Genomic DNA, 72,089 nt, shown 5'->3' with positions numbered 1-72,089 from the left:
GAAACTGCTTGTTTTCTCCCTTGTTTATTCTCCTAAGGAGCCTTATTCTGTGAGGAACCTTAAAATGACTGGCTACTGCCAAAGTCTTCAGCAGAAAAATGTGACTTTTATAATAAAGAACCAGCAATTATGGAAATGGACTGTTTCCAGTGCAAAGTGCTGATAAGAACAAGACAAATAATTTTGCCAGTAATTATCACATTGAAGCTTGCTGCATTATGATGAAAATCTTCCACATTTCAAAGAAAAAGAGCTGTTGTGTGTGTTGCAATTTGGGCATATAAAAACATAAACTATTGTCTGTAGAATGGTTACCTGAAAAACATTTAATGACCTCTGGTTATCTATTTAGAATCTCTAACACCCAGTGAAGTCGCTGTAGTCCATTCAGTAGCAAAACCATTGCAACGCATTAAAAAGGAGCATAAATAATTGAGGTCTGGAGGGGCTGAATGCAAGGAATGATTAAATAGATACTTACGCATAATGACTTGAGATGGAACAAAATAAGTTTCTTGGAGGGTATATGTAACAAAAAGATGGGATTTGTTTAGCGTTGTGCACTGGGGCATAATTAAAAGCAGTAGGAGGGTAGATTTAGATTAGACATTAGGAAGCAGCTCTTCCCTGTGAGGGTGCTGAGGCGCTGGCACAGCGTGCCCAGAGAAGCTGTGGCTGCCCCATCCCTGGCAGTGTTCAAGGCCAGGTTGGACACAGGGGCTTGGAGCAACCTGCTCTAGTGGAAGGTGTCCCTGTCCATGGCAGGGGATTGGAACTGAATGAGCCTTAAGGTCCCTTCCAACCCAAACCATTCTGTGATTGTATGGCTCTAAATTTATGCATAGAAAAATAATCTGATTCTCAGGATTCATTTGCAGCTGCGAAAAATAAGCTGTGTCTGCAAAGGTTTAACTGGTGCTTACAAGCTGCAGCACATTCCTGCCTCAGTGGCTCAAGGGCTGGAGCACTTCCAGCAGGTCCTTCTATTGTGCATCTTTTTGGGTAGAGCTGTTCATGAATGCTCTCTCTTTGCCACTGTAGTTCAAATCAGTCTCTTTTTTTAGGAACATAATTGTTTCGGTGCAGAGAGGGTGCTGAGAGGGCTTCTTTGTCCTCCAGGTCCTTCAGGGACCACAGCTTCATCAGAAGGGGCTGTCCCAGGAGTGGGGTTGAGCAAAGGAAGAGAAAAGGCACAGACCTCTTTCAGAAGAACCAGGGGCAGAGTGCGGGTGAAGCTGCAGACTTTGGTGGGAGGGAGAATGCCCAGTGAAATGAATCCATAACTCAAGGCGCATGACATGTTTCTATTAGGAGGTGGATCAAAGCTGTTTCTCCTACAGAAAGACCTTGTGGAAGAGGGTGAGATAGTTGAAACTAAATGTAATGGTCTCATTAAAGTGCTGAGTGATTTTTATTCACCTAAGAATTATGTTCTCACTGAAAGACATAATTATTTCCAAGACCGCAGGCAACATCCAGATGAAGAGATGTCTGAATCTGTAACAAGCCTGAAAGACTTCACTTCGGAGCACACGTCCAGCCTGACAGCAGAACAATAGCTGACTGTTTGGTGTGGTGCATGCCTGCATGCATTAGTAGTGAAAAACTCCAAAGCTCTCATCCTGTTATGAGATTGGGATGTCCCCAGGTCACACATTTGAACCTGTGAACCTAGAAGGGATTCTGAGCCCACCAGTTGGGGATAGGCATGGGGGATTCTGTTTCTGAGGAGCTCAATCCAAACCACCAGAGACTCCAGGCAACAGACTGACCTAGACTGACCATCTGGGCACAGTACCCTGCCTACCCTGGGTCCCTGGTAGGCAGGGTACTGCCTGAAAGGGACCTGCCTCTTATACCTGGAATGACAAACTCTTTTATTACATTTGCACCACTCTTGTCCTTGTGACCGCGTCTGAGTGGTATGTTCATGAAATGCCTGCAGCTGTACTCCAGAGTTTGTAGGTGTCAGTGCAGCATATGCCTCCTGCTAGGCTTTTATAGCCCATGCTAAATCCTCTGCTAGCAGAGTCCCCACTGTCTGTACTTGAACTGGCTCTCTTGGAGATGTCTTTCTTTACTAGATGGGGAAAAAAACACCCAAGGTCATCTGTCTTCCACAATCACATCACCTCCCTTGTCCTCATCCTAATAAGCCAAACAGATTGAGCTCTGAAATCACTCTGTGTAAGGCATTTTCTTTAGTCTTCAAATCACTGCATTTTCTACAACCTTGCCTGTCTTTTTACAGACTTCTAGAATGTCAAGGCTGGGACTGAGGTGCATGGCAAGACCCCTTCTCCCACTGGTGGAAGGGAAGATGCACAAGAGCTATTGTGAAACTTGTGTTGCAGCAGGAATGTCCTGTCAGTAGAAATAGCACTGACAATCTGCATAAATGGAGTTACTTTGCACTTTCAGCTCACAGATTTCAACTGGGACAATGTAAAACAAAATGAGAATATTTTTATATTGAGTTTATATTTGAGTTTTGTGTAAGTGTTTGATGCTCATAGATGGGTATGGTTCCAGGAGGCAGCAAACAACAGCAATAAAAGGTCTGAAAAGGCTAAAAAAAAAAGACATTCTCCATGTCTAGAGGATTTCTTGCCCACAGTGTGCCTGAGAGACCACTGAGATACTGCTCCCACAGAAGCCACATTAGAATTTTGTAAATGATGCGTAACTAAAAGCCCATTACCTATTTTTGTTACCTTTCAATCTCACATGTTTCTCTATGGCGAGGATGTCCCATGTTTTATTGAATCAATATCCCAGAGTGGGGAGTATAGATTTTGCTGGCTTCAAGCAGTAAGAGTCTAGAAGCAATCAGAAGAAAACAAACAGGGGGATTTACCTTCTTTTGTGGGGATTCATTTTAACTCGTAGGAGCATGTTGGATACATTCTATTGAATGTCATGAGTAATATTTTTTGATCTATTGTTTCACCTTCTCTAAGGCATATTTTATTTCAGAACAATCTTCTTTTGGTATTTTGGAGGTCCTCCTGGCTGATTTCGGAGATGAATCATGTCTTTGTCTAACTCTTCCCTTTTGAGACATGAAAAAAAACCCAAACCAAACTTTCTTGGGTGAAGCACCGTCATGAGAATTAGGGGCTAACATTTAAGCCATTGGCACACTGAAGAGAAAACCTTCTGTATTGTGTGCCAATATTAATATTTTTCATACACCAGGATATAAAATTACTCTTTCAGTCGGTCTTTTGTTTTTAACATTGGATGAGTGCTGGTGACAATTTCATTCTCCCTTCTAACACAATTAGCTTATTTTGCCACTAGTGTCACATGTCCCCATAGTGAGCTCTGGCTGGCCAGCTTTTAGGGAGAGATCAGTAATGTAAAATTTTAGTTATATTCTGAGTGCCACCAGTATCTTATTGTATGAACAGAGGAACCCCCACAAAGAAATTCTGGGGACTATACAACAACTTCTTCCAGGAATTACACTTCAGTCATGGTCAGCTCCTGAGTAACATCTGAATTTTCCACAATACCAACTACCTCTAAACCCAACCTACAAAACGAATTCCACCACAGAGCATGTCACTTCAATACTGAACATTTGCTCATACATAACACCACAATAAACAGAAAAATAATGAGGAAGAACCAATGTAAGAGTGCCATCTGGTGACATCTGCCATAACCTTATATCATAGACAGCTGCTTCTCTGCAGTGCAGAGGAGAAAAATTGAGGGACAAGATCCATCACACTTCAGGAGTTTCACAAAACTGATCCATTTCTCCACAAAACGAGTGTAAGCAACTCCAAATCGGTAGCTGAGGGCTAAGCTCTTTAAAAATCCATCCCCAAATGTGTAAATAGAGGTGCAAAGTGCCTGTGGAATATTCACGGCCATGCGTGCAAATTGAGTAATTGTCCTTGCAAATGGCTAATTAAGCACTTTGGACACGGAACTGGGATAACTGTGCACACAAATGAAGCTTGCACTTTTGTGCTCAAGTGGTCTGAAAAGCTTCCTCTGGGTTTCTTACTCTAATTTGCTTCGATATTAACATCTTGTGTTTATGCAAATGCCTGACATGTTTGAGTGTTTTTAGATGCAACTGTGACAATTTCAACATGACCTAATGTCAGACTCTGACATAGTAATGGCTCTTCTTGTCCAAAAGAGGTTAATTTCCAACATGGCCCATTTCCTACTGGGAATCCACTCTACTTAAGAAAACAGAAATCTAGGATGTGTTTCAGGGAGAAGTTCCTTGGAGTTCTTTTGTTTGTGAATATTTTCACATTTTCTCAGCCTGTAGAGACTGCACAAAAACAAGAGTCTCATTTAAACCAGCTCTGAGTGGGGCTTTGGCTCTGCTTGCTGAGCCTGAACTTTACTCGAGCAGATAAAGTTTGAGAGACCCAGTAAACATGCTGCCTGCTAACCTCAAGGAGCAGTCTCACAATTTAGAGGTAAATGATACACCCCTGCAAGAAATCTGAGAAAATTAAACCAGTGAACTAATTTGGGGGGAGGTGGCTTTTGCTCTTTGCACATTTCTGCTCTTTAAGAAAGATGGCATAGAGCACACAGAACTATGCTCCCTGGCATGGTCTTGATGTGGAACAAATAGCACAGGTCCAAAACAATTGCATGCATGGTTTGGGAGTAGGAATGGTCCAGGGACAATTCCCAAGAGGCTTTCAGCATGCATCCACTGTGTTCAGGAGGGCAGGAGGCTTTGCTAGCAAAGGCACAACTCTTCAACGCCAGCTCAGAGACCGGGTACATGCTGGGACGCTTGTAATGTCCAGGGTATCTGGACCCAGAGCTGATGAGGTGCTTTGCTGGGAACCCAGCTCAGGTTGTTTGCCTTTTTGCTAAAATGATCTGGGGCTCTGGGCAGGTCATTCAAGGTATCACAACCCCTGAAGTACAGAGGGATTCAAGTTGCCAAAGGAGCAGCTTACAGTCCCTAGACAGTCGATAAGTAAAAGGAGAACCTGAATCAAACTGCCAAGTAGTCCCACGGCAAGCAGAGGAGAAAGCTCCCATAACACACAAGCACCCACCAGGCACGGGTGTGAATCTGATCTGCCATACTGGAGCTCCACTGCCCAAGTCAGGGATGTCATGTCAGCAGTCCCAATGCACAAGGCAATACTCATCTGAAAATCAGCCCCTCCAGGAATGTAGTTCACTCAATTTCAGAATATAGCCCATGGATAAGGAGATGGTTTAACAAGGCTTAGTGCACCACCCTTATCCTGCACACTCATCCTCCTGGCTCCAGTAGACACATTACGCCTCCCCCTTGCCACACTGTGATACTCAGAACTGCACAAGGGTTTGATGGAGAAGCGTGATACAACCCATTTTATCTGTGTCCTGCCAGATTTTTAGGCAACTCAGTGACTATGAGAGTTGCAACAAAATCTGCCCAGCCCCCTCCAAACCCCAGGAAGTTCACTGTTGCCAGATGCGACTCCTCGTAGGCGGCTGCTCACCCCCCTTAGCAGTCGGTGCCGAGCTGCAAGCTCCGGCACCGTCCTGCCACTGCCTCCCCTTCTGCCAGGCACACACCACTCTGGGAAAGTCTCTCTGCCAGAGGAGGGTTGCTCTTCCCATGCATGGGAACAACCTTCTTACCAGGGATTTCTATCGGAGCCTGCTTTTCTGCAATTAGGAACACAGTGTATAAGCCAGGGACTGATGCCATTGGGATATTGACCACTCCGATTTTGTATGGCTTCAACTCTAACCCACCAACTTCAGTTATATTCACTGCCACTCACCTCCCATTTACCACATGTGATTTTGACAGAGATCTTGGCTGTTATCTCTGGTCATTTTCCTCTGGACTAATTTAGCCTTTCCATCACTAAGTTTCGTTAATGGTGATAACACAGAATACTGGCTGAAGTGGATTTCTGTCATTCTGGAAAATTTAGGACACGGGGATCTGCAAAATATGACCTCAATTTAAGTCCATCATTTTATCCTCATGGAATTGCTCAGCTGGAATAAATACCATTACCCAGAGCAGGGAGGTTGGCTGAGTGAGCGGATTGCAGCACACGTACCTGGAGTGGAAGAAATGCAGTTAAAAATCCTACTTCTGTGACACGGACTGTGAAAAATTGAACTTCTATTCCTAGAGGTCCAGTGAGGGCCCTGAACAGAAGCTGGCAGAAAGTCAACCTTTTCTTTCAGTTTGAGAAGAAATTTCATGTTTGGCCTGAAATGGTACTGAATGGAACGGATTCTTTCCAAAGAGAAAACCCCCCTAAACCAGCAACCACTACCCCCTTCATCCCCCCAATAGTTCCATGTTAGCTTGAACAGAAATACTTCTGCAAATTCTGCAATGGTGCTTGGGCAGCAGTTTGTGATGACACACTCTCATTTATTCCTGAGAATAAAGCTTCTTATATTGGGGCGGGGGGAGGGGGGGGAGAGCGGACAACTTGGTCACAGGACAAATTGGGGTACAAAGAGGAAACCTCATAGGTTTCTGATGAAGTTGTGCAAAAGGCACCACCAGCATTATGGGAGACAGCAAAGGCATGTGCCAACTAAGCCCCACAGGAATGCAGGTCTGAAATGAACAGCACAGATTTCACATGGGGAACAAAATGAAGCAATCTGTGGCAGGGATTCAGTACTTAATTTGGAATGTCATCATTGTGCAAGGTGGGTTGTGCAGAGGGTGGGGGGAAGCTGGTGCCGGTATATGCAGAGAGCAGGGAGATGAGGGTGGAGTGTGCATTAAAACATAGGTGGGAAATGAGAAGAGTTCAGGAAATCAGTTGCCACAAAGGTCTCTGGCAGGAGAAAGTTTTGAAAGAGTTGAGATGAAAGTGTAGGTAACCCTTCTGAGTGAGGAGGTTGGCAGGGAACAATGTCACAGGCTATTAGCCTCTGCAGAGCAGAGAGAAAGAAAGAGTCATTGGCATTTGTATTACAGGAAAGGGTCGATAGGAACAAGCTGGAAATGCAGTATGTCCGTGGCGGCCCTGATTTTCAATCATCAGTAGAGCTATGAAATCTTAGTTCCTACATTCTCCTTTTGAAGGTTCAGTCTCTTCTGAAGAGTGGGACAGAGAGGTCAAGGATGAAGGAGTCATTCTGTGAAAAAAATGTTCTCTTAGCAATAACTGGTTTTGCCTGTGAGTTCATTCTGGTGGGTATCGCTTGACCTCAGCCTAAGAGCCTATGGGAGAGCATCTGGTATGCGAGATAATGCATGTCACATTTGACGTTGGCACACGTGGGATCCTGGGGTTCTGATCTGCTTTGCATACAGGGGTCACAGCAATTGTGGAGAGATACTGACAGATTTCAGGTATTTTTACATTTTCTGCATTTAACAGACTTGGTACCAGTTGCTATTTCTTGGTCTACAGAAAGTTTGCTCCCAGGGGAGGCTTTGTTTGTAACATAGGGAGAAAGAAGCTGGGGAAAATAGTTCTGTGCCATAATCTTCTCTTGGTATAGGCTGTAACTGTTTACAGCTATATACATCTGCCTCAGACTATCATTTTTCTTTCATGGACTTCAGCTCAGGACTGTGTGAGTGAGAGAGAAATGTGCATTTTGAGGGGTGGGAGCTTCCTTTTTTACTGTAATAAGCTCCTCTGAAGTGTCTCAGTAACTTGTACATAAATGTGATGTATTTCCTGGGAGACTGTCTTATGCACTGAAAATCATCTTCAGTTTGGTAAGGTCTTGCTAATTCTTCTCTGAGCAGATGTGGTGATGTCTGAAGGCCTGGCTGTACATCACCCCTTCGGGTACTTTTTGCAGAGTTGTGGGTTTTATGAAGCATGTAAATGGGCTTTTTGTAAGAAATAAGTTGCAAGATATCACTTTCATACATCACTTTAGTGTAGGGATCGGCTAGAAAAGCATTCCTTGCGAGGGTAGGAGCTGTTTGATCTGTCCAGGAAGAGTGAGAAACCAGGTCTTTGGACCAGGGAACAGATGAGCTCTCATGCATAGGCTGTATGCACAGCACACAGCTGGCAGAGTGGAATGTTTAGATGCAGTACAAAACTACAGTAACCAGGATCTGGAAACTCTGCATTCAGTTCCTCAATGACACGCTGGTACCATAAGGGACCTCCACTAAACCAGGTTGCTCCAAGCTCCTGTGTCCAACCCAGCCTTGAACACTGCCAGGGATGGGGCAGCCACAGATTCTCTGGGCACCCTGTGCCAGCACCTCAGCACCCTCACAGGGAACAACTTGTGCCTAAGAGCTCATCTCAACCTGCCCTCTGTCAGGTTAAAGCCATTCCCCTTGTCCTGTCCCTACAGGCCCTTGTCCAAAGCCCCTCTCCAGGTTTCCTGGAGCCCCTTTAGGCACTGGGAGCTGCTCTAAGGTCTCCCCTTGAGGAGCCTTCTCTTCTCCAGGATGAACAAGCCCAGCTCTCTCAGCCTGGCTCCACAGGATAACGAGCTCAGATGAAGACTGCTGTACTGGAGACATCTGAAGTTAAGTTATTCCTACCCAGCATTTGCCTTTGTTTGTTAGAAACTGACCTGAGGAACATCATTCAGAAGATGTTGTCTGCATGCCTTATGCTGGAGTACACTGGCATGGCCAAGGGCAGAGCCCCACCATGGCTCAGACAGGGAATTGCTCGTGGCTTGCAGCCATGTGGAGAAAAAGGGTGGCTGGCAACAGGAGACAGCCCAGTGGGGAAAGCATCAGGGACCAGCATGGCTTCCAGACACAAAGAGGAGGAAAATAAATGAGGCAGGACTCAGGCATCTGCTGGGCATGACTGATGAGCACTTCTCTTAGATTCTGTAATAAAGGATTCCTTTTTCTTTCTTTCCTTTCATTGTTTTGATTTTTTTAAATAAAAGATCTCTCTCTTTCTGTCTCAGGGCCAAGAGATAACCTAATCAAATCCGGAGCGGTGCATGGGAGGAATTTGTGCGGGTTCAGTGTATGGGAAAATGAAACCCTGTATCCCTGATGGAGCAGCACAGTATGGCTGACAGATAACACGAAATTAGTTTGGAATGCTTTTACAGTTTATTTGCTTGCTTGTCAGCCTTATTATTGCTGTAGTTTCTTGTTGGTTTAATTTTTCATTTTCTTCCAGCTCAAGATATAATTTATTTTTTGCCTTTATATACATTTTTAAGAGATTTTTTTTATTTATATATTTTTAAAATATATAATTTAAAATACAAATTTTTGCCTTACTTTATTTTGCCTTTTCTTTCCACAAGACCCAAGTCCTGGATTCACATCTGTGACTTTCATTAAGGCAGAAAAAGAAGGTAGGGAGAGGGAAACCCCCAGGAGAGTGTGTTTTGGGATGTGCTGGTTGGTGGAAAAAGCTTAAATTGTGACCCTAGTATATCTCAAAGGTACAAAAAAGAGCAGGCAAGGAAAATGAAACTTTAAAGTGTTATTAAAAGAAATAAATCTTGAAATTAATCTGGGATTCTTCTCTCTGAATTTTAGATGCTGCCAACACTTGAGCAGTTTCTTTGCAAAAAAATACTATCTCCTTTTATGTCTGCCAAGTGCTGTTATCAATAAGTACAGGAAATACGAGCTGGGACTGGAGAGGATGCTATAACTGAGCATGTGCAGAACGTCCCAGGAAATCCTTTTGTTAGAATTTTGGTAAGAAAATGGTCAGGGAGAGGCAGTGAAAGGCAATTCCACGCTAGTAGAATAAACTGACTTACAGTGTTCGTATCACAGCTTAAAAACTCTCACCTGCAGCAACACCAACTCAGTGGATGAGGAATTGGCTGGATGGTCACACTCAAAGTCTTGTCAACAGCTCAATGTCCAAGTGAAGACCTTAGAGCAGCTTCCAGTGCCTAAAGGGGCTACAAGAAAGCTAGAGCGGGACTTCTGACAAGGGCAAGTAGGAACGGGACAAGGGGGAATGGCTTTAACCTGCCAGAGGGGAGATTGAGATGAGATCTTAGGAGAAATTCTTCATTATGAGGATGGTGAAACATTGGATCAGGTTGCCCAGAGAAGCTGTGGCTGTCCTATGGCAGCCTATGCCTATGTCCCATGGCTGCTGTGGGATTCTATGAACAAAAAGCCACGACAGCAACACTTCACACCTTCCACAGAGTCTATGCAGCCAGGAAGAAGCAGCAGCAAGTGCAGCCCAGCACCAAGGGCAGCAATGCTACTTACTGCTTCTGCTCTTCTTGTTAAGCCCCCGGTTCTCTGCAGCACTGGGACCATTCAGCTGAAACCACATCAGCAGCTGGATGTGATGTTCTTGGATGTGGGATTGTGTTTCTAGGGGAGCACTTTAAAGGAGGGTAGTTCTGAGTACATGTCCAAAACAGTTAAAACCAGTAAAAACTGGAGTTACGAAATTAAGATCTATTGATCTGTATGAGCCAAGCAAGCTGCTTGCCCGATTTTAACACAACATACCTACCTGGTTTGAGTCATGGAGAAATCCCACATGTCCCATTATTAGAGCAAAACAGACTGGGGCAAGGGGTTAGTGCAAAGAGGATTTGCAGGTGCATCAGTGCAGGGCTGGGAAAGCTGATGTGGATGGGGCAGAGAGATGGGTGCGTGCACTGGGGCTGTGTGCCAGGTAACACATCTGCCATGGGAAAATGCATCTGTGAGCACTAAGCCCCTCTCACCTCTCAGATATATTCCCCATGTATAAGCAGCAGGTTAGCCCTATCTGTCTGCTTTGGAGTGATCCCATCCTGGATAAAGTCACAAGTTTTTCCCTTGGTCTGTGAAACACTGTCACTTAAGACTGAACTTTTCCTTTCCACTCAGTTTAGTAAAACCTGAAAGGAGTAGCAAGTAGCAAAGGCTAAACCTCTCCAGTACAGTGAATTCTCCAGCACTGAGAGGTGCTGCCTGGGCACAGACCTCCCTGCCCTCAAAAACAAACAGCAGAGATCTTTCTTCTGCACATCGCGGCGTGGGGAAAGGACACGCATCTCATTAAACCCAGTCAATCTTCCCGGCGCCCTTTCCTTTCAACCACCTCAGCTCTTCTGAAACATATCGATCAGCACTGCTGAGCTCCGAATAAAGGTCAGGTTACAGGGCTTGTCTGCTCTGATCTGAAGGCTTTCTTCGAGTAGGCACTGCAGCCGTACTTGCAGCAGAGTGGGTTGCATGTACCGCCCCTGTTCAGGACCTCTCATCTTAAAGTGTCTATGTCCCTGCCCTGCAGTTCACAGCCACCTCTGGTCTTCCTATAGACTCATGGGTGTGGAGGAACACACCACAGCCAGTATATCCAGGGTATTTTCTCTGCCAGCCTCAACCATGTGCTTCACACTGGGAGGTGAGAGGCACATGCTGCCGTATGGGAGAATGGTGAGAAAACTGGGTTTCTGTCTTGTCCTGGCAACCCCAGCTGCAGGGGGACAAGGGAACCCTTCGGAAACCTGTGGATCCCATCAAGGGGATAACATGATACTGCTCTTCCGCATGATACAGAAGGATAACACCCCTGCTCTGACAGGGTTATCCTTCTGTGTGTCACAGATGCAGAGTGCAAAACCCTCCTGGCTTATCAAATCCAGTTCTCCTTTAGGGAGCCAAAAGATGCTTGGTCCCAGGTGATGCAGCTTCCAGCCATTCTCCCATGCAAGAGGCTCCAAGCCTCACAAACCTCAACACCAAAAGCTGTCTCTAGTATTTCCCTTTATCTTGCCTTTCTTAACATTCCTGTTTAGTCCCCTGCCTCCACTATATTTACTGCTCTTCTTATTTGCAACAGGACTGTTCCTTCAAGCCTTTTTCCTTTATGCACATTCAGTTTAATGAACACTGGCAAAAATAGGCATTTCACCTCCAATATCACTGGGGAAATGCTGTTCTCTTGTGAGGCCTCCATTTGTCTGCCAGGAGTATTTTGAGTCACAAATCACATTGCATAAAGTCTCTATTTTTCTTTCCCTGGCTTGGGAGAATATCCCACTGGCTTGATCCTTGTCTGGGAATTCATTTCCTTGCTTTGCCACAAGATATCTGTGTTCCTTTGGGCAAACCTTTGTGCCCCAAGCCCCTGGTTTAGCACTTCCCACTCCTGCAGTGCTCCTCTCACTTCTATTATACAGTCCAGGTAGGAAACATTGACACTAAAAATGAGAATAATCAGCTATTTATCTGCCAACCATGTGAAAAGGGGCACAGATGTAGCAAAAATGCATTGGAAGGAGCAGAACTGAAACCAGACAAGTGCAAGGAGCCAGTGGCTCTAGGAACTGTCCATCTAGCACGTGACAACTGCAAATTGGCCATCCTGGCCAAGAGGCAATGCCAGGGACAACGCAGAGGTGCTCTGCCAAAACACACCCCCTTTGCACCCTTTCAACCCACCTCTTTGAGAAGACTGTGATAACTGAATGGAGGTGCGCCCTTTCTTCCAGAAGCCTTGCAAATGGTCATCCCTGGGGGCATTTAATCATAAAGCTTTACTAAAAATCACATCCTGGAGTCGCCTTGTTTCCAAAACCTTCTCTGTGAAATCGCCCATCAGAGGAGCAGCTGCACAACCCCACTCCTGGTGCCCTTTCAATGCAGAAAGCAGTTCTGCTTCCTTTCCCCTTGGCAGAGGGATCCCTGGGAGGTGGCAATTGCCTGAAGATCTCATTCAGCTTCCCTCCCTCTTAGCAAAGGGGATGTACCTGTGCACAGGCAACAGCTCACACCTCTGCAGGCATCACAAGCACTTTGTTCCTAGCACTGCTTTTCACACCCATGTTGTGCTTTCTCCCAGTGTATGAGTCAAATATTTTTTTGCGGGTTTTCTTTTTTCTTATTATTTTCTACCCCCCCCCCCGTACAGTGAAAGCCAGTAGGGAATAAAAGCCTTTTGTATACGGAAACATCACACTACGCTCTAAATGGATCCTCCGGGATAAAAGGTAGTAGAGAAATGTAAATGTATTCTTTGGATGAGCTCTCTGGATTAGCATGTGAATTTCCAATTGGATTTCCCTGGCAGAGCTCTGAGCTGCGAGGCTCTCATTACACTAATTCACATGTAATCTCTGACAGATTCTGTACAAGAGCAGGAGATCCCACCTGGGCCCCGCTGCGACCTTCGGAGACAATGGGGAGTGAACCGGCTTTTGCATGCTGCCCTCTGACGGTGCTGGGCTTTCCTGCCTGTTCTCGAATGTAAAACAAACCGGAATGTAAGCAGATAAACAAAGCCGGCTATTACACAGTCTGCTTTTCCTCGGCATCGGCGTTTTGGGACGCAGATCTCGGGGAAGCTTTGATTACAGAAACTGGGGCACTCGCAACCTTGACAGCAATTTCAGACGTGAGCCGAATACAGTGCACAGCAATGCAGGCGATGCCAGGGGGACTCCTCACCAGTCTCTCTGGGCTCTCAAGCTCCTGCGGTTATTCCTGAGTATAAGTCCTGCTGGAAATGGCTGCTTGAGAGATGTTATACACTTATATTTTAATGAACAAAAGCGTTTAAACCAAAGCTCCTGTTCTACCTCCACAGAAGGTGCTGAAAGCAACTACCCCATCTGAGCTCCCACCCTCAGGAGGATTACCCCAGAGAAAACAGCTATAAAAATGATCTTGTAGCCCTGGCTATAAAATGCAAATATACAGCTCTCCCATCCTCTACCTGACTCAACCATGCTGGAGTTAGCTTGGGCAAGCATTCAGCAGAGCCCTGCTGAAGACAGAGCCCTGTATTCTCCTTTTTGTGTGTGTTTTCTACCTCTGCTCCAGAAGTTGGTACCAGCTTGCAAAGGAATTTTACTTTTTACCAGCACTCTTACCCACTTTTCTCTGTAATTGTATAATTAACATCCTTCATCCATCACCTTTATAACCATCATCAATCACTGCTTAAGTTGAGCACGGCCTTACACATAAGCATTGCACACATTAGCAATCGCTGATGAAGGGGAAATGCATGTCCAGTTGTGAGAAGTGACTACAGGCAAATCCAGATTACGTGGAGCAACCATGGGGCTGTTTCACATACTTCATCATCCCTGGACATAAGTGCACCCCATTTTCTAAACTATGTGAGCTGAGTTGTCCCCTGGAAACGCCTCTATTCCAGAGATAAGTCCAGTTTCTTCATGGTAAAATGAACCTATGTACAGGACACTTAAATGACCTTAAATCTGCCATATTGATATTAAACCACGCATCTTGAGCTATGATTAAGCTATTTCAGTGCCTATGGTATCGAAAGAAAGGAAATAAACTACTTTTTATCCTGTAGTGTCTAACCAGGATAAAAAAAATCTCTCCCAGGCTGTTTAGAAACCAGTTGGTCTTGGTACCTTTCCCCACAAAACACTGTTCTTAGTGCAGCCATAAACACATTTGTTTTATCTTTTCTTCTTACTCTGATTATTCCCATTCTGGTCCAGAAATCAGATGTGAGACTGCCAACACAGCTTCACCAAATGAGCCTCACTGATTAGCAGTCATTAATAATGACCTATCTGCACTACTGTCTCATCCTGAACCCCTTTCCCAAATGCAAGAGTGTGCACTGCCAACTCCCCATGCAAAGCTCATGTTCTGGCACCTCCAGCTTTCCTCCCTGGAGGAACCAAAGCCCACCCATAGCTCCCTCTGAGTCACTGAGAGCCTCTCTGATCCATAGGAGCTTATAGACCCAAGTGCTGCCTTTTTTTGCAGCCTTCACTCCTCTTTTCTGGTGCCTTTGTTTTGTTCTCATACCTTCTGGAGTCCTTTCCCATGATCTGTCATTTCAGCTGGCACCTGCTTGAAGCTTTGCTGCTGCTTTGTCCCTGCATCTCTTTGGCTCCCTCCATCTCTGCTTCAGCCATGAGTATGCAGCACAAAATGCCCCAACTAACTCTGTTGGGGAAGACCGTCAAAGGCTCTTGATTTCAGCTCTGCTTTTGAGAGACCAGGAGCTGTCTTCCTATCAAGGAGGTACACATTTCTCTCACAGAGTTCCCATTATCCCCCGCTCAGTGAATCAGGGAAAAATACCACTGCTCTTTTATAGTCCTGCCCTAATTTATTTTGCAAAAGCTTTCCTGTGTAGCAAATGCTGAATCTCCATCACCTGTAAGATGTCTTTTTTCGTCTCCCTCAGCACCTGAGCTATGTAGAGCCAATCAGGGAAAGAGTGTTTGCTTGGCTGTTTATTTACACATTCCCCTCAGTATTCCCAGCTTCTGGGGTAAGTCTTTGCTTATTTGGAGGAAGGTGATGTTTGGATAGGCAATGTTGACACCTTCCCCAGCACTGAGGAGCTGGTGGGACCAGGAGCTCCTGCATGAACAGACTTGCTAAGAATGTTGAGTAGGGTCACATTAAACAGAGAAAAGGAAGATCCCAAGGAGCTGAAAGAGGGAGCGGTGAGGAAGCCAGCCCAGGGGTACTAATGAGCTTTACCAAAGGGGCAGGGGAAGCACTCACCAAGAAATGGGAAGACTGGAGAAGAAAAGAAAGGAAGAAGAGAGGTACATGCATACATGTTCCGTGTCCACTGGGGGTGAGGCTGACCTGGGTCCGGGGGTAGCAGAGGCTACACATAGAGGGTGAAGCTCCACTTGTGCTCCACAAGGAGCTGGTAGAAAACCTTTGAGATGTCCCTCAGAGCCATGCTGTAGCACACCAGGGATGAAAACAGTGGCTCTCCCACCCCTCCATTTCCACAGCTTTGGCCCCACAAAGGTGCTCTGTGAAGGCAGCAGCCTCCTCTCTACTGTCCCTTGAAGGTCATCAGAGGTTCTGCTTGGGGCTCAGAGGAGCAATGTCCTGCAGCTCACAGCCCTAATCCCATGGGAAACAAAGGTGTGTGGGATGCAAGGCGTCCTCTCTCTTCTGCTCAAGCTATGTGGAGAGCTTGCCTGGCTCCCAGGCATGTGACACCACATATAAGTGAAATGTAAAAAAAGATTGATTAAATTAAAGGTCTGAAATTCAGAATACAAAAATGTGACTATTTCATGGCAGCCTGGACTGTGTCTGTGTTTAACAATGATTTATTTAATAGAACAAATCTAGCATTAGTATTGCAAAACAAGAACCTTGTAAATCCCTGAGCTTGAGTACCAAAGCCTTTGTGATAAAACCTATGGAGGACAGTGTCCTTTGATGGCCTATTGCCACCTTGTGTGATTCATCAGCCCAAGCCAAACAGCCTCTGTGCCCCCAGTCCGTCATCCACCCAGCTTACAAGGGTATCTCTCCTTTCAGAGATGATGGTGGTGGTGGTGGAGGTGCTTCTGGTCATTCCATCTCCGAGCTAAGGAGAACTGAAAGTTCCTCCAGTACTCCTGGGGTTATGAGACTATTATAAAGTGGCCACGAGGGTGACTTAATTAAAAGTGCACACACTGTGAGCAGACTTACAGTCTTGTTGCTTTGCTATTATATCTTCTTTGTTGCTCTGGCCCCAGTCTGCTGCCACACATCTTTATTTAGAATGGATGTGTTTGGAAAAAGGCTGGTTTTTTCAATACCTATTGAGTCCTTAACATGTTTTCATGTGCTCTAAAGTTAATAACCATAATAGTGTAAAGCACTCCTTTATTACAAACCATGTGAGTAATATAAGCTTCATGCTGCTTGAATAAATCACTAGGAAGCTGTAATATGGATCTATGACATGTATGGTTTTGATTGTTACAAAATGCCACTGCACTGTGAAGCATAAGAACTATGTGCATGGAAGGCAGATCAGAGAGGAGCATCCATCCCCATGCTCACTCACAGAAAGAGAAGCAGAGACAAGACTGGTAGCTGACTGCCATCTCTGGGACAAGGAGCACACTGAGATCCTGACAGGGTGTGAAGGATGTACGGAAGATCCTGGGTGGACTCATGCCCACTACATTCACAGACTTAGGAGCAAGACAGCATGTCTGAACCAATTGCATGAGGCTCAATTTCAAGTCCATGGAAGCAAACAAGCTCCTCTAGGCAGAAGTTTGTGTGAGCTGGCTGAGGATGGGATAAATCACTTTCTGGTTTTGTGTATAGTAAACCAAATGAGTTTTGTGGATGGAGCTTCCTAACTTCAGTGCTTAAATGGGGCAAACCCACCCCCCCACATGAGCCCATGCAGACATTGCAAAGCCATCAGGCTTTCAGTCACCCTCACAGAGCCCATTGAGACTTCCCATCTGCCCCCTCAGTCCTCAACCAACGGGACAGGTTGCTTCCCACATTAGACGTGGCTCTGTGCCTGGCTGGATGTGTCACCGTTCATGCTACTGGTGTCAGAATCAGCTGCCATGAATGAGGAAAGCAGAAACATCACTGCTGCCTCCGGGGGAAGCTGACTTACCTGCTGGTATGCAATGTATTCCCGTGTGCCCACTGGGATGACTATTTAATGAAGGAATAGGGATCTCCAGCTCTTCCAGATTTCTCCATCAGGTATACATACTGCACATGAGAATACAGAACACCCTGTTTTAGGAGCAAAACTGTGTAATGTTTCCCATTAAAAAAAAAGAAGAGCAAGATGTGAACGTCTCCTTTTAGAATAAGGGAAAATGCCACCAAAAGAGACCAGAATCTGAATGTTCTGGTTATAAATGTGGATGTGTGTGTGCATGTGTGTCTTGCTATATTGAACCAGACACAAGATGGCAATCAGTGCCATCTTCAGCCCAGCCAAAGACATTCAGCTTGTGGCATGAAGTCAAGGGATGACACCAACACTGCAGCTGCACAGGCTGCCTGACACATGGGCAAAGACAGCCCAACTGCTCAGCCTGTCCAGGCCCTTGGGGCTGCTCCTGCCATTCAGGAAGGTTACCCACAATCTGGAGACGAGGTACGATCCTGCAGTTTTCTTCCCTGCCAACAGGAATCCCCACTGCAGCAAGCTTAACAAAGTGTAGATGAAGGAAAAGAGTGATTAATGGAGATCCCTCTAAGGATAGGGTTCACCCAGAGCTGGGTTGCTAACTGAACCGGACTGTTGTCACAAGTATTTCATGCACAGATTCAGCATTTGAGATATGGAGCCTGTTCATATGTTTAGCAAGCAGCAGCGTATGAATGTGAGCACCAGAGTCTAGCGAGACCAACTTTAAGAAATGAGAGGAAAATGAAGCTGCACCTAGAAAGACCCCAGACGTGCTGTACAGGCAGACTCAGAGCACAAATGCTGGATTTGCAGACAGAAGACCTTGCTGAAGTGTGTTGATAATAGAAACAAGAAATGAGTGTGATAAGGAGAAGCTGAGAAGGGATAAAAATGTGACAGGAAAAGTAAGGCTTTTGTTATTTTGTCAAGGAACAAAAAACTAGAATAAGTGAGAAAACTCAGTGAGGAATAATAGCAAAGCCACTAGACAAGCTAATAAATATGTCTGATGAACAATGTAGCTCTAGCCAGGAGGAGACAGGAGATGGATACCACTTCCAATTCAAAACAAAAATGTGGAAATAGGGGAATAAATAGTTCCATTGGAGTGCAAAACTCTGGCATCCACATGTAACGCTGGAAGCAGAAAACTTTCCCTATTTAAAGATTAGATAATTATCAGGCAGGTAATTTCACCTTGAAGGTAAAAGTGCATTTCTCAGATTTGCTATTAGACTGGTGGGTAGTTCCTTACCCACTGGGCTGCAGAACCAGCAGGGATATAATTCCCACAACACTGACAGGTGGGAGAAATAGGAAGTATTTCAAGCACATTTCTAAAAACTGAATCTGCGCATAAAATAATTTTTCAACAAAGAAGCCACAAAACATGATGTGCCATTGCCCAAGAGGTCTTTGAACAAGGGAAAAGCCAGCCTTGAACAGAAAGGCATTGGTGGCCAGCGCTCACAGGGCAACACTGGGACATAGAAACATCACAGAGATGGGACCTGGCAGCATGCTAACCAAGCGTAAGGCAGTATTCTGCACATGGGTGCCCAGCAGACAAGCAAAAGGTAGAAACAGACCTTGGTGCATTCTATGAGACAGCTGGACCGTATTGCTTTGTGAGCACTGGTGGAAGAGGAACTGGTGAGTCTTCAGGCAAAAAGGTGCTCTTCATCTCCAGCATCTGGGCACCTAAACCCTGGCTTCAAAGCCAACAATTCAAAGTGATGAATCTTGTTTAGCATGATCTAGGATTGTTTTTTGGGTTTGTGGTTTTTTTTTTTTTTTGCCCCATGTCTGGACTTCATTTCACTCCAAGTGTCTATTAAGGAGATGCCCAAGTCTGGTTTCATCACCCTCAGACCCCTTCAGCAGAGAGAGACAGGCATCTCTGCAAGGTAATTCATGCTACTCACCCTTTGCTTCCCACCTGGAGGAGATCACCTCTCCACTGCCTGAAAGGAGGCAAGCCAGAGATGGTGCCTCCAAGGCTTGGCCTTCATGAGGACAATACTTTCGTTTCTTGGCAGCAGTGAGTCCGTCTCCTGACAAAGAGGATTTGCCCTTTGCCCGCTGCACCCAGCACTACCAAACCCTGAGGCTTCACAGGCTATAAAGAACAGCACTTGCAAACAACACCGACACTGGGGTGGGACCTATCACCCAGATGAAGGCACAAACTATGGACAAAAAACTTGTGGTGCATCAGCCCAAAGGTCTTGCCTTGAAAACCAGGACCTGCAGTGACGTCCATATCAACGTGGCCACTGGGGCTGTGGTCAAGTGAAGACGGATTTCAAAGTTACACGTTTTAAAAAACAAGACAGTAGGAACTGCAAGACTTTTGAGCTATTGGGCTGCCAGGCAAGTCAGAGAGATGGCCCTTAAGATTTATTAGCATTATCTGCTACGCAACTCCTGATACAGCTTCAGAACTTGTAGGAAGTCTTATTTATCAACCAAAGGGAAAGGACAAATGTAAGAACAGGCCATGACAGATAATAATTCAATGTGCTGGGTGAACCTACAGCGACTGGCATTTTTCATTTCACTTCTCTGTTTGCAAAGAACTTGGCACTGGTGGTGTTTTCATTTAATTTCTCTGTTTGTAGGAGATTTGGCCATTCATTTTGGCTGGAGATCTGATAAGCAAAGCTAAGAAAACACAAGGCACATGTTGTTCTTGAGTGGAGCAGACTCAGGGAAGCTGAAAAGAAAACAGGTTTTTATTAACAACTCAAATATTGACTGGATGTTGCAAGGAGGGAGGGAGAAAAAACTTGCACCAGAAGTAACCTCAGAAGAATGCCAAGCTGTTGCTGGAAAGTCTTTATCTTCTGGTTATTTTGCCTTGATAAACATAGTGTCACACTGGAAAATTGGGTCTTGCATTGTGCAAATGTCAGTGGTCAGCGAAGGGAGATGCACAGGCACATATGATGTGGGCATATATTTACAGGAGCCATTACACATAGAGTCACAAGGGTGTTCAGGTGTAGTTAGATGGGGACAGACAAGTGCAGTACCAGTTCAGATACACGGAAGAGCAGACATGGATTTGTGTGAGTGCAGTGGTATGGTTGTGTCAGAGGGATTTTGGCATGGGTGGAAGAGCAGTCCCAAGTGACACGTAGGACTGAGGGGATGGCCATGCCAGCATGCCATGGAGCTGGAGGGTGCCAGGCTGCAAGCGCAAGGCTGCAGGCATCAAAGTGTAAAGGCTGGGGGAGCCCACAGAGACAGTGCTGGGGCTGGGAACAAGGGGGACTAATGGGCTCTCTTGGTTTTCTACTCCTATTCAGTAAAGACACAGGAAAGGAAATCGTTCTTCTGAGCCAGACAGAAACAGCCCTGTACCTCCTCCTCAACCCTTCCTTCTTCTGAAAGAGATGGAAAACTAGGGTAGAGAAGATGCAGCCCACTAGGCATTGCCTGATTCACTTCTGGGCTGATGTCTGACACAGCTTTCACCAGAAATACTCAACTTCTCAGCTTAGACCTCCAGGGGCAGTAGCTCGTGATTGACAGGTAGGGAATAAGGATGGGATATTCTGATATGGTGACTGATGTAAAGCGAAGTGCCCTGCAGACAGGAACTGGCAGGCTCTGAGAGCATACATAGACAGGGAAAGCAAAGATACCTTGCATGGGAGCAGTCACACCAGGATAAAAATGGGTCATCTGGGTTATCTCATTCCCAGCAGATCTACTTACATCTCCTGCAAAAAATTCAGAAGCAGTTCGTCTTTTGGGAGGCAAAATGTATGATCTCCTGGTCAGAACACTTCAGATATGGTCTGTCAAAAGCACATCTCTGCCCCACATTTCTACTAGTGTGTGAAAAAGCAATGGGGCAGAGCAGCCTCTCGAGAGAGGTCGATGGAGAGAGATTCCCCAGGTGAGATGGTGAATGAAAGTCCTGAAACACATTTAGATTACACGTGCTGTTTTCTCTTGTATGGGGAAAGTTTCTGCTTCACCTTTTCCTTTCCTTTTTTCTCCTAAAACAGAAGTGAGGGAGTTTAGAAATAAAGTCAGGTTTCATTAGAAGAGAAACTGGAAAAGGCATCTTCCTCTTAGCAGGGAGGGGCGTTTGGTTCGTGTATGAAAGGGATGTTATCTCCCTGTCATCTGCCTTTGCTCCCCTCCATGAAGTTCTGTCTGTAGCTCCAGCTGATAACCACGACCAAGTCCCAGCACTGCCTACCTAAGTGTCAGACTGTTTTGTTACCTCCGGCCCTTGCTCCTGTCAGCCAGGTCCTGGCAAAAGGCTACAAGCTGAAAAAGGAGAAGCAAAAAGAACAAAGATGACTCTGAAAACAGCCCCGGTTTGCTTTGTTTTGCTGGACTGATATTGACACATTAGTTTGTGTTTTCTGTATGTATTACTTAAAATATTGGTTCAGCTGCTTGAAAGATGAGGGATTCTTAGTCTGTTCCCCTTCCCCCTACTCCTACATGGAAAACAAGTTCCTGTAGGTAAAAGAAAGGAAAAGCAAATGGAAGAAAATGAAACATACTTCTGCTTTTGCTATGGGTTGCAAAGCCATTTCCCACTGTAAAATGAGTAAAAAGAATATCCTACTAGAACTACAGCAAAATCATTGATTTTGGGCTGGGATTCTAGGGATAGGTGGGGGTTAAGGGGGTTAGCTCTTTTTCTAAAACCTTTTCTTAAAATTCCTTGCAACTTCCCAGTTTTGTCTCATGTATAAAAATGTTGGTCATCTTTTTCTCAGGCTGCATACATCTTTCCTTTGAGCATCTCTACAACCCTTCTGATTTTCAGCCAAGCCTAGTCATTTGCAAAGGTGTTATTGTGGTATCCAGCAGACACCCTGCAGAATCCATGGACAAGTACACTCCTTTCTGGTCATGTTAACTTCCCCTGTTGCTAGGAATAAAGCTCTCTGGAAACTGTAAAAAGCAGACAGGACATGTTTCAGGAAAAGTTCTCTGCTGGGGAAGCCTCACAACCCAATCAGACAGAGTGAAGCTTGGGACTGTTTGCAATCAACACATTTGAAGGCATTTGGTCTTTGTTAATTGGGTGCTTAGACAATAAGGCCTTATAATGTTTTAATTTCTAGGACTGGATGAGATTTGACTCTCCGATGAAGACATTTTGCTAAGATATGTCTGTTATTGGCTATCCGGACATCACAAATTCTGATGGAGTTTAATAATGTTTACAATGTGGTAGTGATGCCAGTGCACATTAATCCATGATGGACTCCAGGAATATGGTACTCCAAATGTACTGTGTGATTTATGGCCATGTAGAGCTCAGAGTAAATGTAGGGATAAAATGTGCTGGGTTGTGAAGAGACAAGGAAGGAAATGGGCCTCTGGTGACTCCTCCACAATGGTAACTTCACTATGTCTTCAAAGTTGTGTTCTGCCAGGCCAAGGCAGTGGTGAGCATGGAAGACGGCTCCCTTCAGTGGCCCATTGACATTGGACAAGCACTGTTTGTCCTGGAAATGCAGAAGGTTCTGCCATCTGGTTAATTTGGGCAACCACATTCAGATCACACTGCAGTACATCTATTAGCATTCGGCAATAGACAGGTTTGAAACCAGCTATTCAATATGGATTATACTGAAAGTAACAAAAGGGGCAAAGCAAGCAATAACACACTTCTAGAAGAGGAAACAGGGCTATTTGGACAAGAACGTACAAGTTTTCCATGTTTTTTAATGCTGGTGCCACCAGTGATGCAAGATGTCCGATCTGCACAGCACCCTTGCTAAGTGTGAATGGAAAAACAGCCACACGAGTGTGGAATTTCTTTCAAAGCTTGTGGAGCAATAGCTGGATGTTTGGTGCAGGCAGAAGCTTCACTGGTTTCTGTGAGTGCTCAGGCAGTGAAAACCTCCACAGCTTCACCACTGGAATAGAAATGACATTCAGGATGACTCACTTTTATTTGTCAGGAGAAGATAACCATGAAGCCAGAGGGGTACGTTGTTCTGCTGACAGACGGAGTACACCACAAAAGTGACCACATGCTAGCTGCATAATATGCAGAGTTTATCAAACAAGCACACTAAAGCCAATAAACACACTAAAGCAAGCACACTAATGTGAGTCAGGTAAATATCTCTCTATATATAGTGAATAAGTACAATAAAGCATTTCAGAGATACAGGTGTATAAGTAAAGTACCACAGAAAGTTAGCAATGCATTAAAGCATTACTGCATAGAGAGAACAGAGATTAAGAAGAAATATAACACCAACTACCACCAAATCATCATCCAGGCCCACACGTCCAGCTGGGAAGCCTCATTGCAGCCAATGCCAGGAATCTCAGGTAATTGAGAAAGATCCTGCACGGTGCATCCACCCATAGGTGAGGCTTCTCCCAGGGCCGCAAGAGGGTATTGCTTTTATAGCCTTAGAAACACAACTGGTTTTATGCCAGATCTCTAATTGTTTACTCATGGGACTGTGCAGTTTCTTATGATCTCACCATTGTCCACTCTGAGAGTGTTGGCCAGGCACACCACTAAGGCCAAGTATGAAGGTCATAGAACACCTGCACTCTCATGTTTTCCTGTCTCTTTCCAACAAAGAGTCATGATGAACATAAACATATATACGAATACACTGTGGCAAACAACATACTGTGTTATATGTCTCAGTCATGAGAGGGAATCAGCTCTCAGTCAGGTTCCCTTCCATTACATATGTTTGCCCTGCTTCTGCTTTGGAAACAAACTTACCCACCATTTCCAATCAACCACAATGATCCAAGCAGGCAAAGCTGGTCCTTCATTAATCAACCTTCAGATTTGCCTGGGGCTTATTCTAATTGATTTGAGCAGATATTCAGTTCTTCAGAAATGACAAATAAAATACATTTACTAAGTTTAACTCCAGCACATCAATCCCATTTCCAGTGGGTTTATGGGTTTATTTCCTGACACTCTCAGCTTGGTCATGCAAGAGCGTATTGCTACAACAGTACTCCAGATGTATGAAGGAATGCAGGCAGGTCTGGGTTTTACCCACCTCACTGCAGTGTAAGTATTTGCAAGAATAAGGCTTTTTATAAGATGTACCTTCTGTGGTACCATCTGGTTCCTACATCAGACCACTTCTTAGACCACTGTAGGTCTTTCTCAAAGATCTACAAAGAACCATTATCTCAAAGAGCCATTCTTGGCCCCTGGTTTGCTTAGGAGTAATGCAAGTTGAATTGTGATTTAGTTTTTGTGGGCTGCAAGGCCTCTGGAGGTCAGTTAACTTCTGAGGCTGGTGGAGGGAAAGCAAAACATGAATAGCAAGCTCTCCTCTTGCACAGGTCTTGCAGTATGGATGTTTGCGCACATGTTATTAAGTAAGTTATGATTTAAGAGAAGCAGCATTTCAGAGTTAAAGTGCAGATTTGGGATCATAGCTTTGAAACATCCATTTGGCTGTTCTGAAAAGTAACTTCTGAGAATGTGACCCATAAAGCCTTCCTTAAAGTTCACATCTCTCTTCTTCTTGCTTTTTGCTTTTTCTTTTTTATGCTGCAACCTCTGAACATTAATTTCAACCATTCGCTCCTTTGGTGTGGACATTTTCTTTTTAATAAATGCCATACTGTTCATGCAAGGAACAGAATTTCTCACTGCCCCTAATTCTGAGACAAGAGCAGCAATTCTCATACTAAACCATGATATACGAGTGTTTACAATGAGACATTCCTGATTTGCCTCCTGTATCTCATAATACTGGGTAAAATTCAAAGTGCCAAGTAAGAGTGAAGTGTTATCAAGTGAGGACTAAGACCATCTATAATCCCTCTAATCCAAATTGGATTATTTTCAGAAAGTGCTAAAAGTGCTTGTATTAGATCAAGGGCTAAATGGGTTGAAGTGGGTCATGGAAGAGTGCGTTAAGCAAAAAGGGGATTTGTCAATGAGAAAAGCTTTATTAAACAGCTGCTAATTAAACAGAAACTTGCTAAGGAGATGTCTGCAATCTGAAGAGATCTTTATGCACTTCTATATAAATTACCATTTAATTGAGTCCCTTGGAACTCCTGGCTGGCAGTACATAAGCAACACCATATGCAATCTGTCCTCCTGCAGCATGGGTGAACAAGGAAGGATCTGATGGACAGAAAGGGCACCAGGGATCCCATGCCTCTGTTTCATTAGTGGGATAAACACAAATACTGAGATATTGGCATTAATATAGTGAGCTAGAGAAGTTCATCTAGGAGGCATTCAGCTGTGTTCATATGCAGCCTGTTGCAAGGTAAACCTTACGCAAGTTATGAAGGAGACACACAAGCAGCTTGGAGTGTTCATATGACACAGTAATCCAGTTTATCTCTGAGGTTCCCTCATAGTAGAAAGACCTTTCTGCTACGTCATTAGAAGGAGCTGTTACTAGAGAGGACAGTCTGCTGTCATTCAACCTACACGGTTTTTGTTCAGGGTGCTTTTAAAGACTAATGCTGGCATGAGGACTACCATCAGGAAGATGGTTCGTACAACATTACAAGGAGCTAGATTGGGCCCATCACTGCTGCACATTACATTCTAACCTGCCTCAAACCCTAAACCCTCTACCACTGCTTTTCAGTTCTCTGCCCGACAAGTGTCTGCACTTTCCCCATGGCGCAATTCCAGTAGATTTCACCACTGGCCTTCCAGTTTCTTGATGCTCCCTCCTGCAGTACAGTTAGGTAGAGCTGCCAAGTCTTCCTGGGATATCTTCCTTTCACCCCTCTTTCCTTTCGTCAGCTTTTCTGGTTTTCCTGGATTTTCTTTTCATTCCAGTTCCTTTCCATAATCTCTGCTCTTGACTCCCTCTGATTTCATTTCTGTTTCCTGCCTCTGTAACTTTATCTTCCCTGCATTTTTACTCTCCCAGTAAGGTAGACCTTAGTCTAAAACTTCCAGGAGCAGAGCAGCTGCAGCCATCCCAAAGCATACGCCAGCTCTCCTGCTTGATCCACTCAATCCTCCCACATTGCTTTGCTTGCCCCCTTGGCTGACCAATACCATGCTCTTCTACCTCCTTCCTCACCAGCAGTCATTGATATAAATATCATAACAATGAACTATGAATTGTCTTAGTGCTCATAATAATACTTTACTCATCAAGTTCTTCCAACAGTTTGTTAGAGCACAATGCTTAACTACAGAATTTAGCTTCAGATTTTCTGACCATTCTGTACTGCATTAATTAAAATACAATATAAAAATAAATAAGAATGGAAAAGCTAGAAATATAACATAAAATTGTTCTGTGGAAGGAATGACTACCACATGTCTGCATTTAAGAAGGGTGATTTAAAGTTTTATCTTGGAGAAATAATAGAATGTAATAGAATCCACAGACAATAATCAGGGCCTTATCTCAAAGTGCCAATCTTACCTCGTTTGCTATTCTGGGGAAGATGACTTTGTTATCAATAATGAAATGAATTGGTTCCTTCTTTTAGAATCTTCTTAATACCACACAGGCTCTTCTGTGTCCATTTATTCAGTAGTCTTAACCAAAAACTAATTCCATGGCTAAAATGGAAAGAATTTCCTTAAACATCAATTAGCTCAAACATTGTCTTGGGGGGCAGCAAGTACTACTCTGTTCCATCCTTGCTAACATTCTCTTCAGAACACCTCAGAGGAAACGAAGAACAGACTATGTCCATCAGACCCAGAGTCATATGCAGTTCTTTCTAGAGGAGAAGATCCTCCATAGCCCCTTTCCAGGTAAAGAACAGCTAAAGGCTGAAGCAGGACAGTTTCTCTTCTGCATCATTGCACCATATCCCACATAATCATGGCAGAAAAAACACTATCAAAGTTTGATCCTCCATTTGAAAACCATGCAGCACTTCACCTAGCAGACATCCTAGCTCCGACTACTTCATTGAAATTGGGGCATATAATTGCATTGTCCTACATTCAACAGCTAGATATTGTATTTTTCACAGTGACAACTAATTCTTAGCCTTCTCTAGGTGATCTAGCAAAGGGTGGAATCCGGCATTCAAGGAGTCTCTTAACTCCCACCTGCTCACTGGAGGCCACGAGGTAGGTGACTATGATGACTACGCTAGGCCTGTGCTCCCAACAGGCAGGAACCTTCGAGTGGCTTTTCAGTCTACCCTTACAGATGCATACAAACAATAATAATTTATCAGATGATCTTCCTGCAACTTTATGCTCAATCAAGCCTATAAATACCACTTTTGTCTTAACTATTTGTGTGTCAAAGCTACCCAAAAAGGCCAGGGAAAGTTTTACTGTCCGCCATAATCAAAGAGAACTCTCTATCAGCATTAAAACTGATGCACCTGTGTAGGTCCAGACACTGTGTATATGAGGGACTGAGGACAAATAAGACATTCATATCAATGTGCCACATTACTCCCTCTGTAGGGACCTGAGACATGTGACTAGACCAGACCTCTATGGTCTTTGGCTTGTGTCTTCCACACTAGAAGCTTTCAGGCAGATGTGAAAGGGTGAGCAGATGTGAAAGGGTGAGCAGAACACTATAAGAATAAGCAGTCTTTTCAGAGTCTTGGAAATGTCCTCTTTGAATAAGCTGATGCAGCAACTCAGTTCCTGAGATGGGTAGATCCTCTGCTCCTGATATCTTTCCAATAATATTCATTAGGTTACAAGTTTTTCCCACTAATTATAAGCTCAGACTCAGAGTGCTCATTAATCACTGTCCAGGAACACTACACAGCACCAAACAGATGTAATGCTGAAATAGGTGATTGCATCCTGAAGGAGAAGAGTGGAAGAAATGGTGCTGAAAGGAGAGAGGGAGCAGCTCAGTAGATGAAGGGGAGTGTTCCAGAACTGAAGAGACAACTGGGAGATACTCATAGAAGTTCACTTTTTATCAGGCAAGTAAGCTACAGAAGTGAAGATGAACTACTTTTCATTTTGTAAGATCAAAAGCACAAGATTTGTTTAGAAGTGTACACTTAACTGAAAAAGAGAAATCTGGTTATCAGATGGTGAGTAGCTTAAAAAGAGCTAAGTATAGATATTCTGCACAGTAAAAAAATACATCTCTTGAAAGTACCAAAAGGCAGCTGCATATAGTGACTCTCATATCACCTTCAGCATGGCTAGACCCAGATGTGCACTGTAATGTGATATCCAAGTTAAAGCCATAGATTTAAGAGAAAAACTTGTCTATTAAACACAGGCTCATAACATTCAGACCATACATCATTCTTAACACAGGTGCCTGTGAGCTACCTGAAGAAGATATTTGGTTGGGTTTTCTTCTCTTCCCTTGTTGAAAAACAATGCAAGCACTAGATCTTCAGATAGGAGGACAAGATTGCCTAGAAATAAAGAAAAACACAGCAGTAAATGAAAATGTAGAAATACTAAATGAAAAACAAAACAAGAAAACCCAAACCAAAAACCAAGCAAGCAAACCAACCCCCACACCTGGGTAAAAGACAAAGAACATGCACAGCTAGGATTATTCCTTTCTTTAAAGAAAGAAAGGGAAAAAGAAACCTACCCACAACCAACTCCAAACCCTAAAGCAGGGCATATAGGCACACTAAAAGCAATAGTTTCAATTAAAGGTTGCTGTAGGCTGGTTTATACCTGACAATATTGTACATTCTGTACACTTGTTCTCTTCTGACTACAGGAGCACAAATTAAGCATAGGAAGATGAATACTTTATATGGGATTATAACTTAAAGAAATCTGAATCCTCAAATTAAATAGTCTGTAGAAGAGGGTGCGAAAGAAAGATGTCAGATACAGGAAACTCAAAGAGTGATATTCGGTCTTTCTATGGGGAAGCCAAATTATGCTGCAGCACCCTTGGAATGTGAGCGGACTCGACAGTGTATGAAATGAGGAGTTGAGGGGAATACTTGCTGAGTGTTGCAGCAGTGACTGGATTCCTGGAGAAAACCAGAATCCTGTGGGTGGGATGCATGTGCTGTTTCAGTTTTCTAAGACACCACCAGTCCCTGCAGCCTCCCTATGTAATCAACAGAGAAAACCAGACTGTGACAGGCAGGGATGTCATGTTTCCACTGGTTTTACAGGGCACCCGGCAAGATGAGCTCAGGCTCAGATTTTTGATCAGAGCTCAGAGCTAACCTATCGACATCTAAAACCTAGGGTTAAATCCTTTTTCAACCTACAACTTTGAGAGGAAACCAAGGCTGAAAGCTGAGCAATCAATGGAAATGTATAACTTATGCCTCTAAAGCCTGCTCAGTACCAGGGAACTGGAAAGCAGTAAATAGGATCCAGCTTCTAAAAAAGTGCTCCTTGGAAGGTCAGAGAAGGACACACCAGCAGGTCCAGCTGACACTATCCTAAAGAATGGGATAAATGGTCCTATAGGTAATTATGATGTGGAAGAAATAGCAAAGAAAAAAGTACACCTTGGTGATTTATTAGGATTTAAACAAGAAAAAACAAAAACCAAATATAGGAGTGACAAAGACCTACTAACACTCTCCTTGGACTTCCACAGCCCTTCCAGGAGGGATCCTCACCAGAGATAGCTGAAGCAATGCAGCCACCTTGGGGTAAAATGTGTCCTGACATAAAAAGATAGCTACTTAAAAGATGGGAAAATAACATATCAACAGTGGGAGGTCAGCAGTGGCTCAGGGTACTTGTAAATGGTCTGAAAGGAGCATGAATGGTGTGATGATAGTGCTGACGACATTAAGTGATTTAGGCTTGAAAAGAGGGATGACTGTAAAACATCACAGATAAATCTGCCAACACTGACTAGATGAGAAAATGACAGTTGAAATTTGGCATAGGTAAACATAGAATTATGCAACTTAGGGAAAAGAGCCCTACATTTACATCCATAATGATAGGTTCTGAGCTAGCTATTACTGCTCAGGAAAGAGTTGTTGAAGTCAGCGGATAAAAAGAGATTTATGGCTTTATAACAGATGGTCCTATGGAAATATCAACTCAATCAGAGAGAAAGGAAATTGATGCTGGAATGTACTAAGAAAGGAAAAGAGGGCAAAACCAAAAGCAGAGTCATGCCACTGTATAAATCCCTGGTGTATCTTCATCCTGAACACTGAGTCATCCCCTCAGAAAGGCTAGTGTAGTGGTGGAAAAGGTTCAGAGAAGATAATGTGTGATCAGGAGTCTGGAAATAAGGAGTACAGTAGATGGTTTCATTTAGAGAAAAAATGTGAGAGGTCAATAATGCAGATTTGGGAAGACTGGAGGGGATAAATGGAGAGCTCTTCGGTATGAGAAACAAGGAGCATCGGGCTGTGATACTGGTGGCAGACTCAAAACTATCAGAAGATAAGCTCTGGATCCTCCATCACTGAATGCCGCAGAGGCTAAAATTCAATGTGAATCTTCAAAAAAATAAGCAAAGCCATGGATGAAGAAGCTATTCAAAACCATTAGATACAATTATACCATTCTGTCCCATAAGGTCCCTGTGCTGCAAGTTACTTGAGCCTACAAGGACATATGGAGAGGTATCCCTGTTCTTCCTATATTTTATCCCCTTTACCATCTGCAGTAGTTACTGCTCTGAGCAGAAGCATCCTGTGCTCATGCCTTGTCTCCAGCAAAACCATTCAAACACAAAGTGAAAGTCTGAGAATGCTACAAGGAAATAATTGTCCATCATAATTTCACAGAAACTGCAAGAGTTGCATACTTGTTTTTGCTTTTTCCTTCCAAGAGTGATTGTTATATTAAACTACTTTGTACATATTTGATCTCTTCTATTACTTTAAGGGGCTACTAGACTGACTTAACAGCTATTTATTCTAGAGATAAAAATGAGAGGAAAGCCAATTTTTAACACAAGGATATCACCTACTGTCTGGATGTGCATAACCAAGAAAAATTATTAGGTATGGACATAAAGCTGCAAAATTTGAACCTAGAGGTCACTGAAAGATGCCTACTCAAAATCAGCTCCAGTATGTAAGCCACACAGGCAGCCTGCACAGAAGATAAAGTATACCTTTCAGCAACTGTTTCTCCAATTACTCGCTGAGATAGAAACATATCTTCAGAATAAATCCACATTCTGGGTAGATGCTGCCTTTGCTGGGTAGATGCTCCAATTGCATTGGAGGTTCACATTCGGCACGCTTCCATCAGAAGTATAAGTCCTTTTCAGAATTAATATTTCCCACATTCCCCTTTCTTCATTCCTCTGCTCCTGCCTACCCGTTCATCACAATCTGCACTCATGGTTTCTAGATGGAGAGTCTTGAGTCAGTTCTTTCTTTGCCCAGATCATTAACCAGCATAACAATTCACATAACAAACTTTCCACTTACAAATAGATTTCAGGTGATTGACCTGTTCTACCTTTGTTCCTCACATTTATTAAACATGGATGTTGCACCTTCTGCTTCCAGATAAACTCCAAACAAAAGCAGGTATTAGGTAATAACTAGCTTTGCTGCTTGGGTGACTGGAAGTGACCACCAAAAATTGGCTGATGGCACAAATAATTGAGGCCATGAAGACCTGGAGCCCAGGTAGCACTTTAGCAAGCAGGAGTCCAGTTCAAACACATGTAGGTTAAGTCTACTGATACCAGCTGATATACTGATATCAGCTGATACTGATACCAGTCGTGATATCAGGACTATATGTAACAACCAAAGATTGAGGGGTTTGCTGAAGCCATTACCAGAGAGTTGAAAAGAAACAGTCCTCCATAAATCCCACTTTTAGGAAGAGGATGAGCTTTGTAGAGTCGTGTGCTGCTCATGTGCAGATCACAGAGCGCCTGGCAAAGAAAGAACAGGGAAGAGGAAGGCAGTTTCCCAAGATCTCCAGGCATTCCAGTTGCAATATTTGGTCACTTCCAGTCCAGTGCTCTTTGTGCAGGTCACAGAGCATCCAGTTTAGAAACGGCAAATATATTAATAGTTTTTGATAAAAATAGCCTAATAGAAGCAATAGGCATGCTTGTAATCTCCTCAGGAGAATTCTGCAGCATTTTGCAGCATGGCGGGTTAAGGGGATCTGTGTATTCACGTCTCATCCTGCAGGACTAAACACACAGCACCTCGGAGCTGGTGAAAAGGAGACGACTTCTCAGAGGGACCCAGTGGGAACTGTGACTATTGCAGTCGGAGAAATTTCTGGAGTGATAGGAAGTGGGCTGTAGGAAGGACCCACCTACAATGCACAGGGTAAGGGGGAGTTTTGTTTGCAAGGCCCTTGACTTCCATCACAGTGGATGTTACTCCTTACAAACATTTGCCATTCTAAGTTGTTTTCAAATAACATTCACATATGACATTTTAGATTCTTCTGGATGATTTAGGATCTCACCACAGGGAATTATAGGATATATTAATACTATACTTAACCCTTTCAAAAGCACTTGGGAATGGAAACTTCAAGGAAGTAAACTCAAGAAATTTGGCAAATATGATTTCGTAGGAAAAGAGTAGAAGCAGAAAAAGGAATGAAGGAGACCAGATACTTACAGAAAAAGGACTGAGAAATGGCCCTAATGCGGGAGAAAAAAAAAAAATGTAATAGACAAAACGTGTGGCTGCATTGGGTAATTTTAAGTGACTTGGAAACGTAAAAGGAAATATATCACAGCTGGAAACTAACTGTGAAAATGTATTAGCAGAAGGCCAGTATGCAAGAGAAGAGAATGAATTATAATATAGTCAGGGACAAAAAAGTAGCAAGAAAATAAATATTTAAGAATGAGGAAAATGAAATAAATCCTTAGATAATTCCACATAGAGTAAATAATCAATGATATGGAGAAAGTTTCAGTATTCAGTGCAGCCCTCACTTCAAAGTAAAATGGATGGTTTTTACCAATTATTAATGCAATTAGTTTTTAGAGAGGAAGAAAGAAACCAGGAGTTTATTCCGGAGTGTTGATAGGAGTATGCTCAGCAGTCACAGAGTCATTCGCCTTTACTTCCATGTGAGAGCACATGGAGGAAAAGTGACATCCTAGAAGACTTAAGAAGGAGTAAGTAGAACATCTGCCATGAAACAGGAGCAATTGAGAAACTTGGGGAAATACAGACAGGTCATTCTAACCCCAGTACCCGGAAAAATACTGAAACAAGCAGTTAAGCAGCAATTCATAAGCACCTGGGGGATAATCAGGTAATAACGTAAGAGCCCGCATGGATTTGACAAAAACAATTCATGTCGAAGCAACCTGATCTCCTCTCCTTGTCAGCGTAACTGGTCTAGTGGATATGGAAAGTGGCAGATGTGATACACCTTGGCTCTGGGAAGGCTTATGACAGTCCCAAATGGCAGTCTTGCAAGTGTACTTGGGAAATATCGTCTGCAGGAAAAAAACAGCCCTGAAAACATTACTTGGGCGTTAGCCCTGGGTGGTTCACAGCCACTTTGGAGGCTTTTACAAAGAGAGCTTTGTCTTGTGCTGCAGCCTACTCAGTATTTTCTCTTATTGTTCTTACACTAAGATTTGCACAACATTCTGGCAGCACCTTGACAGGTGAGATGGACCCTTGGTGCTCACTGGAAACAGAGCTGATTTGTGCTCATGCCCTCCCCAAACCTGGCAGTTATCAACCCAGACCTTGTACTGACCTCCTATAGACGGGCAAAACACACCTCCTCTCCCTGCAGCTCCCCAGTGCATTCCTTGCGGCCATCTCTTTGGAGAGCCTGTGCCTTTTGCAGCCTTTCCAGGCTACTGTTTCAGCAGTAGCAGTGTCACCAGGCTGATAGCCTTCTAGTACAGCAAACGTATCTAATGTCAGGGCAAGGTTCAGAGGAATATTTACTGAATTTGGGAACAGGAAAGATGACTAATGAAATAAAGCACAAACCACAATTGAATTTGTATCGAGCTACAAGGGAAATGTCTATTTTTTTCCAAGCTTGCTTACAATGAACGGTGGGGTTTAACACTGTAGGGAACTCTTACCCGGCAATAGTCTCCAACTGGCCCATCCCCATGATAACACTCTTTCACCTCCTTAGATACGCCATTAAATTTTGTTCCTTTACTCTAGAAAAATAGGCCTGGGAAGGAGCTGGAAGAGTTGTGTGTGAATCCTTCCCCAAAGTATGAAAAGCCATGCCTAACATGTTTCTTCCAGACCTCCAGTGATGCCATTGCCTCAGCCCTTGTGTCCTACATCTTCTTGGGGCATCTCTGTGACATCAAGGTACCACTTCTACCCATGTTTTTGGCAGGAAGCCCTTGCATTTCAGTATGAAGTGTTCCCTGTCTGCTTTGGCAGATGAGTGGTAACCTTAACACCTTATGAGCTTTATAAATACACCAAACATTTCACAGTACAAAAATATGAACTGCACAACTCTTTTTAGGGCTGTGACCTCTGGTGTGTTCTCAGCTTTCCATGGAGTTCACTCACAGCCTCTCTCAACAGTTCAGAGGGGAGGTAACAGACAGGAATTGGAGCAGAGTGGGTTCTGAGGCACAAACACTGGGTCGATTTCAAAGTACTGTGGAGGATAGGACCAGAACTGAACATTATCTTGATGAATTTGAGGCATGACTCAAAATAAGCGCATTCAAGTTCAACAGAGACAAATGCAAACAGCTCAGTCTTGGATTTAGGCAGGTGAGGTTACTCTTGTCATCAAAGCTGGTCTGAGAATTTTCTATCCCTCTCCTCACCTCCAATCTGCTCATTTCTGCCTTAGTCTAAGTTTGTTGCCCTTTTAGGTGTGATGATCAACTGTTTGTGGGGCTGCATTGCAAAACAGCTCTCTGAGACAACTCAGAATAAAAATACATCTTCCCTATTTATAAAGTGTTATGTCTAACCTGGTTCAGTTCTCTGCTCTGGTTCACAGCACAGCCCCACAAACAGTCATATCAGTATATGTCGGGGGGTGGGGGGGAAGCAATCTGCAGTAGCGAGAAACAAATGAGCTGCCAGGAACACAGAAGCAGAAAACTCCATTACTGAAGCCAAGTTTCATGCGCATGCATTTTGACAAAGGAGAAATCAGATGTACAGGTACAATATGGGGAATATCTTGTTAGCAATGATACAGCACAACCTAAGCTCTGAGAGTCTACCACAAACTTGGTATGAACCAGTGGTGCGATGTCTTAGCCAGAAACCTAAACCTGATTGTGGAATGCAGTAGCAGGAGGCAGTTAGAGGTGGGAGGTTATTAGCTAAGTGCTGTGGCTTTTCCTGTCAATGGACATTAATAATCATGCTGGTAGCTTGGAGGGAAAACAGAAAAAAAGGTCACATGTGGATAAATCAGTAAATTGACGGAATTGATAAATTTCCTCTTCTGGAAATGAAGGGAAGCAAGGAAAGACACACACATAACAATAGTTACAAAGACAGCAAGAGCAGCTTTCCATCTTGTACAGGGTGAAGGAGCAAAAAATGAACATCTGGTTTTGCATGAAAAATAGTTCAGCAATGTAGTAAGAAAAACCCATTGCCCGTCAAGAGACAGAAGTACAGGAACAGGCTGAGGACAATTATATTGGCACAATTGCAGGAGAGAGCCATACTTAAACATCCATTAAGGGTTGATTTCTGGCTGTGCTTCAGTTCAAATGGTAGATCAAATGATCTCCTGAGGCTCCTTTAAGTCTTCGACACTATGATCTGTGCATTATTTTAGTGCCATAGGAAGTTTTGGGGGAGGAAAAAAAAAAAAAAAATCAAACCCTTAAGAAAATACTACTTTAACAATGACAATGTATCTACAAGGAAGGCAACCTTATCTTGAACTCTGCTTGAAAGTGAGCTTCTAAAAGATAGGGTAAGAACAGAGAAGGCTGTAGGAGCAGCTAACAATGATTAGAGACATGGGAAAACAGCCACAAGATTTTCATGACATGTCTAGAAGGGGATGAAATCAGGGACCATCACATAAAGCAAACTGGAGGACAATTGGGTGTACTCAGAATCTTGACTCCGGCTTGTACAGAATTAGACTTTATTGACACGTATCAGATTGAAGACTAATGAAGAAGACAGGGCAGAAGCAACGACTGGTTTGTGTTTGGTTTATTGTAATTGGTTTCCACAAGAGATAATTAACTGTGGAACTCATTGCTATAAGATATGTCAAAGACTGAGAACTTATCAAGGGGAGATAGAAAAGGAGAGGCGTTAACAAGAATGAAAGACTGACTATGTATTTAGGAGGAATAAATCATTCCTGTTCACAAATTAAATCAGCCACTAAGGCCCATGGGCAGGAAAAATTTAGTTTTGTGGCATACTATTGAACATCTGCTTATTATGGACATTTTTTCCACATGGTGCTGTCCATCACGTCTGGCAGAATAACCTACCAGATAGATCTGTGTCCTCTTAGTTGTGCTTGTGCCCTCATGACTACAGCAGGACTAAAACTCCTGTGTAGGTATCTGTGGGCTGGGCATTGACATTGCATTTATGGCCATCAAAAAGAAGATATCTTCAGATCTTAACAGTAGCAGTCAGGTGTTGAACTTGCATTATATTTGGGAATTCTGCCCCTGAAGGAATGTTAGGCCAGGTTGGAGAATATCCCTGACACTTACAGCAGCCTCTTGCAGATGTCCAAAACAATTCAGTTCCTCACTGAAATCCTCTGTGGATCAGCAGTAAGACTAGGGCAGGCGAGACAAATTCAAGCTTGCTAAAGTAAAGCAATGCATAAAGGTTGTTTAAGAGTGCCTTTTCTGAAGGATAGCTAATGACAGTATTGGAGGAACTGGAGGGGAACATATTGATTTTCAAAGTCGCATGAAAAGGAAACATCATTGCTTAATGCTTAAGTACACTACCTGCAATAAATACCTCTTCATGCAAGAAAGTACACCTACTGCCTGCTTCCTAGCTTTGCTTTATCACTATGAAATCAAAGCAGAGAGCAACTCCATTGAGATGGGTCTTTGATGAACTGGTGTTTAGAATTTGATAATAGTAAGTAGCTGTGTGATGGGGAAGAATCTTCTTTGTTGAATATATATCTTAAAATTGCATCCAGCAAAATCAGTGGGCAGGAAAAACAATAAGATCCAAACCTTTTTTTCCAATCCATGTATTTTATTTTTATTGTAGGTCTTCTTACCCTTCTAGCAAAGGTCATAAATTATTTATCTGCTGCAGCTCATGCTTCTTTTTTTTAGTGTCTAATAAAATCTGAGAAATATAAATCTATTTCCAGTCCTTTTTTAAAATAACTGAGAGTCGTGACAACCCAAACAGGACTAGAAGCAACAATTCAAGGCAGGGTGTCAGTGAGTTGTGAGCACACCAGGAGATTCCAGCAGAAAGCTTGTAAAAAGGCATTTTGCTTATTTCTGGCCAAAGATGTCTTGTTCCCTTTTTAAAGTTAATAATTTATAAATTCAATGGCTGGTTTTTGTCTCTTGGCTGCATGCTTCCTATTAAATACATCATTGAGGTGGGTATGGTATTATATGCTGGGCTGCTTACATTTCAGCCAAATGTTGTGGCAAGAGGTAGCAATAACTCCATGGGAATGCATCAGGTTGTGGAATTGTTAAAGATGGGATCATATCACTGCCTGATTTTCCTGGTACTGTTTCACCCTGACACTTTAAAAAAGCAGCAAGTTTTGGATATGGGCCAGTGATTGTTTGTCACTTGGAATTATTAACATTTAACATCAACCACTGCAGAAATAAAAACAGCAAGGTCAGGTAAGAGGTAGGCAAAGGTAAAGAAAGTACTAGTAAAAAGAAGACGACAAGCGTGGGCAGAGGAGCTAGGTATTTATAGCTCAGAGGCAGGCACCCCCCAGCCTGTAGAGGACCAGCCCACTGCTGGCAGATGTATGGACAAGGCAGGTTTCTGACCGCTGGATCCCCTGTCAGTGAGAAAAGCCCCTGGGCAATGAGCAGGAGCTTTGCTAGAGACATGACACACACTCCTGACTATACTGTGTTGTCCCTGTGCCCTTCCCCATGGGCACCCTCCAGACCTGATGCTGGGGAGACACTTTCCGAGTGCCCTCCATGGGATGAGCTGCAGGAGGCTGAGCAGTCCTGAAGCCTTTCCAGTTTGCGCTGATGTCCCAGAGCCAAATGGCTGCACCAAGCTGCTTTTACCAGCCCTGCTTCATTTCTCAGACCTTGCTCTGCACAGACTCATTTCAGAAAGCTAAGTGCAAGACTTGCCCTTCCAGACCTCAAACCTTCCAGTGTTTCTGCCTGCCTCTTTCTCCCAGAACTGGTCTCCTTCATTTAAGAGAAGATAAATGATAAGGGGTTAGTTTAAGCACACAGTAATAGATATTTCTGTATAAAAATAGATTGCCTCCTTACACATGAATTGCTTCAGCTTCCTCATCATTTCTGGCTGAGCAACAATAATGACTCCCATAAGAAGCCCTACCAGATCAGCTGTACCTCCACATTCCTTCTGCAGAGAAGAAGGTGAATTCAAAGGGCACGGAGGGCCCTATTTCCACCTTCTTCACCATCTTTCACAACTGTATAGGAGCTAGAAAAAAAGGTTAAAAGATTTAAAAGGAGGACTTAAAGGTTAAGCAGGTCACAACCAACAGAAAATCGGTTGTAAGGTATCCGATGAGACTTGCACAGAATGGATGTGTGATTCTGTGAGGAGCAAAGGCAGAAAAGTTCCATTTTTACAGCAGGGTAAAGGGGGCTGTACCATCTAAAAAGAGTATCATTAAAAACTGGCAGAAGGTAGCTGAGGGTGGAAGGGAAAATGTAGTTTGATGCCAAGATTATACTTCATGTTAGTTGTTGGCTTAGGTGATAAAAACACATCTGCACCCCCACAAAGGGGCATGGAGGGACAAAGGGGTTGGGAAGGGAATCCAAATAACACCAACAACACACCCAGCTGCTTCCAGGCCACCACAGGAGCCACTAGCCCATGAAGCTCATCTCCACCCAAAACCAAAGGAGCAGAGGGGGATGAAGGCAGACAGGAACATAAATGATGGGCTCAGGGGAAGGGACAATATCTCTGGGCATAACGAGTCAATGCCGAAGCACCTTTGGAAGTGAGGGAGTGGGACACACCATGGTATGAAGGGGAAGAGCATTTGGGCAGGCAACTAATTATGGGGCATTTAGGGAGGAACCAAAGGTGGGCGAGGGGGTATCCAGGTGATCTTGGGAGGAAAAAGTCTGGGAAAATAGAAGAATAAGGAGATAAAAAGGCCTGGTCTTGTGTAAACAGGTGGCTGGTCTGTATGCTTCTCTGGCCATGTCCTGCACCTGATCAGCACAGTCTGTCCTGTCTTTGTATTAAATACCATTTCTAACTCATTTCCTGGGTTAGGGACTTCATTTTGAGGATCGAAGGCTGTACCAGCAACAGGCATGAGGCTGTGGCCTCAGGGTCTCATATGTCCAGGTGCCAACAACTGGGATCCAGCGCAATACGTACATATGTTTATATATATATGCGTGCGTGTGTGTGTGTGTATATATATGTGCTATACATGTGTGTTTATGTGCATGTGCCTACTGGGAATCCGTGCTGAGCCTTGCTGATGGTTGGAGCTGGAGCTGCAGCAGCATCACCTCTCTCAGCCTGTCTGGTGTGATACCCCTAGTATTATTTCACATGTAACCTTCCACGGAAGAGCTGATGAGCAGTTTATGCTTTTTATACTTAAAAAGCTGACAAAGGTTTTTAGCAGCCCCAGAATGTTTTGAGAGTCAGGAAAGCCTGCAAAAGGGAGTGCACTAATTGTGTAGCAGGGTAAAGCATCAAATCCACAAAGGACCGAACACTCAGTTGCCATATTTGTGTCTCATAACTGAGCTCCCTGAAAGAAAGAGGGTGAAGCCCTACCGACTAGAGAGCAAAGGATGGAGGAACATGCAGTATTACATCCCTGTCTGATAAAATATTGGGAAATATGGTAAAAAGGGAGAGAGCTGAAAGCAGAATGACTCCATCTCAACCAGAGGCACAGGAAAGAGAGCCTGGCAGGTGGCCAAGGCTCAGTGATCACCTCATCCCCATCTAAATCATCTCCTGCCACACCCATGGCTGAACAAACTCACACTCCATTTCACCTCCTTAGTTTTGAGTGAGATTGATTTCACCATTTGAACTGGATTCATTTTCACTATTGAAAAGCTACATGTCTCATTTGAGCTGTCTAGATTCCCTCTGTATAGTCAGTGGAGATAAGTGTTTCCACAGCAGCCTATCCTACCCTAAGATTGATGTCTAAGGTCAGGCAGGATGCTTTCTGGAGGGTCTCTTCTCTCTCTGCAGATGGTGAAGGAGCTCAGAGACCTCACTGAGCCAGCCTGACTACATTTTAGCCCACCAGCACTGCATCAGAGGACTCCCACTGTGTTTCCAATTTTGTAATCAAGAACTGAATTCCTCACTAGGATAAATTTGGTTCATTTAACTTGGCTGGTGCTGAGAGATGATGGATAACTCCTGTGAGCAGGAAAATACTGTTTGTCTGGAAATAGTTCAGACAAAAGTCCTTCCATACCTGCAATCTGGGGTGAGTTTGGGACCCTGAGGAGCTGAGAGCTCCCAGGCTGGAAACATGGAGTGGCAGGAGCTGGAAAGCAAGCTTCCCAAGTGCTCTGACTCCCCTAGCAAGCACAGTGATGCGCCACAGACTGTTACTGTGAGACACTTTGCTTTCTTCTACTGTTGGGTCTGGGTGGCAGATGGAAAGACCTCCTCAGTAAAGCCATCTAGATGATCCTGGATGCTAGCGACTGTGTGCACAATATTTTAGTACCTCTTCTAAGAAGTGTACTGGACTTCCCTTGTCTATATTTGTGCTTTACATCTATCCATCAAATCAAACCTAGCTGTTCTGTACCTATGATCTGCCATCCTCATTATATACCACTATTCCAACCTTTGTGTTAATTCTAAATTTCTTAACAATGATTTTATGCGTCTTTTCCCAAATCAGTGTTGAATAAGACCAACTAGTAAGGAACAGGACCCCCTAGAAAGAGCATCATTACATGATTATTCCCTGCTGATGACTATTTTGTCAGTTAGCTGATTGTTTAACAATGTAAGAAGTGCTCTAATGATATGTACTGCTTACTTTAAAAGCAGAGGTTTTGGAAGCTAAATCATATACCTCACAGAAGCTAAAATAGCGTCTATGCTCTCTGCTGTAGTAGCTTCCTCAGCAAGAGAGGCCTTGCTCACATGGCACAGCCACACACTGAGCTCCTTCACCACCTCCCAGTGTTCAGGTCCTGATGTGCTCTACATCCTCCACCCTTGCAGTCAGCTCTTTTTATCCAGCTCCTGTAGAGGATGAGGAAAAATTGCTTCAGTCCTCTCCCATCCCCTCCATTGTCCCCAGCTATTGTGGGCCAAGGATACCCAAGGGAATTGCAAGTCCACAAGGAGCTCAAGGCTGTTCTGGAGTGTTCCCTTTAGTGTGAGCAGGGCTGAAAGCTTCTTGAAGGTAGCTGGAACCAATAATTGTGGTGGTTGTTCCAGGAGAGGATGGTTTTATCTTCTCCAGGAAGCTTTAAGCTTGGGATGTTACTGATCCCCAAGGTCCCCAAAGGTTATGCATGACAGTGCTGTTCCCTGGCCTTGCAGCTTTACATATGACTTTCCTGTTCACACACAAAAAAAAAAAAAAAAAAAAAAAAAAAAAAAAATCAATATCACAAAGCTCATTCACTGCCAATGACTCCCTGTAAACAGGCAAAGATGTGGGAAGAAAATGAAACACAAGGAAAGGAAGCTACATTCCCTTTTCTGTCAAGGGTCATTGCCCCATTCAGCCAATGGAGTTTTGAGCTATGGACAATCAAGAGAGAGGCTCCTTTAATGAGTGCGATGCTTATTAATCTCTGCCTTTAATCCAAGTGCCAAGACAAAGCCCACCAATACCAAGAGAGCTCTTCATCAAGGACTTGAAATGAATCCTCTATTCAAGAAAGAGATAAATTCTGACTACAACAGCAACCATCCAAAGTGCTAAAATAGCTGGAAAGCCTACAACCCATTCTCAGTGGAACATGGCATCAGGACCCTCTGATTTTCAGTGAGACTGAGGCAAAGTCCTCTGTGAGACACCATTTCAATTTTACAGAAGGATTTCACTCTTTCCCCAAGAGGTACTACCTGTTGCTTTCCAGGAGGTGAACACCATGAAGAACAGTTGCAGTCTAAGAGAACCATCCACCCTCCAATGGAACAATAATGAAGGACACTTACAAGTTATCCTGCACCATCACCTCTTTCAGACAAGTACGAAGAGAGAATGGCCACGGGAAGGTAAGTAAGTGGTACCTCATCTTCCCAGTTGTGAGGAGAAATTTGACATGGACTGGTCTGTCCCTCATCCCTGTTCCTGGTTTCAAGCCACCAGGGACAGCCCCACTCCTCTCCAGGCAGCCAACCTAAGGCTACCAACATCCAGAGACACCTTCCCGCATGCTTGCCTCCATACACACATACTCATGCATCAGTAATGGAATGGGCCTGCAGGACTCCTGCAGGTGTATCTGTAGTCTTTGCCTTCCCCCCATGTGCCCATGGGAATCTCACATAGGAGGGATCCACCTCACTCCAGCCCACTCTGCCACCCTCACACGCACAGACCCTGCCTTCCACCGCCGCAGCCATGACCTCACCGGGCTGATGCACTCACCAGCACTGCTGCCAGCATCTATTACACACTTCCATATGCTGTTATCTCCATACTTGGTTTCAGTTTCCAGGCCAAGTGCAGCCCATTTGTGTCATAGCTAGTCTGCTTTCAAATCTTAGCTGCAGGGAAGTAGGGTAAATATTTACAACTGAGAGCTTAATCAGCCACCAGAGAGATAGGCAGACTGCTTTCCTGGTAGAATAAGTTTGTTCACATATATCATCCCACATCATTACTCTACAGCTTCCCAGGGAGTCCCAGACCCCAGACTCAAGATGTGCTTTCCATATGAACCTGTCTCTACCTGCACAATCTTTATTTTCCCTGTCATCCTGCACAGTCTCTGTGGAGTTCTGGAACCTCAAAACCTGACCACCACCACTCAGGGCAATTCTTCTGGTAATAACATATGTAAGGGCAGATTCTCTCACCCCAACACCACACAGAGTTTTCCCCTTTACAGAGTTAATAAGCTAAGTTAGTTGCCTGTCTAGGTCTCAAGGACTGTTAGCCCTTGCAAAGCCTTGGTTAAAACTTACAATTTCCTATGTCCCTGGCAGGCACACAAGAGCCACAGAACCCCAGCCTGCTTTGGGTTGGAAGGGACTTTAAAGCTCATCCAATTCCAACCCCCTGCCACGGGCAGGGACACCTTCCACTAGAGCAGGTTGCTCAACCAGCCCCTGGTCCTCAGGCATTCTCCATGGCTTGCTGCCCTGGAGAGGCTGACCTTGGAGTCCTGTGTTTTTCTGTTCTCGAAACTCAAACATGTCAGGAGATATCTCCCTGTGGTTCAGATTTGAAACTTTTCAGGCTTGGCAAGGAAAGTGTTTTACAATTACACTCGCTACCAAAAGTCCATTCAGCTCTACAGGTCTACATGGATGAAAAACCAGAAAAGAAGAAAAGGAGAGACTGTTTACATCAGTGCCTGTTTTTTTTACATGACCATCAGTGGAAGAAGCTACCTTTCTCTGCTGGCTTATGAATAACAGCAGGGTGCATCATCTTGCAGAAAGAGCTCCTGCCAGCCACCAGACACCCAACATAAGGGGCCCCAGTTCTCACCTACTTCACCTTACCTGCACTGTTGTGTTATTTTACTCCTGCTGTTGGTTTTAGGAACTTGTGACACCCCTTCCTTTACATTTTCTTCTCCGGCAACAGGAATCTCACCACTGACAGCCTGGATGCCTGAGAATCACTGTGGCACCTGCTCCAGTGGTGAGGGAGCTCCTTCAGAACCAAGTGCTGGTCACCAGTATAGACAACCCTGGTACACATGGACAAACCCTCAGCTGACAGGACAACTCATCATCCCACTGCTTCTGAACACGTTCTCAAGAAGAGAGTCCATGATCTTTCTCTACCTAGACATAGGTACCCAGGCACAGCAAATGAAGTGCTTGTTTCTTAGAGGTTCAGCAGTTGTGTTGATGCAGACCTGGAGCTCACCCGAGATTTTCCCACTGCTGTTTGGCTTCTGTTCTCTCTGCACAATTTCCACAGACTCTAACCGAAGACTTGCCAGTCCCTCTTCGACCAGGGCTAAGTGTTCCAGCTGCCACATAGGCTACTTCAGGGTCTATTTCTAACATCCATCTGCAGAATATAGCTTTAGACTCCATCTGCATCTTGCCCAAATCCCAGCAATGCAGTTGTCCCTCCCTGTTTATGTGAGGAATGCTCCTCCATGCCTGCTCTGAGTACCAACTCCTATCCTCCCTAGACGATAACACCTTCTGTTTCACAGCTTCCTCCTCAACGGCCCAGTTATGCCCAGTGGTGTTCAGACTGTCCTTGAGGAGGGCTGCTTTTCTCCAGTCTAAACAGATAAACACTGTTGTTTATCAATGTTACTGAGTTTGTATCTCCATGTGTTCAGCAACCCAGTGGTAACACAGTTGGTGACAGATTTTAAGAATTAGGTAGCAAATACCTGGCAGATACTTTCCCTACTGCAGGCATCCTGACAGCCTGGATCAGCTGAATTCACACTGTGGATCCTCCGCTGGACATATCTGGACACCTTTGGTCCCTGCCTGCATTGATGGATTCCATTCTTTACGAAGGTTGTGGGCAGCTCCACATTCAGACCATTAACAGCTCTCCCTTCCACTTGTCCTACTTTTGAGAGGACAAACATTGTTCTTTCACATGCCTTTGGTATTTATTGCTTCCACACAAAAGTAACTGGATCATAATGCTTGCACTTTCCCTGATCCATCTGTGACTTCGCTTCCTGCTTCCCTTTAGTCTGAGCCTTTATCATGGTTCTGCTCTAAATGGGACCCTGGGTTGCCATGCTCTCCTTTGCTGCTAATCCTGTGCAAGGACAGTTCATCTGTCCTTGCAATTTGGAGGTATTTCCTTAGGGAAAGATCTGTTACCCTGAAAAAATCTCTCTTGTAATTAGGAGTCACATGGCTTCATTCATCCCAGTTCTCTCTCATCTTCCCCACAGTGAAATGATAAAAAAAAAAAAGCTATATTGTCTGGAAATGCAGTATTCTCAGCCACTTACATCTATCCATGGTCCCCGATTGTTCTTTCTGTAGGCAATACTTTGTTTTCCTCCCTGCTGTGGGTTTCATTAGGTTTAACAGCTGCCACCATGTGAATTTCATAATGTGCTGGTAGCACAAAAAGAAAAGTTCCTAAAAAATGTTTCTAAAATTAAACAGGTTCTTCAGTAAGGAAATTATCTATAGACCAGGAGCTGTGAGGTAGAACCAGCCACATGCAGAGCAACCACAGCACCTCCTCCTGCTGCTGTCCACATCCAGCTGCACATGGATGCTGCCCACAGTTATAGTGGGTGAGGGAGCACATTGCTGACTGGAGAGTCACTGATGCCCTCTGCTATATGACACTTGATGAAGAAAACTGCTGCCCTACTGGGATAAGTTTTCCATTTTCTTAGTCATTAATTTGAGTTTCTCTTCAGTGATGTATTTGAGGCTAATTATTGGTGACAGCTAAACTTGAAATGATTTTGCAACTCAGCTAATAGTGAAGAGCTGATCACTGGTCATTGATAATCATCCTATTTCCCTTAGCTAAAAATACAGGCTTTCTTCCTCTTGGTTGTCTTTTACCATCAGCATCACAGTACTTTACTTACTGTTGCTGTTGTTACTACTAAATTTTTGTGGATTGTTGTCACTACCGGTAAGTTGGAAATTCCTCATTTTGGAGAGATTTATAACCCTGTGGATGCTGGAGCAGTTGTCCAGCCACAGTGCTGGCTCTGCAGGGTGCTCCAGAGGTTCCCCAAGACACATCTAATAACAGATACAGTTAAGCGGCCTTCATGAGTCTGTTATTGCTCTTATGGAATGCAAGGAACAACCACACATGAAAAATACCTCAAGAAGACTTGAAGTTTCCTCTACATATTATCAATCTGAGCATTTAAGCAGGAAAAGCACCTCTCTTTTTCCAAAGGAAACAAAAAATTATACTTGATTTTAGCTACATCTAGGCCCATGTTACTAGAGCCACCTATGGCCTCAAGAGGGTTCACTGCAATTCATTCGTAGCACATGGGGGTGCAACAGCTACACAACAACCCTTTGCATCTTTCCACTCCAGGCTCCTCTGGCACACATACCACCTCATGCACTCCCACCACCACTCCAGCACACTGTGTGAAGGGCCACATCCACAGCAGACCTTCAGCTTTGCCAGATCTTCACCACTCATCCAGGCTGCTTTGGGAAGGGTTACAGAATAAGCCTATGATAATAAGACCAAATTCAAGCCATCCCTGCCCTTCATAACTGAGCAAAGTAATTAAGCAAGTGAATGATGTTCCTCCTCCATCCTAGACCCTAGAGAAGTGCAGGTACTCTAACCGGATGGCTGCCTCTGCCCTTTCTTTTCCCCACCCTCTCCTACCAAGGGTTTGAGATAATTTCTACAGGAAAACAATTCTCATTCTCTAACTTGATGTGCCTTTGTCCAGCCCAACCATGCTGCAAATCCAATGTATGCTGGTTCCAGAGCAATGGGACACCATGGGAGTAAAATCACCCAGTCACAAAGAAAGGATCAAATGGAGACAGAAAGTCCATGACTTTCCGCCCAGAAGTCCTCCTCTAACCCTTCAGAGATGCTACCCGATTGCTGTCTATACCCTTCCCTGCTCCCAGAGAAAAAGCATTGCTGGCAGAAACCTGTAGTCCATGAGCACAAAACCAAAGCATCACAGGCCTTGAGTATCACTGAAAAACAGAGAAAGAACATAAAATTGAGGAGTTTAAACCTTTTCCTGCTCACTCACCCCACTGAAAGGCCAGGCTGTCTTCAAACAGAAATGGTGCAAGTAAAAATAACAATAAGGGGCAGAGGTATGAAAAAGGAGAAATCATGAATCAGAGCTTTGATCACACACACTGTCCTGCTGCCATATAAGTGATGTCCCACTAATCCCTGCAGGGCATAGCTCAGCTCAGGCACAGCTGTGCATACAGTTTTGTTCAGATGAATCTCACCAGCTCTTAGAAAAAACAGTTGTACTGCCAATAGCTTACAAATATAGTAAATCAGGTCAACAATCCAACTTTAAATACTCCATCTTGGCCTGGGTTTTCTTGTTTATGCAATATTTTATCAGTGTGTTCTTCATGAAATAGAAGAAAATCCCATACTTTTGTTTCTTCACAGGTTGCAGGATGCTGAACTTAAGTCCAAAATACCTTTGCTTTTTAGCTCTTTTCTGAAGTCTTCATAGGACCTCTTTATGGACAAAGAGAATATTAAACTGGAGCTTCTTTTTAGCTCCACTGAATCTTTCTATTGCCCTATGTTTGGGCCAGCTGGGACATCTTCTAGAAAGTAGTCCGGGATTTATTAATGGTTCTCAAAAGCTGCCACTGAAAAACAATTTCCATGGTATGCCCAGCATGGCAATAGGTCTGAAGGTAAATGCAGGTTTTGGACCCTATTGGTTTCTAATATTCAGCTTTAAGAATCAGATTACATGTTTGCTCAATAGCAATAAACTTCCAGAGTTTTATAGAGTCATAAAAACACTACAACCGCTTCCATTTATGGCCTGTATATAATTTACTTGGGTAGGTTTCCTCTCTAATGGTGCAGTGCAAGTGATTTGAGTTCTATTAGCTGGAAACAGTACATCTACATTTGCAGAACTCTCATAAATAATTCTGCCCAATGGACGGCATCCCATCCAGACTACTGTGTAAGGAGAGGAAGGAGGGGCTGGCAGCGGGGTAGGGGAAGGAGAGGGGAGAGATGCTACAAATACAAAAGAAAACGGTTAAGACTTCACACCAGTTAGGAATTCAGGGACCTCTTTTTGCCAGTGGCATCAAACCCCCATTTTCCTGCTTAATTTTTGTGATGCTTTGAGCTTGAAATGTAACCACAGTTCATGCTACACTGCAGGCTGAACTCATTGTGAGCCTTGCAAAGGCATTCATTTGAAACGATATCTCCCAGGACACAGAATTCCTGAGCACTCACAGATGCACTCAGCTCCCTAGAAGCTTTAGAGCAATAAATGAAATGTTAGACTGACTTACAGCTAAATGAATTATTAGGTCTAAGGTACAAGAACAGGAGAGCTGTATCTCAAGTTTAAGATCCTTCAGCCATAGCAGGGAGGGAGCTGAGAGTCACCCTGCAGTAAGAGAGAGGATATATCACCATGCAAACACCCGAGACAAAGGCAACACCATCTTTTGTGTCCGTATAGCACCTAACAGTTAAACCGTATTAGAATACATACTGATTGTAAGTAGGACTGTCTGCCATCTACACTATAAATGACATTAAAGGTAATGACACTTGATTTTCACAAGAAAACAAATCAATTAGATAACATCAAGCCTGTTTTGATAGAATTATAAAAGAAAGGATTAGCAATTGTGGGTCACATTCTTTAATGCATAACTGGAGGATGCTCAAGGATAATGAAGAACTGGTATAGATTTGCTGTTATTTAGACATCAGCCATGTGACTCCAATATGAAGTTCAGTGCTCTGATACCACTTCTTTAACATACCACAGCAGAAAATCTCAGTGGCTCTTAGGTACTGCTGTTCTGGCTCTGGCTACAATGACTTCAGGAGCTCCCAGACCTATTTAATGTAGCAAAACAATGTCTCAGAGTTGATACAATGGTTCTTTAAAATATACTGGGTGTGTAAATAACAAGAAACAAAAAGGAATATGTAAGTTAGAGGATAATGCTAGAATAAGATTGAAGTGGTTATGAATAAATTTAGACCAGAAGGCAGAAAAAACCCATATCTTTGAATCATTTTCTGAACAGTGCAGTAGGGGAGAGAAACTTAAATTACTTTAAGGTGAAAAAAATTTAGGAAAGCTTGTAAAGCAGAGTCTGGGTCAGCCCGGAGTAATAAATGAAATGGGCAATATGAATTCGTATGTGATTCACCTTGCCAGTGCACTAGAGAAAAGTGGATGGAAGGAGCATTGGTTGTTGTTTGATTACTGTATTTGTTTGTTTCATATATATTCTGTATTGTATCCATAGCAAGCTGAGCTGTCCTGACAAGTATTTTTGTAACCCTGTCTACCCTTTTTATAACAGTAAAGCTTGTATAATGGAAAATGGATTTATTTCAAAAGAATCTTATGTCAAAAATGGAATCAGACAAGGACTTGTGGACTTGTACCTACTTTGTTCAGCCCCCTGTGCTCAAGGACCACTGCCCTTAGCTTTCCTGGATCATGGAAAAGAAGTACCTATTTGCTAACAGCAATTCCTACATGCTACAATACCCTAATTCTTTCATAGCCACAAGCATGTCTTACTATGAGAAGCCATTTTCTTAGTGTTCCAGGCTAGCTTTACAGTGAATGGAATTAGAGAAACCAATAAACTAACATACATTGGTAATGTTCTCTCTCAGCTTTATTTACTCAGGTGTACTGGATAAATTTCACATTAGAGCACGATGCCATGTGAAATGGAAAAATCAGTAACTGCAAGAGGAAAACTAACTCTTAATTTTGTTGCATCCAGTGCAAGCAACACATGGTACTTGACTGAAATGTTACTGTAGAAAGCCATCTACAACAGTCATCACAAAGTGCTTATACATCAGAATAAGGAAGAAAACCAGTGCAATATGTTTAACTTTAAAAAATGGGCACTAAATGGAAATTATTCCTTGTTATCTGTCTTGTCTTTAAAAGAGAATGAAAGGAACAGTCAGAAGAGTAAAATCCTCGTCTATGCTGTAGAAACCAGAGATAATCACACTGGGATTCTGAGCAAATGCATTTCACTCACCCAAAGGACATTAGAAAGACCAAGGGAAGCCAGCGTGAGTAAACAGAGAGGCAAAAAAGGTACTAGAAATGCAAAAATAGAATCAAAATTTAGATAAATAAGTGCACAGCAAAAAATGATAATACAATGTTTTCAGCTGTTCTTCCCATGGAAGAGGTCACAGCTACTCTTTCTTTATAAGGGGACACATGAGAGGATCATTCCCATATTGAAGGCAATCATGAAGCATATCAAAAGGTATTAACTAATCACCAAGACCAAAGGATATTCTTCCAAGAGCACCTGAGGAACTCCACTGTGAAAAGGCTCAATTAATATCTGGCATGCAAGCTGAAATGTAAAAATGTCTCAATGTCAAGACTCTTCAAAGCAGCTAATGCAGCTTCAATTTTTAAAGAGGATCCTAAGTAAAAGGCTTGGGAAACTACAGACTAGTAGCACATCTGTATCAGGCTAATTGATAGAAACTGTAATATAAAAGAGCATCCATGGATAAATAAAGTATAATGGGGAAGAGTGCATGCAGTTCTGTAAAGGGAAATCATGCTTTACAGTCTAGCGTGGTTCTTTGAAGAAGTCGATAGACGTGGGGATAAGGGAGATCCAGCTGATAGTGTATTTGCATTTCTAAAGGCATTTTACAAAGTCTTTCACCAAAAAACCTTAAGGAAGTTAGAACTACCATGGAATGAGAGGGAACGTCCTCGCACGGAGAAATAACTGTTAAAAACACAGAACACAGGTTGGTAATTAAATTATCAGCATTCACAGGTAAGGGTGGTGGCAACCGGAATTAGCTTAGTAAGGTAAATTCGTGACAAAAAGATGTTAGAAATCATTACAACAACAGACTGTGACAGAAAGCATAGAGACAATGCAAGCACCCAATGGCCACTTTGTGTGGTTCTGATCCCCTCCTCAAAAAGGATACGCAACAACTTGAAATAAAAACTGAAAAAATAATAATAAAACAAAGAGAAAAGGGCAACAGATGTGATGAAACTGATTTACAGATGTGTGAAAGGGATTTCCCTTCAAGGAACAGCCACATACACTATGATTCTTCATCCTGAAAGAAAGGTATCTGGGTAGGGGAAGGGAGAAGCTGGGTAAATAGCTACAAAAGCATGAGATGAAGGTAATGGCCAACTAAGAAATCAATGTAGTAATTGTTCATTTTCTCTTCCATAGCCGGTTACAGTCAGTCATCAGATAGCAGGTTCAAAGCAAACAGAAGGAGGCTCTTCATGTAAAACTGAGGTAGTTTGTGAAACTTGCCACAGGTAGTTGTGCATGATGGAAAGCCTACTTGTATTCAAAATGAGGTCGGGCGGGTTCATGCTTCACTGAGGGCTGTGAAGTACTAAGGTACCTCCTTAGCCTCAGTAGTTCTAGAGCTGCAGGCAATCAGAGGCTTCCTCCAATGTTACACCTATTCCTTAGCATCCATCAAACCCCCACTATGAAAGACAGCATTCACTGTCAGACCTTTCTGAAATACACAGGTCTTTGTAGTAGGTGATTATCAGCAGCAAATAATGTTTTTCAGAGCAGGTTTTCCTGTCGTTACTGTTAAAATCAAGTCTGTAATGAACAAAGTATTTGTACCCAGCACACTCTGTTTCCTATTTGCCATCTTCTGTGGTTCCAGATTTTGGGCCTAACGCCTGTTCTACAACAAGTTGAGCAGTCTAAACAATGTTGTGCACAGCAGAGGAGGGAGGTGTCCACCACACAGACAAGTGGCCAAACACGGAGGAAAACCATGTTGCAATAGCCTTGCAATAGCCTTACCGATCATACATCTCTCCAACAGTCATGCAATAGCAAAGGTTTGAAGATCTCCAGCAGGTCCATTACAGGCAGGTTGCTTGATGTAAAGATCTGCTTGGAGACAAATCCTCCAAGTGGATGCTAATTTAATGACACCCTGTAAACTGTCTTTAATGCCTTCCATACTATGGAGTAGGAAAAGCTTTAGACTAAGACATTCGAGTCAAATCTATTTACAATACACCCATATCCTTTAAGGAAAAATTACCCATACTAGCTGGGAGTCCATAGAGAATAAATGGCTACATCACACCAAAGAAATTATCTCCATCAGCTATAATGGACTAACATTTATTGTTTGAATCCTCTACTTCAGAGCTTCCTTTGGTTGCCTGCCAAGTTCAGGAAGATCTTCTCTTGATTCATAATCTGGCTCCTGAGAGTGTATCCTTTCCTTCTCTCTTCCTCTCATGCACTAGATGCCAGGCAGAGACAGACGCATGCATGCAAGTAAGTTTGGCACTAAACTTGCTATAAGACTGCACTTAGAGCAGCATTAACAACTTTTATCGCAAAGTTCAGCATTTCTTTCCCTCAGGTTCAGGGTAAAAATCTTTGCCATGGAGCCTGTTAGAATCTTCCCCGCAATTTTAACTCTGGGCACTTTTGGGTTGCTTTTTTCTCCCGATCTGTAGGTTGTAGTCCACACCTATGTATCATAGGAAAATAGCTCACAAGAATTTCCCAGCTACAGAGGGAACCTAGGACATCAGCCAGTCCTCTCGTCTGCCCTGATCTCTTCCTGGAGTCCAAGCGAGCTGTGACTTTTGCTTCCTTGCTGTGGAGTCCTGAGCAATGTTACACGGTCTGTGAAGGATTCTGTGGCAGGAGCACACCAGGCACTAACACAGTTGCCCAAGACAACAGGAATTGGCCCTTCGAACCAAACTCTAGTTTCAGCCAACACCCTGTCAGTACCAAAAAGCAGATTAATGGATGCTCTTGTTCCAAGTTATGTGATCATTAAAGACATATAGTACCTGCTGATCATTTTTTCTTTAACTCCTACAAGAATTCTTAATTAGGAAGAATTTCTAAATCAAGAAATTAATACACAATACAAATTGCATATTAAAGCCCTGCAAATGATACTGGCAATCTTTGCTGGGATGCCCCTCTTAAGACTGGAACATTTCTGGCAATTGCTGCCTCCAAGCCAGCCCTAGAGAGTCTCAGAGGTAGGTTTGCCTTATTTTATTAAGCACCTCGTGACGATGAAGTATGAACAGGAACAAAAAGATACATCAACAATTTTGGCAAGCGTGAAGAGAAGTCAGGCACCTGTGACAACCTTCCTGTACAAATCATGACAAACCAGCAGAGTGGTCTATTAACACTACTGTTACTACATCAGCAATGGGTGTAGTTTTGTGAGATGGCGCAGGAGTCCGTTCCAATGAGTAGAACCCTCTGTGCTATCTGCCATTACCTCTTCCCCACTCAACATATAAGATTTCAATTTGGTCTAACCAGTGCAATGATAAGAGAAATGTGTGTGTGATCTTCAGATAGATAAACAAGGGATCAGTTAGTTATTTTACATCTTACAAGGCAATGGTGGGACTAATGTTGGAATAGTGCATTTAGCCAAGTGAAAAATTGAAGATAGTAGAGTGAACTGCAATACGATTATCTGAAGGCTGGAAAATGAGGTTTTATGAAACACTGAAGGAGTTCAATACATTCTGACTATCCAAAAAACATAGACGAGACTGAGAAATGACTTGCTACATGGTGTGTGTAAACAGCCTCTGAAGGAAGGAAATTAAAATATGCTCCATAAAGTACCAGAGAAAGTGACCATCGGCTGGAAGGGGAAGTTGCACAAATTCAAATTAGAAATAAAAGTATTAATGACAGATTTTCCTGACGGGCCAGAAGTTCAGACCCCACCTCATCGGATAAAACCCAGATGATGTTCTGGATGATGCTTTCATTAAACACAAGTTACTGGGCTCATTCCACAGCTAACTGGGACAAAAATCTCTCAGTACATAAAAGCAGACTAAATAGCATAAGGGTTCTTTCAAGCAAAAAGCTATGCATTTTATATCAAAACATCCTCTTCAAAGAATGCTTAACATAGCTCATTCAACCATAGAGCAGTGAGAAAATGCCAGGATTTATTCTCTCCAACATTGTCTCAGCCCTCTTGAGCACATGCATGAACTTTAACAAGGCGATGACTCTTGTTTCTTTCCCAAATTGTTTTTTTTTTTTCTCCAGAACTTGTTTCTTTTCTTTGAGGGCAGAGCCAGGTTTGCTGCCATTGAAATGAGCCAGGGTTGTGCTGCTAAAAGTCTGCCACTGCCTATTCCTCTGGCAACATCTGCAGTTTATGCCCAGCTGGAAATTATAGTGTTTCACCTTCTGGTTTACGTCATCTGGGATCTGAGTTTTAAAAGGCAGGTTTGTTTTGAAGGAAATACTGGAGAATCACTAGCTGTGAAGGGACCCTGCGGAGACCAGGTCAAGACAAAACTGATTTGTAGATGTTTAAAGCAAGAGGTGACTTTCATAGAAGGTGGGCACTGAAAAAGCTTAATAATGGGTTGAGGGATGTTCCTTGAGCATCATCTAGAAACTCTATGGCAGAAGTGGGAGCCGAGTCTATCCCTGCACAGTAATGGTCCCCCATCATGACCCCAAAATGTCCACCCTCACTCACCCAGCTTCCAGCTTCTGCAAAAATAAGGCTGCAGGGTTGCTTGGGATGCTTTTCTTATTTATTTTGCTGAAGTACGGAATTCACCTGTGATAGTGAATCCAGAATTGGTTGTCTAACTCAGCTCTTTGCCTTGAGCTCCTTTATTCTATGTGAAGAGAAGCAGGCATGTTAAGGGTAAGATAATAGGATCTGGTTTTGATATCTATTTTAAGGTGAGATAAATCCTGCCCTAAACACCGCTGGCTCTATCACCTACCTCTCTGCTGACTATAAAGCAAATAAGATTAAGCCTGTGCAAATAGGTACTTCTGCAAGAGCAAAATTAGTAACCACATAGCTGCAGCCAAGATCAGCATGACTTGCTCTGAAAACATAGATAACTAAAAATATCTAAGTGCTAAAAAGAAGTCATGTCTGATAATCCAAACAGAAACCAAAAATTAGTTGATACTTTTGATTATTTTGACCTTAATACTTACGTGTGCATCACTCCCCCCTTGATAAAATGAGGACATTCCTATTGCTTCACCCCTCCACTGTATTGTGAAGATACATTCATTACATTTTGTAAAGAAGGAAGATTCTATGGTGAAGCACAAGAGAGAAACCTGGTAAGAAATTAATAATTCTGTATTCAGTGTTGTCTGCAGTAAATAATGCATCGAGCCACACACTGAACAATGAGACTACATGAAATATTGAAGAGTTGCTCTTTCAGCAAGCAAGTCTATTTTGTGCACTGAATGAGGCAGGGATTCTGTCTAAAGAGAGAAGTGATCACATATTGAAGACTCTATTGCAATGCATACACACAGGAAGACTAAATGAAGATTTTGCAGGCATCCTTAGATCTGATACTTCCTAATTTTTGAGCGCTTGACTTCATGGCCTTGAAAATGGTTTAGTAAAATATTTGTTTTCTTTCATTTCCTTGTTTTGTTTCAATTCTTTGAATAGGCATTAGACACCTGTGTTACAGATGGTAGCAGAGACAGGTAATCCCTAGCTGGGACCTGAAGGACAGCTCAAAAACTTGAGCTAGCTGCGGAGTATATGAAATCGGACAAGACAGTGATGTAGGTCAGACAGGAAAAGTGATCTTATTCCTTGTATTACATATAGACAACTGTTCTGTCTACTCTAGTCCAGTATCAGTGACAAATAGAGGCTTGAAAGCTACCAGAATCATAGCACAGGGCCACCCAAATTCTTAATCACACATATGCTTGCTTTGTCTTAAATATATATACATAACCCTGTTTCCAACAGTACACAAAGCCTGATATGCCATAAGACTCAGTTCTTCTTGTGCAGTTCTGTAGGCATCAGGGCTTCAAGATATGCTCATTTTTAAAACAAATGCAGGGCTAGTGCTTGTCTGGGATTGTAGAACTAACACATTAGGTGGGCTCAGTACTAATCTGAATGCAATTTATATGAATAACCAGCCAGGGAACTACACATCCTCCTGCCTTCACCTTCCAAGGTGATAAATGCTCTTACATGGCTCAGAGATCGCTCTTCATTTTTTAAGATAAATAAAGGTTTATGAAGAAACATCAGCTTTATATGAAAAACTCTATTTTTCCCTTAACTTTTGTCATTATTGTATTTGCGCTTCAACTTTGCATTAAGCCCCTGCATTACCACACCATGGCACATTACTCATCCTCCCACATGTCTCATGCAGCCAGAAAAGCAAGAATCCTGCCTTCTGCGTTTCTCCTCCTCTCCCTTCTGCATTTCCCCTTGTTCTCCTTTATGTGCTTGCTCACTCCCAGTTCTTACCCCATTCTGTATTTCCTCCTTCCCATTCTTCTCATCCTCTACAGTCTCTGCGCAAGCCCACAATGCTGAATCTTTGGACACATATCCATTGCCTCCTGTCTGCCACTTAATCCCACTTGGAAACATCCAGGATGCAGCATGGGTGTCAGAATCTTGGCTGCATCCAAGATGCATGAAGATCCTGGTGTTAAAGACAGGACTGGTTGTTCTTCCCCTTGAGGCTTCAAGGGCCCTAAGTGTGCCTAGGTGTCCTGCCTTTCCTTCTTCCACTTACTCTGCCATCTCACCTATCTTCATCTGCCCCTTCTTGCTGAGCTGTAAGGACCGTATCTCCACTCTGGCCTCCCACAGATCAGCATCTTTACAGACTGTAATGGGGCAGGTAGATCCAGAATCTGGCTTTGCTATTCAAAACAGAAGAGCCTCCACAGAGTACTATTCCATTAGGATGATGTGAAGCCAGGCTCTGGGATGTACCTGGAAAGACTGATCCTTGACCTGCAGAGGAAACAGCAAAAGCCATCAGATGGATGCTACTACCCGCCACCTCTTCCTAGTTCAGAGACATGGCTGAGCCAGGAGGTTACATTGACACTGTCAATTTGCTGCTCCTTGCATTTCGCTCCTCATCCCAGATTCCCCAAACATTCACATACTGGTTCCTCTTAACTCTGTGCTGTCCTCCTATCCCTAAGGGATATCTGTGCATATCCCTTTTTTACCACCACAGGGGCATGGTCTCAGTCACCTCTTACAGAAAGACCTCACCAGTGCCCAGCACAGGGGGATGATCACTTCCCTGCTGGCCACATTATTTCTGAAACAGGCCAGAATGCCATTGGCCATGGCTACCTGGGCACAAACTGGCTCATGTTCAGCTGGCTGTCAATCACCAATCCAGGTCCTTTTCCATGAGCAGTTTCCAGCCACTCTTCCCCAAGCCTGGAGTGTTGCATGGGGTTGTTGTGGCCAAAGTGCAAGGACCCGGCACTTTACCTTGTTGAACCTCATACCATTGGCCACAGCCCATGGATCCAGCTTGTACAGTTCCCTCTGCAGAGCCTTCCTATCCTTCAGCAGACCAACACTCCTGCCCAGGCTGGTGTCATCTGCAAACATGCTGAGGGTGCACTCAATCCCCTTATCCAGATCACTGGAGCCAGTACAGAGCACCACTTGTGACCAGTCACCAAGTGGATTGAACTCCATTCACCACAAATATATAACCCTTGACATTACTGTGCCTCAGTTTCCCTTTCCATGGAAACAAGTGTTACAGCTCTACTGTGGTGGAGCAGTGGGAGTTTAGCTGTGAGGTACCCTGCTCCTGTACACAGCAAGCCAGACCAAGATAGATGATCCACAGTGAAATACATAACCATTAATTTAAAAAAGAAAAATATCGCATATTTGTTATTTCTTCTATCATGTTTCTGTTCCAATACACATTCAGAAATAGAAATGAAAGAACAACTAATATGACTTTACTTACTGTGTTTGTCTGTTTTCCAATTATAATTCATGACCTGCTTCAGCAAACAGGAGAACAAACATATTTGCTTTAGATAAATTAAAATGGTTTGGTGTGTTTCTTTATTACATTCCTTTTTTCTGTTTTATTCCCTTACAGTGATTATCTTTGCTTGCTCTACTCCAATGGCCACATACTCAGTCTAATCCAGGTGTCTGCTGCACCGTGGTAGTGCCAGATTAACTGCCCCGCAGTGGATTCAGACTGAGATTGTAATCTGGTGTTTGGCATTTGAAAACAATCAAGACTTTATAAACACCATCACAACTGGCAGGAAAAATGGGATGAACCAAGGGAAGAATGGAAGGAAGATCTCCACCTATGATGCGCAGACAGGCTGACCAGTGCACCTACCAGGGACCCAAGGGCATGAATCATCCAGCAGCTGAACTACCCTCCAAAGCCCTCAGTGCAAAATCACCCATCAAAGGATCTGAGCAAGGACCCCGTGTCACACAAAGCAGACTGGGTCAGAGGTGTATGGCATGGGCAGGGTACAGTGCCTCAGCTGAGTAATTCGGACTACCGGGATGCATGTCGCAGGTGAGAAGCTGAGCCTCCAGTACTCACAGGCTCTGTGTGAGAGGCAGAAGGGCCTGGGGTGATCAGTAATCCGTGCGGCAAGATTTTATGGAGATTTTATGTTGGATAGAGGCAGAGGAAATGATGTGCATCATGGGCACTCAGGATGGGATTAATTTCTCCTAATTTAAGCTGTCTATCAGAAAAACATCTACAGCTTAACTAGTCTGTAGGCTACCTTGAGACCTAAGGAAACAGTATTTTTAGGATGTGAGCTAACTCTTTCAGATGCCTCCTTTAGGATGAGTGCCAAAGCCCTCAGCTCTGACCATGTCTCCACTGGCCAGAAAGACTCCCTTCTTGAAGGTCTTTTGCAGCCTAAATGATTCTATGATATAACAAACCAACAGCAGCAAGCCAGCAGGGCAGAAAGCTAAGAGCTATTTAGGAAGGTAAAGTGACTGGAAGCTATACCTTCCTGCCAGTTCTGGACTCATCTTTGCAGAGGACAAGTGGAAGACACAAACAGGAACTGAGGGGCTGTCTAGATGAAACTCTGCTCACTGAGCTTGCAGTACAGAGGAGGTACCAACACTGCCCCACAGCTAGGACACCACAGGAAGGACTTTGCACCAGGCAGTACCACTGGCCCTTAAGTCTCAGCATAGAAGAGAATAGGTGCAGAATTGATCACAATGCATAGGAAAAATGCAGGTATATGGCATCAGAGAGAAGAGCTCTCACTACTACAGCTCTCTGCTGGGGAAAAGGCCAGGGAATGCTGCTGCTGCTAGCAGAGTGAGGAAGCAGAACAGACATTCTTTTTCAGGAACCACCATGATCCTACCAAACACCAGGGACACTCCCACTACTGGTCATCAACTTAGAGAGATGGAATAAACTCATTTTTCTAATAAAAAACAGAAAAATAAATCACAATGGCAAGCAACCCCCTCCCATCTCTACCATATGATTACATTTCAAATGTGATTACCAATGTTTCCAGAGCATGCAGATGTATTTAGTCTCACAAAGCAGAGACAATTTATTTATAAGCAGATCTGCAAGGCTGCCCAGGCAGAATCCACTCCATATTCAAGGGGATTATTAAATTGGTGGGTGTGAAGTGCTTCTCTGCAAGAGGCTCCAGTGTATAGATAGAGCAGGCAGCCAGATGAGAGAAGGCAAGACAGGCAGGCAAAAGGGGTTGTTTACATGACAAAAAACTTGAGACAGCCCCAAACTGGCAGCTCTTCAGGAAGGAGAACAGCACAACACTCAGACAACCACCTCCAGACACAGGGAAACTGCCCTACAGGGACTGTTACCTTGGCAGCAGGGTATATCCATGCTTTCAGCTGGGCTGTGGTCTCTAATTTGTGAGCTGCCTCCAAGGCATTCCTGCCAGAGCCCCTCCGATACATCTGGAAACCACCCAGAAATGTGAAGCCAGAGGAGAGTCAGCATCTCCAGGCAAGTTAATGCTGCCTGCCTTGCGCTGCTTGGATCACCTGCAAAAACAAAGAGGTGAGAGGTGGTCAGAGCTTTTTAAACAGCAGCTCAGCAGTTCCTGACCCTGCACATGTTCCTAATCTGCTCCAGTCATCAGTGATTTCAGCTGACACGGCTGATTCTGCACTGGGGCAGAGTGAATGGAAACGTTTGGAGGTGCAGGGGAAATAAATGTGGAGTGGTTGATTGGCCCCTGTTGGCTCCATTTGCTCACCATGTCAGGGCCAGCTGCAAGGTGATGAGAGATGCTCTTTTCTGCCTTCCAGCTTAGAGATGCTGCTTCCTTGCTGAGCTCCAGTGGCCGCTGTACACTGATCTGGGCACAGCAGCAGCACGAGGTGATAGAGGTGATGGGACCTGGCTGAGGCCAAACATAACCTCAGCAGTCCCAGATGGCTTGTTCAGAGTGGCTTCTGTCCCACCAAATTCAAACATTGAGCTGTGCTGGGACAGGAATCTTATAGATGAATGCAAAGAAAAAAACTGTGTTTTTTCTTTGCCCTTTCCTTTCATTTTCCCCTTTTCCCACTCACAGCTTCTTGAAACTTTCTCAACTTTGCAGAAGTGACAGAGCTGAAAAAGAAAAGTGAAGTTGTCACAGTGTCACTTGCATGAATTGGAAACATTTGTAAAGTTACAAAGTCGAAAAGGGGGGGAAGAGGGCAAAAATCACACTTCATGTTCTTCATGAAAGGGAGGAAAAAAGAAAGAAAGAAAAACCCCAGACCAGTGTGGCATGTGTTGAAAATGTATCTTGTCAAAACAAGGGGCAGAGTGGAAAAACAAATCCAGTTCAAATTCCTAAGCCTCTATTTCCCGCTTTCTTACAAAAACATTCCTCCATTTCCCAGAGCTCTTTGGCCAGCCTGGAGTGAGAGTCCCTCCACATGCTGCCCATGTCCCCAAGTAGGGAGGAGGCTGCAGAGCTATGGTGCAGGCAGATCTGCAGCTCAATAATGTGACTTTCTGACAGCCCATGTGAACAGAGGAGAGTCCATGCTGCTGCCTGATAGAGGGCAGATGGAATCATTTGCGTGTGGTGCAAGAGGCACTGTGGGAGCATCATCTTGTGATAAAATACTGCTAAAATTTGGTGCCCAAGGGGCATAATGCTTGCAGCCATGAGTTGTGAAAGAGCTGTGTTTGACATGTATGAGATGAAGAACCCCAAAGGCAGCAGAGCTGGGCAAAGGGCCACCAAGCAAGGGAGAAACCAGAGATGTCCTTCCTAAGGTTTTTGCCCCTTGCAGTAAACACAAAGCAATAGTTTATACAGTGATGGGTACTGAATTTTGCTGTCCCTTTAGAAAAAACAGGTTGGAAATTTCTTGGAACTGGAACATCTTTTAAGGAGCAGAAACCAAGGAACAAATTCCCCAGAGCCCCATACAGAGCTAGCAGAGCACAAGCAGGGCAGGAGGACAGGGACTGGTCACCTGAAAAAACACATACAGATGTGGGAGCAGGGCTGGAAGACTGGGGCAAGTGCAGCACAGTGTTACCCACTGCTGCTTCAGCAGGCATGCTGATATTTTAACACAAGTAAGTCCTCTTGATTTAAATCCCCTTTACATCCCTGCTGGAGAGGGGACAGTTGAATAGTCTTGACCACATGACTTTGTAATTGCTGTGGGATGCCAAAATACCGTGCTTTTCCTTGCCAAGCAGCAAAGAAGGTACGAGCCTCCATGAGAGCCCTCCATGGTGTTGGGTGTGCTCAGATGGGAGGCCATCCTGCTTCCCCTCGCCTCTCCCACCATCTACTGGGATGCACTTGCTCAGCTGATCTGCGACGGAGGCCTGAATTAGCCACACCACATTTACTTTGCCAAGCAACTGAGCAAGAGTTCCTGGGGAAAACTCTGTTATCTCTGAAGCAATTAGACTAATTAGAGCAGTGATTATTTGCACGCTCTCCATTTCGGCTGAACAGTGGAACTAAGTCTATGTCTTAATTTGCCCTCCCTGAGTAATGCAGTCTGGAAAGATGCAGCCCCTTTTTGGCTGGTGCAGCAGCTCCCTGATACCAACACACACACGGAGGTGAAATCTCCTCTTATTCTGAGGACTCCAGCAGCACAAGGGTGTTTCTGGTTCAAGTGAATCTGTGGGCAGTTAAGTACAGTTGAGTATAGGGCAGTCAGCAATGCTCAAAGAACTGCATCTTCCAGGCAGGTCCTGGTGGGTTTTCATTCCTTACAATGGAGAATGTGTTGTCATGAGTATGAGCCTACAGGCAACGGCCAGGAGGGCAGCACTGGGCAGAGAAGCAGCTGCACAAAGCATTGTGATGTGACAGTCCCAGGGTGCTGTCACCCAGCATGCTTATGCTAAGAGAACAAGTCAAATTACTGCTGAAGCTCTCATTTCTGCAGGAAATACCAGTGCTGGAGTGTGGTGGGTCCCCTTTGCTGTTTGCTTTTCAAGAACATTCAGGTGAACACCCAAGTGCGCACAAAAGTGAGTTTTCAAATCAGCTGCCTGAATATTCATGAGGTTGTATATTCAACTGTGTCAAATAGAGGTATCCATGCTGGAAGTGCTTGTGCAGCCATCCGGTCAGGGAGAAAGCCACCACCAGCTAGCTTATCTCACCAGCCACAGCTCACTGATGGAGCTCAGAGTGGCAAGTGGTTTGGAGAGTGCTGGTGGCTGATAAATAGGAGTTAGAGGAGGTGATGAATTTGTGGAATAATTTTCACTGATGGACACATCTGAAGGATTTGCCACCTCTTGCCTTTTATTCCAAGAGTAGAAAAGGTGTCTGTTTGTCACACCTACTGTTCATATAGGCTTCATTCACTCAGCTTCATGCATTGAAATGGCTGAAGTTTGCCCTGCACCTCAAAAAAGCTGTTTGGCTTTCTTGGCTCCAGTTTTCAGGAATGACTTATGATGTCAGAAGTGACTGTAGTTAAACAGGGAACATGCAAGATGGCCTGTTTGGTAGAGATATGGGCTGGCTTCTGCCAAACATTGGCTCTGTCAAGGTGTATCTAACTGAGCCCTGCAGCAGGCAGGTCTGCAGTCACATTTGAAAACTTGGTTGGTTTGGTTTGGGGTTATTTCATCACTGTTTGACCATGAAAAACCACCTCTTTGATCATTGAAATATTATCTTTCGTGCTGCTTTCTCACGATGCAAAAGTACAGGTGAGCACAGCAGCCAAACATGAGCAGCATTCACTGGGGCTTATTGCATCCACTATTACTGGCTTCTGCTGCAGTTGTGCTTTGTTTCACTGTCTGTGAGCCAATCCCAACTGCAAAAATGCCTGGATCTTTTCAGCAAAGTGAGGAGGAAAATTAATGAGTTGATTCGCACCTCTCAGACCTGAAGTAATTGTGTGAGACACGCGGACCCCTCCTTGCCCAGCCCTGGCTCCCCAGAAGGAGAAAGCAATAATATTACTTTCCAATTTGATCTTGACTGCCATTAATTGATTTCAGAGCTCTGGCCCTTCACTCTGCTTGAGCTGCTAACCAACCCAATCAAGCTCTGGCTGCTGGTTACAGGCAACCTGGTGGGGATAATTACATTATAAGACTGTCAGGCTCTGAAGGGACGTGGGACAGCTTCAGAAATGTTTGAAAGCCTTCTGAACATCAGGCACTGGAGCCCAAACTCGACACAACTCCATGAGCTGTGACTATTTTCTTTGAGGTTTGGCAAAATCTGCTGGAAACAAAGCAAGCTGGACTGGATTCTAAGCCGTCCCATGATAATGAGCAAGAGAAGGCCAGAGAGAAATAACAAGCATCCTCAGGTCTGCCCTTCTTTTGTGTTTTGGGGTGCTCAAAGGCATGAATTTCAGCCTTCCTTCATTCCATATACATGGCGCATAATCCATTGGGAAAAAGATCCACGAGAAAGGTAGGGCAGGAATACACAACCAAGACTGCCACAGCTCAAACTTAAGGGCATCATGGAACAGATATCCAGGGAGAACACAATTTCCAACACACCCAGGAAGAGAAACTCAAAGACCACAAAGCAGTTTTGTCCACTAGGAAAAGAAATGGGAGACTGTCACAGATAAACCCAGCCGGTAACTCAGTGCCACGCAGCTGCTCACTCACACACACACTCTTTCCCCCTCTGGGGGAAGGAATGTAAACCCCAGGGGCTGAGATAAGAAGAGTTTAATAACTAAAGTTATTAAAGTTATAAGAACAATAATAATAATAGTAATAAAAATAAAAATAATAATAATAATGATAAAAGAAATAAAAAGGTGAGAGAATATAAAACTAAAAGGGGAAAAAAACCCAAAACAAGTGATGCTCAATGCAATTGCTTCTTGTGCCCCTCCTCACTGCCAGAGCATGAGAGACTGGGAACTCCATGATCAAAGTAAGCGCTACTGAGCAGCAACTAAACCACAGGTGTGTTACCAGCGTTATTCTCACACTGAAGCTCAAACATAGCACTGCACCAGCTACTAGGAAGGAGAAAAATAACCATTACAGCTGAACACAGGACAGAGGCCAAAGGTATTTCCAACATCCTAATCCCCTGTGCAGAAAGACACACAACCTGGCAAACAAAGCCAGGTTCCCCATCAGTCACAGAGGAAAAATATTTCCTGTCATGAATTTTGATCCCCTGAGTGCAGGAGCCAGTTCTATCAGAGCTATCTGCAAGATTCCTCAGTTTCCTAGGAGCACGAGCATACTATGACTGCATTTCCATCCTTTCTTTCTGCATTTCCATCCTTTCCATCTCCAACACTCCAGCTCTACAAGTGGATGTTTTCTATTTGTTAGAATAATGGGAGCTCTTAACCGCTCCTTGCTATCTCTCTCAGTGCTGTAGAAGCAAAATGCAGCATCCTCAGCTCCGTTTTAGAAATGGGGAAAGTTGGACACATCAAATAGATGTGGCCTGTCCAAGAGAAGTTGAAGGCTCAAGAACAGAGCCTGTGTTTTTCATCTTCTAACCAACAACTCAGCTCAAAGGACAAAAGCTCACCCTTTGATAGTGAAAGACAATCATGTCCCCAGAAAGCTGTAAGAGCTTTTGCTCTCAAGAGGGAGATTCTCTGTTACAAAGACTTTGCCATCCCCAAAATGGACACATCTACACTGCACTTGTAACCTGAGTTTATGCTGGTTTGAAAAGAGACCTTCAGTTGTTTCCACTAGCCTTGCACATGTTTACTCGTAATGCCTACATCACACACTCCAGTGCAGTGTAAAACCCCTGACCTGACACAGGTACCAGAAGCTTCTTGGTTTCTCAGAAGAGTAAATTAGCTCCAGTAGAGCTTCCTGATGTAGAAAGGTACTAAACATCTTAAGGTATTCTTGTTTAATTAAGGCTTTTAGCAATAAAGCTTGTGAAGGATTAGGAATAGAATGCAATTAGGCTCTTGAGAGACCTAGCTACTGGTTTTCTTCCATGATACACACATAAGAGTACTTGACAGCAGAAAAAAAGGTAGGAACTCGGATACAAGAGAGAAATGTTTTCTCTCTGCGAAAGGACACTCATTTCTCTTAATAGAACAAATATAATTGACCTTGTAGTGAATTATTTGATATTTTGAAATAGAATTACAGTGAGTAATAAAAATGTTTTGGCATCAGGCACATAAGACACTCTTGCAGCTTGGCAATGCTTTGTGCGGTTTTGGGGTGAGGGTGAGTGACAGCCTCGGTGCTCCAGGTGACCTGTGGCACATACAAGTTGTGGACATGTTTTACAAATACATATGCAGACAGAATGGCTTAGTTACAAAAATAACATGTTTGAGAGACAGAAAAGAAGCTGTTTCCAGATAACGAGACTGCTGTTCTCTAAGCCTTTAAAATGGAATGTTAGGTTGTTTGTAATCTTTCAGATGACAATCACCAAGAAACTCCACATGGCTTATATCTAACAGTGTTTCCCATAATAACCTGAAAGACTTCCAAGGTATTTGACTGACCTACCTATCCTGTGGTCCAAAACCTAGACTGCTTTTAGTTCCCTACGGAGCTCATTCATAGCTACTTAAGTAGCTCCACTTCAAGTGGCGCATGTCCACCAGCCCAGCTGAGCTTCAAACCATGAGGGCCATGTTGATCAGTATGCTGCACACAGAGTCTAGGTCTGTCTACGTCATGGTCACATGCCACCAGCACCAAGAGCTGATCTTAGTGGTTTTCCTGAAAGCAGAAAATATCGCATCACTAAAGCATTACACCCATTATTGACTCCCAACACTGGACTTACCCCTGTAATTCTACTGCAGATACCCATTCACTGAATCTGCAGTCCAGTTTCCAGTGACATGGGGAATCACCAGAGAAACAAGGCATTTCTTTGGAGTGGATGATAGGGGATCGCTGCCCTCTCTAGAAGAACAGTGGACTCAGCTTTCCCTATGCAGTTGGAAGCACATCAGTCCTCAGTGAGGTAATCAGCAAGGAAATGCTCTGGAAAAGCACAAAGTGACTGGGCACATTGAGATGGAAAGCCTCCACCAGCCAAGCAAGACTGGTCAACAACAGGGGCAAGACAACCTGCAGGGAATAAGCAGAAGGAACTTGGAGCCTGAAGTCATGCACAAAAATACGATTTAATTTTGGAAAGTCACTATTTTGAAAGTCACACAGATGAGAAAAAGAGTCAGTGCTGCCACAAGGCTGTATGAGAAACCCAGAAGTTAGAAAAGCACAGGAAGGCTGAAAGCCCCCAGTAACGATAATTGTAGAAGCAAGTGTAAGGCTTTTGTGATACCTCACATTACACCTATATACTCTCGTATCAGAAAGATCAGGGGTACAAAATCCTCTGCCCCTCCATGCTGCAGGCACCATATAGAAACCCCAAAACCCCTGAAGCTGGTCACTTCAGGGGTTTTAAAATATCCTGATAATTTCTGGCAAAAGGATGCAGCAGGCTATACATTTTCCAGAGGTTCTTCTAATGTGAAGGAAATAACTACATAGAGATGTAGAAAAAGCTACTGGAAGGACGCTGTGATAGTGTTTGATCCTCACTAGTAAGGAAAGTGGGAGAGAACTTGGCTAAAAGTGTGATCAAGAAATGACAGTAGTTAATGATCCTTAGACGAACAAGGAAGGAAGAAAGCAAACTAAAGACACTGAGTTTTAAGGAAACAGACTTCAAGAACTTCGGAGAGCTGATTAGTGTTCATAATAAAACCAGCTGAACAGAATAGGAAGTTCAGGAGGACTAATAGCTTAACTGATAGCAAGGGTGTAAGTTGAATTTATCCCTAGGAACAAATGCCAGAGAAGAACCAGGAATGACCAGTTTTGCTAAATCAGTAGCTGCAAAAACAAGAGAAAAAAGCAAAAAGTAGGTCATATTGCTGAGGAGAATATCATAGAATACAACATGTTACTACAGACAAAAACAGAGGAATCAAGACCCAAATGAAATACTACTAGTAAGGGAGATAAGGAGTCGGGAGGAGACATGCTGTAAGCACTTTAGAAATAAGAGTTAGACCTTAGAAAGCATCAGTTTACTAGTGAATAGGGGGAGAAAGCTCCTGTTAGCCAAAGTGTTGTGATCACTTCTTACAAAAATTAAAGTTCATTACCTAACAAAGGCATTAGATTGTTGATAAATGTTTTCAAATCATCCTGGCCTAGAGAAATTCATTCTGCTTCAGCCAGTTCTCAGAGGTCTGTCATCTCAACAGTTTCGTGGTTTCCTTTGAAATTAAGACGAGGTAGTTTTCAGAAGGATGAAAAATTGCAGACACAGTATTTGTTTTTAAACAGGAAGAAAGATGAATCAGAGAATTATAGACTTGCCCAGCCCTAGAGAAATGCAAATCCAAACACAAAAGCATACAACTTCCAAAAACGCAGAAAATGACAAGGAGATAACAACAGCAAACAGATTTGTAAGGTACAAATTATGCCAACCCAGTCCAGTTTCCATCAACAACAGATTACCAGGCTCTACAGAAAAGGGAGAAGTGGTAAAGATCATATATCTTGATTTCAGGAAGACTTCTGTTACAGACTCGTGACATTCATCAGAAATTTGAGCAAACACAGGTGAGATGAGAGCTCTGCTATGAAGTTTAAAAGCTGCACTCAGGGTGCACTTATCAACAGTTCACTAATAGTCTGGAGCAGTGATCCAGATGAGATTTTGTGGGCACCTGCCCTGGGCCTGATAGTAGTCAATATTTTTATTACTAGCTTAAATAATGGAATGAAACGTGTGATTAGTATGTTTGCACATAAGATGAAAGGGGTTGGAAATATTTTGGTAGTAAGGATTAAAATTCCGAACATTCTTGACAAATTGGAGAAACAGGGGAAAACAGTTTGGATTTCAGGAAGGATCTATGCATGCTTATAAAATTAAGGAAAAAACATTAACTCCTAAAAAAAATGGGAATGAGTGGCTAGGGACAGATACAGAATCAAAAGAACTGGAAGGCAGGGACCGACATAACCTCATGACCAAGATAAGCACCCTGTGAGCTCTACAGATAGACAAATATAATTTAGGAGACACACGCAATCCATGCCATGGTCCACTTGCTTCCTTTAAGACCTCAGCCGCAGCAGTAGACTGTGTTCTGAGCACTGCTGCTAGGAGCATTATTCCAAGAACAGTGTAATTTGGAAGAGTCCAGACGCAAGAACAAGAAGGCTGGAGGTCTGGAAACATGACCTGTGCGAGAAGTGTGATCAACCTTGCCTACATTTGATGTTTTTCTATGGTTTAGTGAAAGGCTAGAGGAACTGGGGTCTCTTTAGTTTTGAGAACAGGTAGCTGAGAGCAGACATGATAGCTGCCTTCAGATGTATAAAGGACAGTTAAAAAAAGGGAAGGAATATTTTTGTCCTTGTTCAATGTGGGCTTAAAGTGCAGCACAGAACAGTGTGGTTAAACACTGAAGAGAGCTCTCTAGTAGGGAAGCTAGTAAAGAAATGAAAGAGATTTTCTCAGGGAATATGTTCATCCTTTATCTCCGTGGAATTTGAAGAGCAGGATGGGTTACAACAACAGGAGTCACAGAGGTTGCTCTTGCCTTTGTCAGGGAGATGGGTTGGATGACTGCCCAAATCCCTTCTGTTCTGGTTTTCAGTGGTTTTCATGTTGTAGAGGAACACAGAGCTTGTGTAAATCATGATTTTCTAGCAGCAAGTAATCTCCAGGTTTGCCTGTAAAGGCACTGCCTTCTACTAAAGCTGATTGCCCCATCACCCTAGTTTTCCTCTAGGGTGAGTGGTGCTTCATTACCCTCACACTTCATTGGCTTGTTTATTAAAAATCTTCCATTTGTGAATTCACTTTCACTACTCAATACCTCATCCTGTTTCAACGCCTTGGGAAGGAAGCAGTAGATACCTACATCAGTGCTCAGTCTGGCAGCCAGACTCAGCCTTGTCTAAAGCAGGCAAAACATTGACAAGAGGCAGACACGGACCCACATGCATTAAACCAGCACAGAGTTGCTGTGACTCTCCTACCAGTGGCCACAACAATTACAAATTAGATCATACTTCCATGCCATCTGGCTCTTCATGTTTCACCCTTATCACAAGGCACTGAATTACCCTGTGCTGCTAACACCACTTTGTGGAGTTTTTCAGGCTTGCTTGTGCCTTCCTCTGGACATTATTAGCACCTTGTCTCTTCCATTTATCTGTAGGAGATAACTTCTAAGAGACCTGCTAACATTTTAGCAGATATTTTAGATGGGTACATAATCTCATCAATGCTCTAAAAAGACTTTCAGCTTTTTTCCCAGGTTTTGCATTTCCTGCTCTAAATCTGTAGCCCCACATTGTTGGATGAGCTCCAGTCTTTTCAAGCTCTGCTCCTGGTTCTTCTGTCATTATTTCTAGAAACCTACCGAGCTTCACCTGCTAATCAGTCATTCACTGTCTCTCCTGTGGCTTGTTCTCACTTAACATCCTGTTGCAGTTTTAGCATAACGTTAGCTCTTTCAGAAGAAAAGAGAAGTACAAGAATATATAGAATATAACACTCCTACAAAGGGCGTAAAAGAAAGGGAGGTAGTCACAAGGGCTTATGACAGACTGAAAGATCAGAGAGAATATTTGGGGGCTTCAGATGAGTGGTGAGGGCTTCAGTGGAGACATCTAAATCTGAGCTGAAAAAACACATCAGTGCAGCTTGTGAACCAGCCACTTCACCCTGATGTCAGCACCTGTAAGCCTTGACGAGTTGTTCCATGTAGGTACCTACTCCATGTAGGTACTGATCCCTCTCTGCTCTCTTTAAAGGGAGTCCAGGGTGAGCTGTTCACACTCACTGAAGTCATCTGGCATTTGGTTAGCTTAATGATACTGAGAGTCCTACAGGAAGATACATAATGTTATGGCAGCTCGCCCATGCTTCTGTCCTAGGATCCAGTAGATTTGTAGTTCTTAGAAGAACTCCAAGACAGAGCACAGCCAGCGTCCTTTAGATTCTTCTAGAAGTAAGGAATATATATTTCTTCTTTCTCCAAAACCTTGTCAGAAAAAAATCTATTTGTAAAGTCTTCCCTGAAGTAGATGTGGTGTATAATCTAGTCTATGCAGAACTATGCAGTCTATACCTCAAGCAACCAGACAAGTAAAGACACAGGAAAATCCTACCAAGGATTTCTGGCTCCACTGGTCCCTGTCAGCCTCCTGCCCAGCCCACTGCAGAATGGTTCTCACCATGATGTCTTTGGGAAGATCATAGTTTCTAGTGAGTTTTAAATTTGTTTACTGTTCTGAAACAGCAAAACCAGCATTTGAAACAGCTGCACAAATTGGAATTCCTTTTCTCCACTTACCACTTCCCCAAAACAAAATAAACTCCCTGGGATATTTTTACTGGAGTGGCTGTGTCCATGCTGGACTTCTTATTTCATTTGTGTTAGATGAATTCTGCAGCTGGCATTGCCAAGCCACCACACCTCCAAGCTCAGGGCAAAGAGGAACACAGTCACAGACAGCAGGAGTCAGCTGCTCGCTATGGGATTTGCCAAGCTAACTACTAACAGCCAACTCCAGATGCTTTCTCTTGCACCAAAGGGTCTGGTTCCCAGACCCCAGATGATTCTGAGCTGAAGAAATGTTTCCTTCTGCACTAGTCTTTTTTCTCCCTAGGAGTCTCTGCTAGATGGGACCAGACCTCTTGGATGGTCCACATGACACCCTCAGTGCTTCAGTGAATGCTTCATGTTGAGAACAGCCTCTCCAGGGCTGCTTAAGAGGAAAATCATTTGTTTTAAAAGCCTGTGAGCTAAAAACATGAATAGAATTACTTATCTGTAGGAGGTTTTGAAGATCGCGAGGCAGGGGAAGGAGCTGGGCTCTGCCTGCTGCCTCTTGAAATGGCTCAGCTGCGCTACTGGTGAGGAAAGGCTGGAGTCTCTGCTCCACTTTCTTCTTTGTGATCAGAGTATCTTTTAAGAGTTACAACAAATGATGCTGCCAGGAAATATTCTTCTGTTCAGCATCAGGACACTGCTGTTCTGTACAGGAGAACAGAGCTCCCAGTTATTGGTCTGGGGGAATAGCTGATTTTTCAGTTTGACAGCAAAATTGAAAAATCAAGTGGAAAAAAGGCTTTGCTTGGCTCATAGTGGAATATTATTTTTCTTGCTAAACCAAAAACGTTGTTCCATTCAGCAGGAAATATTTCATACAGTTCCAAATGAAATGTTTTATTGTGTGCACTTGTCAGAAAAGCCAAGAAAGTAAAAGGAGAGATTCACAAACATCATATCAAGCTCAAGGACTGCAGCCTTTATTGCTGGGAGATCCTGGTTTTCCTTTGAAAAGTCCTACCTCCCGCGAGGACAAAGCCACAATTGCACTTGAAATCCAGTAATGTTCTCTTACTCTGTTCTGCAGTACTGAGTGTAAATGATGAACATCTGTATATTAAGAAAATGGCCCCATTCCTTGCTAGCTGCCAATTTTAAATGCCCTCAGGACATCATTCTGGCTATAGGGATAAGATGGCATACAAGCAAAGAGCTTACAATTAAAATGTATATGTATTTTAGAATTTTAATTTAAGCTCATGAATATTAAAGCATTTATAAGGGAG

General features: G+C 43.6%; 1 long non-coding RNA gene across 1 annotated transcript; it reads right to left on the bottom strand.

The window, feature by feature from the left end:
- Positions 1 to 23,885: 23,885 nt before the first annotated feature.
- On the bottom strand, positions 23,886 to 43,422 carry LOC115614634. Its single transcript, XR_003993788.1, has 3 exons — positions 43,412 to 43,422; positions 34,437 to 34,441; positions 23,886 to 24,018 (listed from the first exon to the last, which is right to left on the bottom strand). It is a non-coding gene; the product is annotated as an uncharacterized LOC115614634 (long non-coding RNA).
- Between the last annotated feature and the right edge of the window lie 28,667 nt (positions 43,423 to 72,089).

Source organism: Strigops habroptila, chromosome 11 (assembly GCF_004027225.2).
Source record: "Strigops habroptila isolate Jane chromosome 11, bStrHab1.2.pri, whole genome shotgun sequence".
NCBI lineage: Eukaryota > Metazoa > Chordata > Aves > Psittaciformes > Psittacidae > Strigops > Strigops habroptila.
Note: the sequence above shows the minus strand (reverse complement) of the source record. Positions and strands in the feature narration are given on the sequence as shown.